Source organism: Humulus lupulus, chromosome 3 (genome assembly GCF_963169125.1).
Source record: "Humulus lupulus chromosome 3, drHumLupu1.1, whole genome shotgun sequence".
NCBI lineage: Eukaryota > Viridiplantae > Streptophyta > Magnoliopsida > Rosales > Cannabaceae > Humulus > Humulus lupulus.
The window spans coordinates 117,309,125-117,381,213 of record NC_084795.1 but is presented as its reverse complement, the minus strand read 5'-3'; positions in this window follow the sequence as shown (position 1 = coordinate 117,381,213).

Genomic DNA, 72,089 nt, shown 5'->3' with positions numbered 1-72,089 from the left:
GAGTTCCAACTCTTAGTTCTCTCAAAGGTCTTTCTTTTGTTAACTGGGTTATCCTGTCTGGTCCTATATGATCAAGTCTAGGAGGCCAAAAATATGTGTCATCCTCATTTGGAACTTTTTGTCTTTTGTTCCTTGAAGTTTTGCTACTTTAAATAATTCCGAATTATTTAGCGTTCCTTCATTAGGTTTGAGCATATACAGTTCGTTTGTCAAATTTTGAAACCATTCTTTGAAATAACAATCACATTATTATTAAAAGAAATAAAAAAGAATGTTCACGCATCATAGATAAAGAAACTAAGTTTCTAGAAATTCTATGAATAAAATAAACATTTTTCAAAACAGGATAATTGTTCCCCAAAATGTAAATGGAATGTTCCCTTTTCTCTAGTTGAAATGAGCGCTCAATTTCAAATTCGCATTGTCACCTTGCCATTAGCCAGTATCCTTGATGACTCAAGTATCTGCATAGAAGAACAAACATGGTTAGTGGCTCCTGAATCTAAAACCCAAGATGACATATCACCATCCACTACACAAGTTTCAAGTATAAGTAAATCAAACTTACCTTTCTTTTTTCAGCTAAGTGAGATACTTTTTATAGTTTCTCTTCCAGTGACCTTCAACTCCACAATGGAAACATTTTCCATTTGGTTCTTTCTACTGCGATTTTTTGTCATTCTTGTTCTCCTTGGCTTTTGGTGCCTTCTTTCCTTTGTTGGACTTCTTGTCCTTACTTTTTCCCTTGTCATTGTTCTTCTTCCTCTTCATAGTTTTATCCTTAGAGGTTGAAGGTATCTCCTCTGCCACATTTTCCTCAGTCTCTTTGGTCATGGTTTTGTGAAGAGACTCAAATGTATGCATTTGTCATGTTCAATTAAAACTTATTCATAACATAGTTGGTCATGAATGCAGAAAAAGCAGGAGTGAGTGATTCAAGTATGATGCTTACTCGTGTACTCTCATGAATGACGACCCCGTGTACTTATGCATCATGCATCACATTAATCATGCTCAAGACATGTTTATGCATAGAAACAAATTTCTTCATCTTACTAGTCATGTAGGTTCTAGTAGCCTCGTGTATACTTTGATGAGATTGCTGCCCAAACTTGGTCTGCAGAGATTCCATTGTCTCAAAAGCAGTTTCAATGGGTTCATGTTTTGTTCCCAAAACATCATTCATGTTCACAACACATGTAACACATAGCCTTATTGTTGGATTGAATCTAGGCTTCATATTTGTCCCAAATTTTCTTTGGAGAATTGGTAGCGGGCTCTTCAGGACATTCCTCAGTCAGAACAAATTTATGGTTCTCACAGATTAACATCAGATTCAAATTCGATTTCCATCTTATAAAATTATCACCATTAAATTTTTCAAGTGAAAGTAAAGAAGTTATTGCATTTCCAGCGTTCGACATTACTTAAAGAAATAAAATACAATAATATTACTATTTGAAAAATATCAATTTATTCGGAAAGTAAATATGATGCATGAATGCAACAATTACAACACATAAACTAACATTTACTATTCCATGATAAAACTACGCAACAAATAAAGTGCCCCCTTAGGGTCGTTAAAGCCTAAAATACATCATTCCTTCTTATCTTCATAAGATGCCAACCTTGATATTAATATGTCTAGAAACCTTCCTTAGGGGGATGAAAAAAAATCCGTATCGATGCCCTATCTGTATCTCACGATGTTGTACTAATAATGGAGACCATAGGTCGCATTGAGATGTTCATCGTCTCCCAATTACTATTTTAGAAATAATGTGTTTTATTAAACTAATCAATTGATTCCAAATTAATAACGCTATGAATGTAATTAATTACAAAATACATTTAATTATAAAAGAGCATGTTTCTACAATTACGGTGATGTAGATGATTGCCCATTACATTCATCTAACTTTACTAAAATACTTTTTAAGTAAAGTTTGTTATCTTAAAGGCTTGTAAAAACTATTGCCTTTATTATGGTGTGAGTTACAAAGTTTTAACTAATTTAATACTTAGTAGTTTACATGCAATTTATTTCTTGAAAAAAATTCATATAAGCAATTAGGACAATCCTAAATAATCGTGTTTCTAAAAGATGCATGATTAATGAAAACTGTGTGGGGTTTCATGAATGGCATGTAATTGACTAATGCATGATCATTTTATCAATAAAATAATAATTCACATTTGTTTAAATAAATAAACAATAAATGATTAAACGAGTACTATTTGGTATTTCAAAAGTTACAACCTTTGAAAAAATAGAAATAGAATTACAAAATAGCTTTAAGGATGTTTTCTAGAATCCAAGAATGCTTTTCTTTTCTTTTAGGCATTGTTACTATTCAAGAGTGTAGTCAAAGTTACACGGGTTTACAGAGACTTCTATGTTAATCAGTGGTGTTGGTGAGCAGTTGCCCTAGGGTGTTCAGCCTCACTAAAACTTGGCAACCCCTAGTATCTCTAGGCACTCTCACTGAATGGCCAATATTAGCGGCTCCTATCCAGGAATAACTTATCAGAGCCCTTGCTCGGGTTCTAACTGTTCAATGATTAAGTAAGCATGAGGACCCCTATGTCCCATTCATTTTGGCGCCCCTAGGTTTAAACCACCAATCCTCACCTCTTGGGCACTCATCGGGGTAGTGAACCGGACATAATAAAATCAAACAAGCAGTGTGGCAAGGATCAGCCGTCTCGGATATGACGGATATCTACCATTCATATTTTCTGAATCATCACCTACTAAACTAACATCTTTATGCAAACTTTCTGTGAAAGTGTATATATGTGCATGTGTCCCTATACTAACTGACAATACAATAGTCGTTTCATGTTGTAGCCACACAATAGAAGTTGAGTTACTTGGAGTCCTTTGCTCTCAGCAAGATTTCACCCTCCATTGTATAGTCTAGTTATGCTTAGCCAATACTGTAATTATCCATACAATATACTCGAATTAATTATGCCACTTCATAATTCATTATTATTATTTTGGGCACTTTGGTAATTTTAAAAATCATTTGTATGGATTAATGATCCGTACTTGGTTTTAAACCCATTCAAGAAATTCATACTAAAAAATTTGAGAGTAAACCCTATGTCTCGGGGAGACCTATCCTATGGTCTCGATACTTAGGCTCGGGTATCGCAATAGTATTTTTCCACAATCCGCTAAAAATCTTATTCTTTAAAAGTATCGCTATTAACCCATACTTTCAACAATTCGGTTAAATATATAGAAGATTTTAGCTAGTATTATATCAAGAAAATACTAATTATATTCCTCAATTATTTTTCGAGAAAATAACATCTTAATTTTCTTTTTATTTTTCCAAAGGTTTTAATCTCTAAAAACCGTTTTCAGAAAATCGCCTAATTTTAACTTAATTAGGAGAAATTGTTAATAATTTCTTATCTTGACTAGTTAATTATCCCAAGTCAATTAATCAAGTTTGCTTACTAGAAAAATAATTTACTTAATTATTTTCTCAAAATATAGGGCTTTTAAACCCTCTTTTAATTTATCAACTTAATAATAAATTAAATTTTTTATTTTAGAATGAATAAAAATTATTTAATAAAAATAATTCTCACTAATCTCAAAGTGGTATTTTAGGTCAAAATGTTTTTAAGACTTACCAAGTTTTTATCTTGCAATATGAAAAAGTGTACTTTTATCTCAAGTTCCAAACTATCATTTTTGCACGAAGTGTGAAAACCTCATTTTTTCACATTTTTAACTACATACTTTGTTAGGTCATAACATGAAATTTACTTACATAATTTCTACCAAAATTTCTCAATTCCATGTTTGGTATACCATTTAGGTCATTGTAAAATCTTAGGTCAAAATGCGCATTTGTTATTGGTAAAAATATTTTCCGAACAATGAGGTAAAAATGACCTTATTTCCAAACTTTGGCACTTAATAACTCTAAAACTGTTCAGTATTTTGTTACCAAATTTTACAGTGGAATACTAGGTTATGCCAAGAATATGTCCACCAAAGTTTAGAAAGAACTGGGTTCATTTGCCCTATACAGTGGCTGTCAAAACTTGGTCCCGAAATAAAGAATACGAAAAGAAACTGTTTTTTTACCTAAACTTTTAAATAACATAACTCACTGATTTCTAAACAGTTTTTAGTATTTAAAAAGCTCAAATTTATGTACTCCATCTCAACAACATCACAGTTTATAGTGGATGCTTGAACACTTGGAAGTCACGGTTCAAACCTTGTATTTTTTTTAGGGTTATCAACAAAACCCTTAGGGATTTTGGGTCCCTATTTTTAGAAATCAACATACATGCATCATAAAAATTATCATGCAACTACCATAGCCTTATTACATCACCAACAAGAAACTTTAAGCATTTAATACACAAAATAATGCTTTAAAATAAAACTATACAAAAACAACCATAAAAAGTAAACTTTTTACCTCTTGTTGTTCTTGTTTGAGTTTTTGATGTTTCTACTAGCTTTAGATCAATTAAAACTCTTTCAAAAAGTCAAAACAACTCCCCCTACATCATATATAGTTAGTTATTATAATATATATGGTTAACAACTTTACAAATGTCAAGTTTTTGAATCTTTTACCTTAGGGAAAATCTTCCAAGATCAAGGCTTAAGCTTCCAAGGTTTCTTAGGGCTTTTGTTAGTTGAAAATGATGAGAAAACTTGAGAGGAAATTTTTGAACAAGATAAGAGTGAGAGGAGAGAAGGGAGGTCGGTTTATTTTTTTTTTTAGAGGGGGGGGGGGGGGGGGGGGGGTAGAAGAGCTTATACAACTGTAAAAATATCTGAAACACTTGAGTGTTTTTATTTTATGTCACTTTGTGTCATTAACATTAATCAAATGTGATCAAAGCTTAAGAACTTTTCTAACACCTTTTTCACTCTTATAATGTTTTAAAAACAAAACTTAACACATAATAATTAAATTAAATGTCTCACATTTAATTTAATTAGTCACACATTACAATTTCACCGAAGGTCCATTTATGGAATAAAATTCTCCAATTCGGTAAAATTAAGCATTTAACACAAAATGCCTTAAAATTTCCATTTCCTCTTAGGTTTATTATTTTTTTACCAAACTTTAATTTTTATGTATGTATTTATACCCAAAATATATTTTCCATAGTTATTCATTTTATTCTTCGAGATTTTTACCCAATTAGGGTTCTTGTGTCGGTCCAAGACCAAAAGTCTTATCTTGACTTTTAATCACAAACTTCATAATTTGGCTAGCAATAACTCATGGAAATAAATTCCAAACAAATATAATATTATTTAAAATAATATTCTTATGTCTGGGAAAAATCTCGACCAGAGTTGTTTAAAGGTACCCGAAACGCAGGGCGTTACAGTACCTACAATTTATAGAGGTTTCCTCATCGAAACATAAAACAAATGAGGATACAGCTCCTTCATCTTGTCTTATGTTTCCCAGTTCACCACTTCTATGCCATGGTTACTCCAGTGCACTTTTACCAATGGCACGGTCTTGTTCCTCAACATTTTTTCCTTCCGGTCTACAATCATCACCGACTTCTCCTCATAGACGAGTTGAGGATCAACACTCAACTGCTCATAGCTGAGTACATGTGGGGGATCGTGCATGTATTTTCTCAACAAGGATACATTAAACATATCATGCACTTTAGACAGAGCGGGTAGAAGAGCTAAACGATAAGCTACTTCCTCAATCCTTTCTATGATTTCGAAAGGTCTAATGAACCTTGGGCTAAGCTTTCCTTTCTTCTTGAACCGCATTGCCACTTGTAGTGGAGCTACCTTCAGCACCACATTATCGCCAACCTTAAATGCCAGGGGTCTCCTATGTCGGTCAGCATATTTGCGCTGTCAATCTACCGAAGTTTGCAAGCGTTGCCTTATCTGTCGGATGTCCTTGATAACCTGATCAACCCCATCCGATCTGAGAAACTTTCTTTCATCGACCTCGTGCCAATGAATCAGTGATTGACATTTCCTTCATTACAAAGCCTCATACGGAGCCATCTTGATTGAATCATGATAGCTGTTGTTGTAAGTGAACTCTATCAGTGGAAGCTTCTCATTCCATGACCCTTGAAAGTCGAGCATGCAGGCTCTTAGCATATCTTCCAAGGTTTGAATTGTTTGTTCTCTTTGACCATCTGCTTGCGAGTGTAAAGAAGTGTTGAACTTCAGTTTAGTACCCAACCTCGTTTGGATGATATCAAGGTGAAATGTCCGTCGCGATCTAATACGATTGAGTTGGGTACACCATGTAGTCTCATTATTTCTGCAATGTAAATATCTGCTAACTTATGTGCCCTATAAGTTACCTTGATCGGCAAGAAATGAGCAGACTTAGTCAGCCTATCTACGATATCCCAAATGGCATCGTGCCCCTTGGGAGTGGTTGGTAGACCTATGACAAAGTCCATATGACCATGTCCCACTTCCATTCTGGAATTTCTAAGGGCTGCAACAATCCAGTTGGCCATTGATGCTTGGCCTTTTTCTGTTGACAAGTCATGCAATGTGTCACATATTCTATCGTCTCCTTTTTCATCCCAGGAACCCAAAAGTACTTCTTCAAGTCTTGGTACATTTTAGTGGAACTCGGATGCATGGCATAAGGAGCATTATGTCCCTCGAAGAAGATCTGCTTCTTTATCTCGTCATCGTCCGAAACACATATTCTGCCCTTGAACCAAATACTCCATCTTTAGAGATATGAAATCCTGGTCGCCCCTCATTCCTCACCTCGTACATCAGTCTTTGTACCCAAGGATCGACTAACTACCCGCCTTTTATAGCTTCCATAATGGTAGGCTTGATAGAGAGGTTAGCCAATTGACCGACTACTATCTCTCAATCCAAGGTATTAAGGTAGGCATGTAACTGCTGCGAAATCTCTTTCACTGTCATCACGTAATCTCTCGGCTGCCGACTCAATGCATCTGCCTCCTTGTTTGCTTTTCGCGGGTGGTATAGAATGTCCAAGTCATAGTCGTTGAATAGCTCCAACCATCAATGTTTTCTCATATTCAATTCCTTCAGAGTGAAGAAATACTTTAGGCTTTTGTGATCAGTGTAGATGTCTCCATACAGGTAGTGCCTCCCAAATTTCAGTGCAAAAAAAACTGTTCCTGTCTCCAGGTCATGAGTGGGATAGTTCTTCTCATAATTATTTAGCTGTCGAGAAGCATAAGAAATTACTTTTCTATGCTGCATCAGCATTGCTCCCAACACTTGGCCTGAGGCATCGCTATAAATAGTATATCCCTTTGTGCCGTTAGGGATTGTCAGCAGTGGGGCAGTCATCAATCTTGTTTTTAGCTCCTGAAAACTCTTATCACACTTGTCAGTCCATTCATACTTTTTTTTTGCGGGTGAGGGCAGTCATTGGTGCAGCTATTTTGGAAAGTCCTTCCACAAATTGCTTGTAATATCCCGCTAACCCAAGAAAACTTCTAACCTCATGAGCATTTTTGGGAGGTTTCCACTACTTAACAACTTCTACCTTGATGGGATCTACCAAAATTCTGTCTCTTGACACTATGTGCCCCAAAACTAACTTTCTCTGGCTAGAATTCGCACTTCAAAAACTTAGCGTAAAGCTTTTCCTCTCGCAGACACTGGAGGACTTGTTCAAGATGTGTTGCATGCTCTTCCTGGCTTTTCGAGTATATTAGAATATCGTCAATGAACACGACGATGAACTTATCAAAATACTCGCGAAATACGCTATTCATGAGATCCATGAATGTTGCAAGTGCATCGGTTAGTCCAAAGGACATCATTAAGATCTCGTAGTGACCGTAGCATGTTCTGAAGGTCATCTTTGGTATATCTGTCTCCTTAACATTGAGCTGATGATAGCCTCATCGCATGTCTATTGTGGAGAATACCGACGCTCCTTGTAGTTGATCGAAAAGATCGTCAATCCTGGGCAATGGATATCAGTTCTTGATCGTCACTTTGTTCAGCTCCCGATAGTCAATGCACATTCTCATCTAGCTGTCTTTCTTCTTCACGAATATGATCGGGGCTCCCCAAGGAGAATGGCTTGGCCTTATGAACTACTTGTCCAGTAACTCTTGTAGTTGCGATTGCAACTCCTTGAGTTCAGCTGGCGCCAAGGAGTCTTTGAGATCGGCGTAGTTCCCAGAATTAGATCTATCTCAAACACGATCTCTCGGTATGGTGGAATCCCTGAGAGATCTTCAGGAAATACATCAGGAAACTTGCACACAACCGGTACATCAGAAGGTTGTTGATCTGTTTTTATCCTTATCCACTATGTTTTCTAGAAAATCGATGAATCTATCACTCAACATTTTTCTCACCTTCATCGCATAAATCATGGGGCACTTTTTTTCTCTTGACGTACCCTTGAACTCGAATGGTTCTTCTCCCGCTGGGGTGAAGACCACTTTTCTACGCTTGTAATTGATAACAACTCCATATCAGGTTAACCAATCCATCCCAAATATGAAGTCATATTCATGTAGGTCCAAGAATAACAGATCCGCCTTCAGGTCATGACCTTCAATCCAAACTGGTACGGCTCTAATCCATGATCACACCAACATATCCTCTCCCGAAGGATACCCCACAAATAACAGGCATAGGCTCAGGCCTTCAATTTAATTTTTCCACAAAGGATGCAGATACAAAGGAATGCGATGCACCAGTGTCCATTAATGCATATGCCGAGGATTGGGCAATTGAAATCTGACTTGACACCATATCAGATGGTCCAACTCCTTTGTCGTTTTGCGTAAGTGCATAAACTCAAGGGGGAGCTCCAATTTGTTTCTGCTAGTCATTTCTGTTGCCTTTGGCTAGCATTCGACAATCTTTAGCAAAGTTCCCTGGCTTTTCACAATTATAACACTCGCCCCGATGGCATCTATTACACTTGTTGCACAGTGGCCATTGTTCAAATTCTCGTCTCGGTTGTTTGTTGGGACTAGCCATTGCCTAATTGGGAGGTCCCCATTTTTTTGTTATTTCCCCCAAAAATCGACCTTGTGCCTCTTGGATTATTTGTTCGCCCCGAGCTCTGGCCGAACCTCGGGTTGAGCATTCCCCTAAGGCCATTCTGATTGGCCTGAAACTCTCTAGGGTTATTGGGAGTGTACCTCTTGTCTTCGTTCTTCTGTGGTTCTGGCTTGTTTGACATGACCCAAGGCTCTTGGCAAAGAGCTCGTTCCACAACTTTGGTATATGTCTCCGGGCCAGTTCTACTAGTGTCTACACATTTGGCTATATCTCTACGCAGGCCTTTCATAAAACTCTAGGTCTTATTCTCTATAGTTTTCACATGGTTCTTCGCGAACCTAGATAGCAGGTCGAATTTTCGAACGTAGTCCTGCATGGTCGACATTCCTTGCTTCAGATTAGTGCACTCATTCACTTTGTGCTCGATAACTGCCTTACTGAAGTACTTTCCATTGAACAAGGTCAAGAACTTTGACCATTCCATCTCGACAACATTATGCCCTTTCTTGGCTGCATCCCACCAGATGCAGGCATCTTATCTCAGCATGTGGGTCGCACAAACTACCTTTTCTATCGATATTTCCAATGAAGTCTAAGATCCTTTCCAAAATACTAATCCATTCCTCTGCCATTGATGAGTCACTGCTCCATTCGAATATAGGTGGATTCTAGTTGCCGAACCTTTGTGATATAGGTCTCGCCCAGGCTGTTCTTGGTGCTTCTACTAGCAATATCGATTGCTCAACGACAACATGCAGGCCAGGGTTCTGTTTTTCATTTTTTCCTAGGTTGTATTTCGTCGTATGCGGGTGGTACTTCATTGTTTTTAGCATTATTGGGTGGCATGGGGAGTCATCCCAAAAAGGTTATTAAACCTTTCAGCTTGGAGGGCATTAGAGTCCTCCTGTCTCTTTTGCCCTCTTTCAATTTGGTGTCTCTGTGTCTCCACTGGCCTTTGTAGATTATTCATCTTCCCGGCTTTCTTGCGAATTCTAGCAGCTTGGGTTGGAACTCTAGCGGCAGGCGTGCTCTGAGCTCTAGCAGCAGGTGCGGCCTGGCCCCGGCCAGTGACACCCCTTCCTCTCTGAGCTCTTGTACTTGCCATTTTTGTTTGATTTAAAATCAAAAAGCACCTCAGCGCATAGGGACGAGAAGTTAATACCAACGCAGATTCCCTTTTCCCTTTCGGTAGCCGCTACAAAGTCAAAGATACTCTATCTGAGTTGCCAGATTTGGTTTCGGCTGTACTCTTTGTCCTCGACCTCAACCCTTCCTCTGCCTCGGCAACGACCTGCATCCTGGTCAACGGTTGCTCTCTCAGCTGGGATTGGTTGATTAATAGCTTGACCTCCCCTGGCTCGAGTGTTAGGGACCATTGTAAGTCTTTACACCACATATAATAGGGAAGAATACTAACCTAGAAATAAATGAGCATACCAGTTTTGCTCATAAACAAGAAAGAAGAACCATAATGATTCGACTCAAAGCAGGTAGTCATAATATTTAGGGATATAACCTAGCAATACAAAATGATCACGAAAGATCATGCAATAGGATTTTAGTTAGCAAGACGATAAATCCAAAAAAGGAACCCTAACTACACGTCAAGTTTCTACATCTGCCTGCTACAACTACACCAAAGTCCTACAACCTAGTAGGTTTGCAAGGTCTTTACAAAAAGTATCAACAAGACTCTCCCAACATAACCTAATCTAGGCTATCCATCAGGATATCTAGCTTTATGTCGGTCTCCTCGTTTGGCTTCTCGGATCCTCCTCTGCCTCGAGGTATGCTATCAACCATGGAGATGTGTCAACTAATGGCCCAAATGCTTGCTCGATCTGCATATAGAAGTTATCCCATGTATCGCGAATCAGTCACCAACGTTGATGACGTAACCATATTTATGTTGAGCCTCTCAGACAAGTGCTGGAATAACACACTCTCCATTTCCAATTGACACGCCGATGCTGTTGATCTTACTCGAAGCGTCACAGATTTTCATCGTTAAAGATTATATAGTAATCAATCTTAGGCATAGGGATCATGGGTAGGTTTCCTATCACTAGGTCACCTGTCTCAGCTATATCGACCATAACCTAAAATTTATAGAATTAAGGTAAATTGAAGAAAGCAAAGGAAACATATATGAAAAGACAGTAATTATAGTGAGTGTCGGTCTATCTTTGTGAAATGTACATGTGGATTGTCTACAGAACTGGCTCAACTCGAGCTCTGATACAAACTATAATGTCCCGGATTATAAAGACTCAAAATGTGGAAATATAAACGTTTTCATTTAAAAAAATGTCTCAAAAATCCGTATAATTTTAAAAAAAAATTCGTATGGCCATACTTAACATTTAATACAAACACAGTTTATGAAGAGTAATGTGAGCCTAATTTATGATAATAACACAACATTTAAAAAAAAAACCGCTTCCCAAAAGGTCGGTCCACATGTACATTCACAAGGTAGACTCTAGAGCTCACTGCTCTACCTTGCCCTTGTTCTTTCCTACAACAAGAAAGAACTAGGTAAGCGAAAACGCTTAGTAAGTTCAACTTCAAAACAAAAGCATGCAGAGAAGACAAGTGGTCACTAACCAAGTTACTGTCCCCAGATAACAATACCTCAAAATGATTAGGGTTCCAGATCCATCTGGACCCTACGCAATCAATTTCAAGAATGCAAAAGCGTCATGGTAAACTTATGGTTATGCCTGATAACCAATGACAAACTATTTCATATAAACAAATAAATCCCTGCACTCAGAAAATCCCAGAGCAAGCAGATATTTGATATCACAATATAATTCGAGACCAGCGCTCAACAATTTCCAACAATTCCGGCATAACACGCCCTCCAGCATAAAAGCTAATCTATAAGAGAGAACCGAGTCTCAACACTAAGATCTAGCAAATAAATATGCCCATCAAGGGTATCTATTGAGTTACCTAGGGCATCACTACTTATCCAAGAGTAAATCCCTCACAAGGTTAATCATCAAGTTACCTAGGGCATCACAACTTATCCAAGAGTAAATCCCTCACAAAGGTAACCACCAAGTTACCTAGGGCATTGCTACTATTCTAGAGTGTAATCGAAGTTACGCAGGTTTATAGAGACTTCTATGTTAATCAGTGGTGTTGGTGAGCAGTTGCCCTAGGTTGTTCAATGTCACTAAACTTAGCAACCACTAGTATCTCTAGACATTCTCACTGAATAGCCAATATTCACGGCTACTATCCGGGAATATGTTATCAGAACACTTGCTCGGGTTCTAACCGTTCAATGAATAAGTAAGCATGAGGGCCCCTAGGTACCATTCATTTTGGCACCCCTAGGTTTAAACCAGCAATCCTCACCTCTTGGCCACTTTTCATGGTAGTGAACCGGACATAATAAAATCAAAAAAGCAGTGTGAAGGGGATCAGCCATCTCAGATATGACGGATATCTACCATTCATATTTTCTTAATCAGCACCTACTAGACTAACGTCTCTATGCAAACTTTCTATGACATTGTATATATGTGCATGTGTCCCTATACAAACAGACAATACAATAGTTGTTTCATGTTGTAGCCACACAATAGAAGTTGACTTACTTGGAGCCTTTTGCTCTCAACAAGATTTCACCCTCCAATGTGTAGTCCAGTTATGCTTAGCCAATATTGTCATTATCCATACAGTATACTCGGATTAATTATGCCACTTCATAATTCATTATTATTATTTTGGGCAGTTTGGTCATTTTAAAAATCACTTGTAAAGATTAATGATCCTTAATTGGTTTCAAACCTATTCAAGAAATTCATACTAAAAATTTTGAGAGTAAACCCTATGTCTCGGGGAGACCTATCCTATGGTCTCGATACTTAGGCTCGGGTATCGCAATAGTATTTTTCCACAATCTGCTAAAAAAATTATTCTTTAAAAGTATCGCTATTAAGTCGTACTTTCAACAAGTCGGTTAAATATATAGAATATTTTAGTCGGTATTATATGCAGAAAATACTAATTAAATTCCTCAATTATTTTCAAGAAAAGAACATCTTAATTTTCCTTTTATTTTTGTACAGGTTTTAATCTCTAAAAATCGTTTTAAGAAAATCGCCTAATTTTAACTTAATTAGGAGAAACCGTTAATAATTTCTTATCTTGACTAGTTAATTCTCCTAAGTCATTTAATTAAGTTTGCTTACTAGAAAAATAATTTACTTAATTATTTTCTAAAAATATAGGGCTTTTATACCATCTTTTAATTTATCAACTTAATAATAAATTAAATATTTTTTTAGAAAGAATAAATTTTTTTTAATAAAAATAATTCTCACTACTCTCAAAGTGGTATTTTAGGTCAAAAATTTTGTAAGACTTACCAAGTTTTTATCATGCAATATGCAAAAATGTACTTTTATCTTAAGTTCCAAAATCTCATTTTTCCACGAAGTGTTAAAACCTCATTTTTTTCACATTTTCAATTACATAGTTTGTTAGGTCATAACATAAAATTTACTTACCCAATTGCTACCAAAGTCTCTAAATTCCATGTTTGTTATACCATTTAGTTTTTTGTAAAATCTTAGGTCAAAATGAGCATTTTTTATTGGTGAAAATATTTTCCAAACAATGAGGTAAAAATGACCTTACTTTCAAGTCCTTATTTTTCTTAAACTTTGGCACTTAATAACTCTTAAACCGTTCAGTATTTTGTTACCAAATTTTAAAGTGCATGACTAGAAGATTGCAAGAATATGTCCACCAAAATTTAGAAAAAAATGGGTTCAGTTGCCCTATTCAGTGGCTGTCCAAACTTGGTCCCGAAATTAAGAATACGAAGAAAAATTAGTTTTTTTTACCTAACATAACATACTCATTTCTAAACGTTTTTTAGTGTCTCAAAAGCTCAAATTTATGTAGTCCATCTCAACAACATCACAATACAATTTATTTTTACAAAATCAGTTTATAGTTGATGCTTGAACACTTGGAAGTCACGACTTAAAACTTGTATTTTTGTTTTAGGGTTATCAACAAAACCCTTAGGGATTTTGGGTCCCTATTTTCAAAAATCAACATACAAGCATCATTAAAATTATCAAGCAACTACTATAGCCTTATTACATCACCAACAAGAAGCTTTAAGCATTAAATACACAAAATAATGCTTTAAAATAAAACTATACAAAAACAACCATAAAAAGTAAATTATTTACCTCTTGTTGTTCTTGTTTGGGTTTTTGATGTTTTTACTAGCTTTAGATCCTTTAAAACTCTTTCAAATCCTTAATCAAATTTTCCCAACAACATCTATAGTTAGTTATTGAAATATCTATGGTTAAAAACTTTACAAATGTCAAGTTTTTGAAACTTTTACCTTAGGGAAACTCTTCCAAGATCAAGGCTTAAGCTTCCAAGGTTTCTTAGGACTTTTGTTAGTTGAAAATGATGAGAAAACTTGAGAGGAAAATTTTGAACAAGATGAGAGTGAGATGAGCTTATACAACTCTAACAATATCTAAACACTTGAATGTTTTTACTTTATGTGATTTTGTGTCATTAACATTAATCAAATGTGATTAAAGCTTAAACACTTTTCTATTTCCTTTTTCACTCTTATAAAGTTTTAAAAACAAAACTTAACACATAATAATTAAATTAAGTGTGGCTCACATTTAATTTAATTAGTCACACATTACAATTTAACCTAAGGTCCATTTATGGAATAAAATTCCCCAATTCAATAAAATTAATCATTTAACGCAAAATGCCTTAAAATTTCTATTTCCTCTTAGGTTTATTATTTTTTTACCCAACTTTAATTTTTATGAATGTATTTTATGCCCAAAATATATTTGCCATAGTTTTTCATTTTATTTTTCTGAGATTTTTACCCGATTAGGGTTTTTGTGTCGGTCCAAGACCAAAAGTCTTATATTGACTTTTGATCACAAACTTCATAATTTCACTAGCAATAACTCATGGAAATGAATTCCAACAAAATTTAATATTATTTAAAATAATATTTTTAGCTCGGGAAAAAATTCCAACCTGACTCGTTTAAAGGTACCTGAAACACAGGGTGTTACACCAAGAATGGTGCCCTAGATCACTAGGGTCTGCGGCTACAAGGTGAGCCAAGGGGCTCGGGTGCGTGCAATTGGGTGGTTGATGCACGCAGGTGGGTGCGCAGGGGCTTGGGCTAGAGGCTGGCACACGCAGCAGGGGTGCCGTGGGTCTCTCGCGCGCAAGAGGTAGGGGAGCAGCAGGGCTCGCGCGCATAGGAGACAGGGTAGCCGTGGGGCTCACGCGCGCAGGGGTAGGATAGCCAAGGGGCTGGTGCACTTGACTGGAGGCTCGGGTCCTTTCTTTTCTTTGTGTACGGAATTTTCAGATCTTAATTTCAAAAAAAAAAATTACAAAATCACATGCCTTTTATGGCATACACAAGATCTAAAAATTAAAATTCATAACCCAGTGTCACCATATAATTATTGATCTATCATTCAACCATACATTCATTCAATATACATATCAACATATATATAGCAAATACAAGAAACCTACACAATATTTAATATATATATATGTAGATTTCTCAAGTACCAATTATTGGTATTAAAAGTGTAAATCAGAGATACGCAACAACATGAGATTTTAAAAATATATTAATACCAACAAGGATCATACAAATATAGATATATTAAATCACATACAAATAGATTAGAGATTGTCTCTTGAAGCCTATCAAGTATCCACAAATATTTTTTTATAAATCAATGATCTTCCATTCCAGAATTTGAAAGCTCACACTTTCATCTTCAAGACCAATCCTCAAACAAACAAGGACGTGTGTGGGAATGTAGGATTCAAGAGGATGATTTAGGACTCTCTAGATGTACTCAACACATGAGATCTAGAGATGCTTGATTGAGAGAAGATGTATTGAATAGTTTTCAAGTTTATAAAAAACTATCACTTTCTTTTCAGAGAGAGTGTAAAAGTCTATGAAAACCACTTCTTGAAAAGTATCGCTTCATTAAACGTTTATAAAGAAACTTAACATATTTAATTAATCTTTATTTTATTTAAATTAAAACTGATCACTTATAACCTATTTAATTATTTTATTTAAATCATGCATAAAAAAAATAATTAAATAAACAAATTATTTGAAATTCAAAATTCAAAATTCAAATCTCAGGGATAGGAAATCCCTATGTGTGGCACCATACTCATTATGCTGTGAGTGTGTCGCACAACACTATTAGGGTTGTCCTTAATTTTCTCATTTGTTTGTTTAATAAATATTTAAGACAATATATTTATCCCAAAATAAATACTAGTTAATTCAAAATTAACTTTATCTTAAAATATCAGTTTTAATTATATAAATAACTTATTATGAATAAGATGATTATTATCCTCTCTTTTTATATTAATTCAAACATTATTAACATTATTTTAACATATAGTTTTTTCAGAATAAAAGATATATAGTTAAATACTCCATTAATTCATAATTAATTAATTGTCCATAATTATCACATAATTATTTCCTTTCCCTAGAAAATTAATTCCTTTGAAATTAAGCCCTTCTCTCTACAAATCATTCTTTTGATATCCTTACCCTTTTAGTGGAGGACATAGGTGATCTGGGGACCACGGACATATAATACGAAACTCTAATAATCCATATCAATAATTAAACTCTTTAATCTAATAATATTATTTATTAATTCAATGATTACTCCACTATAAATATGGAATTGCACTCTATGTATTTATAGAATTATATTTACAGAGTTTTCTCTTTTAGTCCATTGATATATGTCAATAAATGTAGTTTTATCCTCCATTTATTGGTTCGTTAATTAGGGTTGGTCAAGATTATCATTTTACCCTTCTAATTACCTTTTGATCCTTAAGTACCATTGTAAATCATGTTCCCAGTCATTCATGATATTGAATCTCCAAAACAAAAGTCATAGCCTCGTTATAGTAAGAAACCTTAACAAGTTAATCAAAAGATCCAATAAAAACATAGATGAGTTCATGATAAGAATTAAATATTTATGTTAAACGAAAAGTATATAAAGATAATTAATTCTCACTGGTCTTGTCATATATAATCTCTATTATATACAACACATTTACTAAGATATCTATCCACATCAATAATCCAAATATAAATCACTCGCATCCCGTATGCTTAGTAAACTGCTCTAGTAACCATTCATTAAAGATTCCCTACTTTAATATGTTATTAACTATTTATTGATTACATATGATATTAATTCTCTAGTATTAATACAAGATCATATTCTCATTAATTAATAAGGAAATTTCTTGATATTATTATATAATTATTTCAAACATTAATTATAACATTCAAATAGTAAAATTGTACTTTTATTTAAATCAATAAAATGTATTTACATGCTTTTAGGGCATTAATCCAAACACAAGAATGGATAAATCTCGAGGAAGCAAAGTCTGCAATGGTAGGGACTTGCTAAATTCCCACTCAGCTCGCTACCCATAATAACCAGGAAGTGAATAATAATAAGAGAAAGAGAAATAACGATGGTGACCAGGTAGAGTCTAAGTAAAACAAAGTTGGGGACAAGTATACTTCAATATTCACCGCATATACTGACTTGATAGATAAGCAGGAACACATATACCTGGCAAAGACCAAGGCCCTTGAGAAATCAATGGGCAAAGAGGTACCCAACAAAATTATGTCATTATCACAAGGATATTGGCCATAATACTGACGATTCTTGCCAATTATAGGATGAGATCGAGATACTCATATGAGCTAGACCATCAGCAGAATACACTCAAAATCAAGTAGATCTCAATCCGCCAGCTGTGCAGAATCCACAACCATCTCTGGGAAAACAAGTAAATCCACCGCAGCTCTCCCGCCTCTCGAAAACCAACTCATCCCTCTTCCTGTCGAAGAAAGAGACATAGCCACGATTGCAGGCAAATCTCATTTGGCTGGCACGGGCATTGGGGCGCAGAAAAGATATATCCAGGAGGTAAAAACTCATGATGGCGAAGTGTTAACTTGTAATGCCCTGGATAGCCAAGACCGCTACGCTGTATACTTATAAAGGTGCAAGACTTGCTAATCAAGTCATCATTTTAAAAATGTGTCATTAAATATATAAGAGCTAGGGTTAAAAAGGTTTTGGTCTCAAAACACTCATTTTATAGAACTAAACTGTCACATACACGGGATCCCAAAAGAAACAGAGTTTAAAAGTTGATTTACAGACTCCCAAAAATACATAAACAAAGGTTAGCCATACTAAGGAAAAATAGACAATCTCTGGGTCTCGCGTCCCTGTCTAAACACCAACTGTGGCGGCTGAGTAGCTGGCTATGTACATTTTGCTCACAGAGCTTTCCAATCAAGGCTGATCAAGCTTACCCTTGCCTTTACCTGCACCACGTAGCACTCGTGAGCCAAGGCCCAGCAAGAAAACATCATATACAACACAATCAATGATAACAGACAGTTAATTCATTAAGTAGGTACTCCCATCAAATAATCCATAAGAAACATTCAGCACATATATTTAGATTCCAGATACAATCAATCACATATATCACTTATATCACATAATATTCAGGGCCGAGGACTTAGGCCGCACCCTCTGTTTAACCCATTGACTCCGGCCCGCTTAAACCGAGCTCAGTGCATAATAAGCAGTCCTCGGCTACTAGTTGTCGAGCCGTGCCCTATGCGCTAGTGTATCCCTTGGCACCCTTAGGCCGTTGGTTCACTAAATAGCTTGCGTGGCATAATACCATCATTTCAAGCAATTACAATAGGGAACCCTTAGTCTCGTCACATATATTCAACCAGGTGCAGTTTTCTTACCTTTAGTCTTTATGGCTATTGATTATGAGCGACACTCCTCAAGCACGATCTGTTCCCGAGCCTAAGTTTTTATCACCTAGTCACAACCATGGTATAGGGTTCCATTAATATTCAAATATAGGTTTCCGGTTACAAAACTAACTCCCAAGAATCTTCATTCCATCAAGCACGGTGGTTAAATCAATCCCGAGCATACTTGACCACATTCCCATGCCTAAAATCCTCAAAAGTTCATGTGTACAACTAAGGGCTGTGACCCTTGAAGCATAGCCACAGCCCTAGCCTCAAAACAGAACAAGGCCATCCTGGACAAAGACACGCGCCGCGGCCCTTGCTTTGGGCGCCGCGGTGGCAACCCTTGGCCGAGACTCCTTGGCTTTTCTTCAACCGAGGGCCGCAGCGCTCTAGAACAGAGTTGCGACCCTTCCCTTCGAACCCAGATTTCCCACCATTTCTGAGCTTGAAACCTCACCTTAAACCATCCCAAAGCTCCCCAACTAATAACCAATTAATCTCAACTCCTTTGCATGACTTAAACCACATAATTCCGCATAAAACTCAGCCTAACACACACTAATCTTATCTTTTCAATTTCTGAAACTCAAGAGCCATGAAAACCCAAACCAGCCATTCAAATCAAAATTAAAACCTTTAAATCATGAATTGAAACTTACCTCTTCTACTAAACCACTTCAACAAGCCCAAACCTAGCAAATTTCCAAGCTTTCCTCCTTAATTTTGTCTTAGAACATTAAAACCATGTTTGCCTCAAAAACCAACCAAAATTCAGAATTTCTAACCACAGAAAAGAAGATTAAATGCTTACCTTAACCCTGATTTAGTTCTTGATTAATTCCTGAGCTAACCCTCCAATTCCACCACCTCAATTCTCAGAAATTCCAGCTTGATTCCCTTAAAATTTCTGTGTTCCTTTCTTTCCTTGTGCTTCCTTGAAAGAGAGTGAGAGTAAAGATGATAGGAAGAGTCGATCTATTTTCCTTCTAAGGGTTTCCTTATGTTTATCTTACCCGCTAAGTTAATTCCCAAAGCTCGGGGTGCCAGAAACGTCCCCGAGGGCAAAATGGTAAAATCCCCCAATATTCCCGCTTAGACTTCCTAACCTCAAATATATCTCCATATATTTATTTTCATAACCCAATAATCTAAATAGCTACTCGATACCTAAAATACCCTTGACTTATCCAAAGTCAATTATTAAATCCCATTGTGACTTTCTTTTCCGCTATCTAGCTTTAGGAACACCTCGAGTCGTGCTTTGCAAACCTACCCACATAATAATGTGGTTCTCACATTTATCACATATATACATGATATTATCATCAATTATCATACAAAAATTATTAATCATATAATTACACATTTAAATCACATTTTATCCAGTAATGCCCTCCTGGCACACTAATCAAGGCCCTTAAGCCTTATTAGCGAATTTGGGGTCGTTACATAACTCCAGTGCAACGACTGTTAAAACTACAAAAGATGGACAAAAAATCCATCATTTTTACGGAAGTGGACACTAGCCACGTCCAATTCCCTCATAATGATCCTCTCGTAATAAACATTCTACTCGCAAACCGAAGAGTTGGAAGGATCTTGATCGATAATGGGAACTCAGTGAACGTAGTTTTCAAGTCCACTCTAGAGAAGATGGGGCTATTAGTGACCGATTTAAATGCGACCTCCACGACTCTGCACGGGTTTTCAGGAGAACGAATGGCAGCCGTCATAAAGATCGAGCTCATTTTCACCATGGGCGATGAGCGCGACCTATGACAAAGATTATCGAGTTCATCGTAACAGATTTTCCACTAGCATACAACACCATTTGGGGTGACCAACATTAATGAATTTCGATGCCATAACCTCTGTCTGCCACTTAGATCTGAAGTTCCCTTCGCCCACTTGTATATGTGTTGGTAACTTGTTTAACAGATGCGCAGTAGAAAGCACACGGTGTTGGGTCCAGAGATTTAAACAAACTTTAAATAATTGGATCCATTAACATGAAAAACATTAATCATAGAGAAATAAAAAGATATTGATTTATTAGTTGAAGAACTATCAAAAATCATCACTATCTTTTTTTATCTCCAATTAACATCCAATCCTAAGCAGCCTTTGAAATACTATGACCAACATCTTCCAAGATGTATCTCTACACCTCAAGACATGTGTGGGCACGTAGAGTAATGGTAGGGAAAAAAATTATTATTCTCAAGATATTCTCAACACATGATATCTTGGAATATTAGGTTTGAGACAATTTTCAGGGATAGAGAAAAATTATACGATATATTTTTCTCTTTGTCAAAACTCTTAGGAAACTATTTCCATGTGATAGATTTATAGAAGAATTAATTAAATTTTTTAAATTCAATTCAAAATTCAAATTATAAATCAATTATTAAATAATTAAATAAATAAAAGAAATATCCAAGATCCATTCTTGGACCTTGTTACACGCCAACTACGGTGCATGCAGGCGTGCAACACATCCCTGATTTCAGGGATGTGTTCCAACCATTTTCTTTTAATTATTTATTAAAAAATATTTAAGCCTGATAACTTATCTTATCAAATTAATTAAAGAATAAACATCATTTCAATTTCAAATCCAATTTGAATTATCCGAAATATATTATTATATTATTTAAATAAATAAAACTAATTAATAAAAAATTAATTATCTAAATGATATTTTTGAAAATACCATTTTATTTTAAAAAATAATGTTAAATAAATATAATTAATTAATTAATTTGTCTCAATTACATAGTTGACCTTGATGAACAAATTTCTTCCAAATATGTCATTTTCTTGATTTTTCCCAATTTCAACTTTTACCTTGAATAGTATTGATAGAGTCATCTCGGGGACCTATGAACCTATAATTTCAAGCTCCAATAAATTGAGATTATTAATTAAAATATAATAACCTTGATATATTAATATCAATATTATTCCACTAAAAATATGAGATTGCACTCTTGTAATTATAGACATTTATTTATTGAGTACTTTTAAACATATAAAAATTGTCCATCAATTTAATCACTATGTTGACACGGTTTATCGCCAATAGTGTATTAAGAAATAATAAGGGCACATTAGTGCTTGATGGTAAACCGTAACAAAAATAACAAGAATTTTCTCCAGAACACAAAACTTTTACGTTGTTCAGTGGTTAAAATTCACCTAGTCCACGAGTCAATATTATTGCTGTTTCTCTCTATTTTGGCAGAGTTTCGGTATTACAGAATAATGGTCCCCTTCCCTGTTCAATATTCCCAGTATTTATAGGGGAATTCCATGAACGAGTTTGGGTAACGCGTGAGTCAATCACATAATTACATAATGTCTATATTTAGCACAAATCATTCCCATTTATGTTGGGATATGATTTGAGAACAAAATAAATATGTTCATGCTATCTTGGATAATAAATATGACAGTCTAGTCATGAATAGGCCTATAAACAAATCTCAAATCTTCGGGGATCCTTTAATATGCGTTATATCTGAATCACCATGAGGTGTATATCTTTCAAGAAATCTCAGACCTAGTGTTAGGCGTCCTAACTTTACCACGAACTAAGAATAAGATAGTTGTCAAAGCGCTAGCTCGGGGTAAGATAGCTGTCAAAGCGCTAACTCGGGGCCATTGCTGAACATACATCCTCTAATCACCGAACATATTTCTTGTATGTACCTCATCCCTTGGTTTGAAAAGTTCTCCTTTGTTTTTGTTATCCAATGAGATTTCTTGTTTTCAATAATGTTCGTTTGCAACGTTCATTGTTTATTATCGTTAGGATATTTCTAAATGTTCATAGGAAATATGTTTCGATTTAGGTTCAATGGGTGAGAAACTGAAGGGATTTTAGGAAATAAAACAGGGAAAATTTATGGGCTAATTTGGGGTAGCCCTCATGGCAAATTAGTTTAAAGAATACCCATTCGGGGTAAAGAAACTGAATGGTTTTTAGGTTTAATACCAGGTAGCTTAGAGGTTACGCTTCCTTGAATGGTTTCACACTAAACTGCTTTCCAAAGGAAAATAATGGATCTGACATTTCTGACACGCGGATCCTGATGTATCTGGGGATTTTTATGAAACCAAGGCACGTAGCGTAGGATATCGCGTGGCACCACGCGCTGGAGCTAAGGCTAAATTTAGCTCGTATAACGTAACTAATCCATTTCGTCCTTCGTATCTTTACGACATAGTTATAGATCATCTTAGGTTGCCTAGTAAGTACTTTGTTGCCATGCGATCTGATGGCACCCCCTAAGAAGAAATCCCCGAGCTCATCCACTCAACATAAAGACAAAGGAAAGCAGGTCATCCTAGACTCTCCTATTATGCACTTCAGTCCGGTAGTGGAGAGAAAAGTTACCATTGACTCCAACACATTCTTTGAGGTTGAGCACATAGTCTCGAAAATCAAGACTCAAGGGAAAGTGAATAAAATCATGTTGAGTCACAACATCGAGCTCGGAGCTGGTGTTCTCCTTGCTCGACTTATGTTGGAAGGGGAAAGGAGTTGTGCCCCTTTCCGAGATGATTATGCGGCCTGGAGCGATGAGCTTCTGAAGGCCGGAGCCTTCCTTCCCCGGGACCAATATTTCGTAGATTTCTTAAACTACATAAAACTTGCTACTTTCCAGCTCCCCCCAAATATTTCATATAGAGTTTTGGCGGGGCTGAAATATCTATTCTTGAAGCAGGAGTGGGAGGTCCCCTCTCCAGCGGATATTTTATTCTTTTTCTGTCTCAAAGCAAGCCCAGACCAGAGAGGACGTGATGACGGGTATTACTACCTAACGCGGTTTCCAAGCTCCGCCTCCGTCATTGAGCTTCTCAGCCATCCAAACGACTATACACATCTATTTTTTTATGTCAAATGGCTTCAAGAATTGCAAACAATGATACTTCAATCGACCTCGTAAGTCCTCTAGCTTAATAAATCTAGCTCATGACCTTTTATTCCTTTTACTAGAAATATATATTTTGTTTGTACATGTCATTATTTAGTTTGTTTTTCATGCAGCCATATCGCTAGGACGACAAAATCTGTGGCCCTCGGGGGTCAGTATGAGAAATTGTCTAAACTTTCCCCCAGGAAAAAGATTATCGCCAGGTCATGAATGATGTCACGATGATGGCCTGTAAGCTGATCGGAGAAGGCCAAACATTGACCCTAAGGACCCGAGCTCCTCTTTCAGTGATCTCCAAGCTTCCCTCCTCTCAAGAGGCTTTGCCAACCGTTTAGGACACCAATGAGGTAGAGGCCGAGGTGCCTCTCGTTCGGAAAAGACGGGCTCTCGAAGCTGATCAAAGACCTGATCCTGACCGGATTTCTTTTGGGCCAGAAAACGGCCCCTCCAGCCAAGGTAACCCATAAATTTTCAGGGAGTTAGATTGGGTTGTTGCTAGCTTTTAGTTAATATGATTTAACCCCAACCAGCTAGTTAGTCGCGACCCCACCAACTCGGACCTAAATGTGACTCTCCTCCAATGCGCGTATCATTTGGTGGTATGCTACGACCACAACTATCCCAAAGGCACTATTTTTGTCGATAATACACTAAACTTTAGAACTTCATCTTTGAAGAATATGGAACCAACCTTAGGACATGGCCCTCTCTACTCCAAAGGGCATTTGCTCCTGGATTTAGGCCATATGTAGACGAATCTAGCCCCGAGGAGGGACTTGAAACTCCCGGGATCCTAGAGATTGTATCGTTAGATTCCACCTCCCCTTTGTTAATCCCATAGTTGGAGGTCATGCTTAGCCCGGTTCATACACCCGAGCTCGTGATAATAAATTCCTCCCCAAGCCCGAAGGGTATGATCTTTATCTTCCCCATTTTCTTTTTCTTTTTATATCTTTGAAAATTTTCTTTTGTGAATTACCTCTTTTGTTTTTTTTAGGTGAAGAGATGGAATCGATAGGAGTCCCTGATCTATGGACTACCTTTCAAGATAAGAAGTTCAGAACGGGCCCTGTCTTGAAGAGGCCCAGGGTGGTGAAGAAGGCCACCCTTAAACGGGGGATACTACAAAATCCTCCTCTAAGGGTACAGACGCGAGCTCCGCTCGGGAGCCATCTCTAGTGACTACTATCACCATTGAGAAAATTCCTCATCCTCCCCCTCAACACATGCCTCCTCCTCCCCATGTAATACAAGCCGATACCCCCACCATCCGAATACCGATTGAGCCCCAAGACCTGGAAAAGATCCTTGAAGCCTTTCGGGGTATCGTGTACGAGACAGTGACTCATATGGTGGACCATGCATACAAAGCCAGTACGATAGATTTGAGGGCCATTGAGGAGCACAACCCAGAGGATGTCCTCGATTCTACTATGGGGATGAATTTCACTGTGAGTCCTTCTCCCACATCTAATTTTGTTATGTGTTCTTCCTCTTCTATTTTTTACTTGTTTTGTTATTTTGTAGTCTTTCTTGGCCAAATACCGAAGCATAGCTAGTGCTAGTGCCAGAAATGAAGAGCTCCGAGTCGAGTTGGCTAGTGCTAAGGAAGGTGAGCAGGCCGCCAAAGCTGCCTTGATAGTTGCTCAGAAGAATGAGAATGCTGCTAAGGCTGCTCTTATCTCATCCCAAGAAAGTGAGCAGGTCACAAAAACCACATTATCCGCCTCCCAAGCTCAGGATACAGAGGTGAAACACCGTGCTAAATAGCTTCAGGTCAAGAATAGTGAGCTCAAAGCAAAACTACTCGAGGCTGAAGTTAAAGCCAAGGAGGAAACGGCAGCGTCATCATCAGCCATGGAGGAGATGCTTTACCATTTATGGCTTTTCAACCAGGATGGGAACTTTTCCTTTATGGAGCCTGGGTTGTTGGATCTGTACCTTGCTAAATTCAAGGCTCGGTTCTTGCAAGAACCCTCAGAGACTGGTGAGGCTTCCAGAGCAACAGAGGGAGATGGTGAGGAGGTCACTTCGGCGTGGCGAGCTGATGGAGCCCAGTGATCTCATTTATGATTTTCTTTGTAATTCTCTAACAATCGTTTGGTATCAAACATTTTCCTTCGAGCTTAGCTCGAGGATATTTCTCCTCGATGTGATAATATATTTGTTTGTTTTATTTCAATATATATCCAACTTGTGATATATTTTTCTTTCCTTTATTGTCTTCTCATGTTTATGAATCCTTAGACTCTTGTAGGTTCAAAATTTTAGGGATCGACTTTTAGATCGAGATAGATTTTACCAAACTTTGTTATGTCCAAGTTTTTGTTCACTTATTTGTATCGTACCTGTTAAGAATCAGGCCTCAAACCTGGTTCTATCCAGGGTTTTTAATGATTTAAACTTAGTTCGCGCTAGGTTTACTGAAAAATTGAGCTTTAAAAATCCATTGAATAATCAATTTTTCCAAGCATCTATGTTTTGGACCTGGTTCCATCTAGGGATTTAGATGATTTAAACTTAGTTCACACTAGGTTTATTGAAAACTCGAGCTTTACAAATCCATTGAATAATCAATTTTTCCAAGCTTCTATGTTTTGGACCATATCTGAACATGCTTAATTTTTCCTCAGTTATGTGCCCCCCAAGTAACCAGAATGTATAAACTTTCTTGGTTACTTTACAAATATGAGAACACGAGTTTGCAATAATAACACTAAGAAATGGTTATTTAATAATCCATCTATTATTTAATCAAAATGGCTTTTATAAATAAGCCTTACATTGATGGTGGTACTATTGATAATACTTTTTCAAGTGCAGAGCATTCCAGGTCTGTGGGACTACATCCCCATTCAGTCAAGCTATCTTGAAAGTTCCCTCATGCAAGACTTTTATGATCTGGTATTGTCACACCCAATTCGGGCCTAATACACCATCCTTGGGGACTTTACTTGCCAAAAAGATCCACTACTAGAAATATAGGCTTTTACTTCATTTTTTACACATAGAATATAAAAAAACTGAAGTAAAAGCCTTTCAATGGATTTTTACTTCGCTTTTGGGAATGATAGTACATAAAAAAAAGGCTATTACTTCTGTTTCTTAAAAAAATGAAGTTAAAATAGAAAATAGACAAGGGCCATGTTTGGATTGCGCACTATATCGGGGCTTTTTACTTCGGTTTTTATGAAAAAACCGAAGTGAAAAGTGGAGCAACCAAACGCGGCCCTGAAGGATTTTACTTCGATTCTTATATAAGAACCGAAGTAGAAAGGGTACTTTCTACTTCGGTTCTTATATAAAAACCGAAGTAAAAGAGTTTTCCCTTAATATATAGCTCCCACGACTCATTTGTCTCTCTGAAGCAAAAATCCCAAACGCCAAACCCAGAAAACCTCCATTGTTGTCGTACGCCAACGAGGGTTTCACAAAATATACCATTTTTTATGTTTTTTTTACCATTTGAAACCATTTTTCTTACTTAAAAACAGAAATATTAGTTCCATTTTTATTTTTGAGGAAGAAAATAAAGACTTTGGGTGTGGGTATTTTTAGGGTTCGAAAATGGGTATTGTTATTGGACTTTGGCTAGTTTTCTTACATTAAAATAAGTTTTTGAGCTTCAAAAATGGTATGAATCACTAAATCTTTGTTTGTATGATTTTTTTTTATTTTCTATAATATTTTCAGATTTTTTTCTTATAGATATAATGTGTTTATTATATATAGGTTTTAGAGTTGCTAATATTGATTTAGAGGTTATTTTGAGCATCAAAGAAGGTTTGTTGCCTTAAAACTTTGTTTGTGTTAATTTATTTATATTATTTCGAATTTAATACTTGTTTTTTAGTATATTTGTGTTATATTTTTTTTTTATTTTGTTATTTTATATAATGTTATTAATTATATATATATATTAGTAAAATTTAAAAATTGTTGTGACTTGCTATTTAAATTTCTAAACATAGCTTCAATAAGTAATGTTGTTGCCAATGTTAGAACTTGAAATGTTTGGATTATTAGTGACATTTGTTTTTTGTTTTCTATAACTAGCTAGCTTGATATGTTGTTTGATGATTATGTAGCTAGTTTAATTAATTATGTAATTGATTTTTATTTGTTTTTGTTTAAGCTTTTTAGTAGGGTTGTTGATTTAGTTGCCAATTCGGTATTGATTTTGGGTGACTTCAAGAGTAATATTGGAGGTGTGTAATCTTTAAATTTTATTTATTACTATTGCAATATTTATTTATAAAATTATAGTTAAATCTTGCATGCTTTACTTTAGTGAAGTAGGTTCTGGGAAATTTGTTGTTGGCGGTGATATAAGGATGGAATTATGTATGTTGATTTTGTGTTTGTTTGTGTTGAATTTATATATAATTATAAAATTGGGATATGCTACAAAAACAAAGGAAACTCTGCCAATTTTTTATAGATTTTATTAATTGTTTTTCTTTTTCAATTTGCACACTATGTCGATATATTTTGTGTGTTATTTACAGATTTATAAATTTTTGGAGATGATAAAATGCAGTAGTTATGCTACCGAAATTTTGTTAGACTTAGGAAAATTTAATAATTAAACTTCAATTATGTTTGATGTCCTAGAAAAAAGAACTAGGAGTGGAAGATGTAGATGGATATGAAATTTGGATAAGAGCGCGAGAAAGGAAGAAGACTCTTGTCAATGATAATTTGGACAAAACAATGAAGAAAGAGATGAAGTGTTTTAAAGCAAAGTAAGAAATTTTAAGTGTTGTTACAAGTTACTAATTTAATCTATCCTTGGTTTGTTTCGTAGAATGAACTAAATGACAAAGTTACTAGTAGTCAAATTGTCGCCAAGGGCCGGGAGGACATCTTGCCAATCCAACAAGAATAGTTAAGCCGATTGATGACTTAAATTTATTAGTAAGACTATTTTGTTTATACATACCTTTAGTTTTATGTGAATGTATATATGAATGATTAGGTTATTCTACTTAACAATTATGTGAATGTATAAATATTTAATTTTATAAGAATTTTAATTCTAAGTGTATAAATTTTGTGATTTTTATTTCTGTTATAAATTAAATGAAAATAAACCAATTCTAATTGTAAAGATATATATAACTATAAATTCATATAATTAGACTATTTAAAATAATTAGGGCAAAAAAAAAAGATAAAACATAGAATTGGGCCATTTAAAAATAATTAGAAATAATTATTAAAAAAAATGGGGTGGGGGGGTTTCTACTTCGGTTATTATGTAAAAACCGAAGTAGAAAGTAGGGTTTCTACTTCGGTTTTTAGATAATAACCGAAGTAGAAAGTGGGGATTCTACTTCGGTTATTATGTAAAAACCGAAGTAGAAACCCCACTTTCTAATTCAGTTTTTACATAATAACCGAAGTAGAAAGTGCCCAACAAGGAAGCATACCCCACTTTCTACTTCGGTTATTATGTAAAAATCAAAATAGAATCACCACATTCTACTTCGGTTTTTACATAATAACCGAAGTAGAAAGCCTATTTTTCACTTCGGTTTTTAACTACTTTTTACTTCGCTCCGAACTACTGCGGTTACGAATTTTAGCGAAAACCGAAGTAAATCCAGCTTAAAAACCGAAGTAAAAGCCCTTTTTTCTTGTTGTGACCCTTCGAAGAACTAGGTCGCCCAATCCAAGTTTGTGCCCCTTAATTTTAGAATTAAAATAGCGAGTGATTTTCTGTTGATAATGGGCGAGCTGTAAATGCGATTCCTCTCATTTTTCTTCGATCAGATCGAGAGATGCGTTCAGTAGCCCGTCATTCTGTTCTTGATTAAATGTTCTATGCCTGTGAGTAGTTACCATGGCTTCGATTGGAAGCATGGCCTCGCTTCCAAAAGCTAAGGAAAAATGAGCATGCCTCGTGGAGGTCCTGTGAGAAGTTCAGTAGGCTTAAAGTACTTACAAGCTCTGCTCGAGCCATAGTCCTTTGGATTCATCTAACCTCTTCTTCAAGCTCACCTTAAGGATTTTATTTACAGCCTCGACCTGCGCCATAGTCCCGTTGGCTTGTGTGTATGCCACCGACAAGAAACTCTTCATGATGCCATATTTTTCACAGAAGTCAGTGAAGAGATCACTGTTGAATTGCGTCCCGTGGTCAGACACGATTCTCTTAGGAATTCAAAATCAACATATAATACTCTTCACCACAAAGTCCAAGACTCTTTTTGAGGTGATGGTTGCCAGAGGCTCAGCTTCTACCCACTTCGTGAAGTAATCGATCGCCACCACTGCATATCGAGCTCCTCCCTTTGCCGTAGGTAGGGAACCTATTAGGTCGATTCCCCATACTGCAAATGGCCACGGGGATGAAATCATCGTTAGCTCGACTAGAGTAGCTCAGGCAACTATGGAAAAATGCTGGCATTTCTCGCACTTCTGTACATACGAGATCGAGTCTTTCCTTAAAGTGGGCCAAAAGTAGCCATGTCTCAGTATTTTCAGTGCCAAGTTTTACCCCAGCATGATCTCCACAAAAGCCTTCATGTTTTTCTTGAAAAATGAGCATGCCTCGGGCGGAACACATTGGAGGAGAGCCAACGAATGACCGCACCAATATAAGCTTCCATGTACTATTACGTACTGTGGAGCTTCATACAATATTTTTCTCGCGTCTTTTCTATCATCTGGTAGATTTCCAGTTGCGAGGTATTCCATTATGGGAGTCATCCATGTTGGTTTTATGTCGATTATTCAAACCTCTATCATTTCTCCCGTCACACTCGGGCTCTCCAAGAACTCCACTGGCACTACATTCAATGTCTTAGCCTCTTTTGTGGTAACAAGTCATACCAAAGCATCATCGTTAGAGTTCTGCTCGCGAGGTATTTATTCAATATAATTGTACTCAAATTCAAACAACTCTCCCTTTACCTTAAGCTCTCTCACCACATTGAGCCTTGCCAGTAAGGCCTCATATTCTGCTTCATTGTTGGATGCCTCAAATCCGCATCTTAAAGCTATATGAAATCGATGACCTTCTGGTGAGATTAAAATGATCCCAGCTGCTGATCCGTTCTTGTTCGACGATCCGTCAGTGAAGATTTTCCATAATTCCTGCACAGGCTCCCTCAAGAACTCTTCTTGAAAACTAGTGCATTTAGCCATTAAGTCAGCAAGGGCCTAACTCTTAATTGAGGTTCGTGGCACATAAAATATCTCAAAATGGATAAGTTCGATGGCCCACTTTAAGAGACTTCCCGACATTTTAGGTTTTTGCAAAACTTGCCTTAAAGGTCGGTCGGTTAATACATTGATTGAATAAGATTTGAAATATGGCCAGAGCTTTTTGGAAGCCAGTATCAGATAGAATGCTAGCTTCTCTAGCAGTGGGTATCTTGACTCATCTCTGAGAAGTTTCTTGCTTACATAATATACTGGTTTCTCAGCACGGTCTTCCTCTCAAACTAACATGGCACTAACTGCATTCTCTGTTATGGCCAAATAAAGGAATAGAGATTCTCCAAACATTGGTTTAGATAATACTGGGGGCTCGGCCAGGTGCGTTTTTAGATCGTGGAACACCTGTTCGTACTCCTCAGTCCACTCAAATTTCTTGTTTCCTCTGAGCAAGTTGTAGAATGGGAGACACTTGTCAGTGGATTTTGAAATGAATCGATTCAAAGCTGCCACCGTTCTAGTTAGGCTTTGAACTTCTTTATGGGACCTGGGCGAAGACATTTCTAATAACAATCTAATTTTTTTAGGGTTAACCTCTATTCCCCTCGTGTTGACTATGAAGCTAAGGAACTTTCCAGATGCCACCCCAAAGGTGCATTTCTGAGGATTCAGCTTCATCTCATATTTCCTTAATATTCCAAAACACTCTTCTAGATCAGATACATGGTTGTTGGTAGTCTGACTTGACAAGCATGTCATTGACATACACCTCCATATTTCTCCCGATCTAGTTAGCGAACATTTTGTTGACCAAGCATTGGTACGTAGCCCCAGCATTTGTTAACCCGAATAGCATAACTTTGTAGAAATATACGTTATTTTTGGTCATGAAACTAGTGTGCTCCTGGTTCGCAGGGTTCATTGCAATCTGGTTATATCTAGAATATGCGTCCATGAAGGATATGAGCTCGTGACCTGCCGTGGCATCTACCAACTGGTTAATCCTTGGTAAAGGGAAATAATCCTTGGCACAAGCTTTAATTAGATCGGAGAAGTCAATACAGGTTCTCCACTTCTCATTTGGCTTCGAGACCAACACGGGATGCGCAACCCAGATCAAATATTTTGCCTCCTGGAGAAACCCGCATTTCAATAATCGAGCTACTTCTTCCTCAAGGGCTTCCGCTAGGACTATTCCAAAATATCTTCATTTTTGGGATTTTGCAGGCATATTCTTGTCCAAATTTAAGGTGTGCATTATTATATTCGAACTTATTCCCACCATATCTTCATGCGACCACGCGAAGACGTTAAGGTTTTTCGGTAAGAAATCAACCAGCTCCTGCTTCCTTTTTTCGTCTAGGTTCTTTCCAATCTTTACGACTCTTGAAGCTTCAATGGGATCGATTGTTACTTCCCCGAGATATTCTACGGCTTTGAGCTCTAATTTTTCTTCGACTATCCGTGGTTCAATGTTGTCGCGTTGGACGACCTGACTATCCTCTTTTTGTTGAGGTTCTTTTTGTCCCATGAGTAACTTCTACTTCCGTTAACTCTTCATCTCTGTCATTTATAACCATCCCTTGCTACCTGGGTTGTGATTTTCCCTTCATAGAAATGCTATAGCATTCCTAGTAGTGAGCTGATCACCTTTAACTATGCATATTCTCGAAGCTGAGGGGAATTTCATTGCCAGGTGGAGGATACAGGTTATGGCCTCCAATGCCATCAGTGTAGGTCGACCCAAAATCATGTTGTATGCTGTCGGGCAATCGATTACCAAGAAGTCGAGTAACTTGGAAATAGTTCCTGACTTTTCTCCCAATGTCACCAATAATTCGATCATCCTGATGTATGCTGCCCCTCACTAGAAAACAAGTACAGAGTCATCGAAGTCGCCTTCAAATCAGTTACGGATAATCCCATTTTTTCCAAGGTGGACTTGAAAAGTAGATTCACAGAACTTCCGTTAGCCACTAGTGTTCTTCGGACCCTTCGGTTGGCGAGCTGAACGGTTACCACCAGCGGATCATTATGCGAGAATTGGACGTGTCTAGCATCCTCTTTCATGGAAATGATTGGTTGCTTTTCCAATTGTTGTTGTTTCGATAATCGTTGCTCCGGGATGAACTTTACCCCATTATGAGACTTCAGTTCATTAATGTACCTCTTTTGGGCCCCACTGCTCGTGCCCGCCAAATGAGGTCCTCCCGCAATGGTGGTTATATCTCCCCCTACTATTGGAGGAGAATAGACCTCATTTTCTTGAGCTCCGGGTTGGTTTGTCAGAGCTTCTAGAATAGGTAGCGGGTTCTACCTAGCCGGCTGACTTGGATTTACTTGATTTCAGGCGTACTGGGCCAAAGGTCCTACCCTAATGAGAGTTTCAATCTCATCCTTCAGCTGCCGACAATCATCAGTGTTATGACTGATGTCGTTATATAACTGATGGAATTTTGAGGGATCTCTCTTTACCTTCTATTTCTTCAATGGTTCTAGCTTCTTCCATGAAAGGCGACTAGAATTGGCTAGAAAAATGTGCTCACGTATGTTCGTTAGGTCGGTATACATGGCGTATATCAACTTAAAATTCTCTGCGGGCTTGTTTTTTTTACCACTCTGGTCGGATTAACCATTCCCTTTTCTTTTGTTATTCACCCCTTGGTTATTATGGGTAACAGTTTGGGTCGTGGTTGCCGCATCCGTTACCGCTCTAATGGGTTTTGTAGGGATCTGGTTGGTTCCTGCAAGAGAAGATCGAGTCTCCTCAAGATTTATCCACTCTTGAGCCCGAGCTAAGTATTCGTCCATGCTTTTAACTCATTATCTTTGGATTTCATGCCATAGGTTGCCCCCGATGAGGATTCCAATCCTCATTGCCATGAGTTTGGAGCTGTCATCAACATCCCTAGCTCGTGCAGCAACATTGGAAAATCTACTCAAGTATGCCTTCAACGTCTCGCCAAGTTGCTGCTTTACGTTAGCTAATGAGTCAGCCTTAACCTGAGCTGCCTGTGAAGCTCAGAATGCTTTTTTGAAATCAGAAGAAAACTTCTTCCACAAGCTTATGGAATGCCTCTTGTATTGTTTAAACCATTGCCTAGCTTGCTCGACCAGAGTCGCAAGGAACAAAATACACCTTAGATCGAGCCCAACATTGTGAGCCATCATCATGGTGTTAAACATTCCGAGGTGATCTGACGGATCCCCGTCTCGATCAAATTTTGATAGGTGTGAAATTCAAAAGCCTACCAGATACATGGCTGCCGCAATATTTGGAGCGAAAGGTTCGAGCTCCTCATCTGAGTCGTAATCATCCTTTTCTTTTCTGGACAAAATCCTCTTCATTTGCTCTTCCATCAAAGCTAGTCCTTCAAAGGTTTGGTCCCTAGTCACTAGGTTAACTGCGGGCTGTTCAAAATCTCCCATCATATCATATGCGTTTGATGGGTTATTTTCCCTCCAAGCTCGAGCTTGGTTTTCTGGGGCATTCCCGTTATCGCGTACTATGGACAGACCTCCCTCTTGTCGTGCATAGCTAATATCTTCATCCTAAGCTAGATACCTTCTCTGCGAGTTCAAATGATCGTGCAAATGGGGGAGGATTTCTCCTACTGTCTCCATGAGCTAGAATATCTTGTTGAGGAAAAGGTGGTGTTGGATGTCATATAGGTGACGGGGTATGCCTTATTGGTGAGGCTATCCTCGTTCCATCAAGACAGAATAAATTAGCCCACCTCTATTCTACTAAAATGTCTCTAGTTCTCTATGCCCGGTCATTCAATCGCGGCGTAGGAGGATTTGTTGGAGCATTTTTTCTTCGCGAGCCTGTCCCAGTCCCTCCTCGTGGATTGTCATGGGCATTCCTGAAGACCTGTGAAGAAGGCACTGAACATGGGGTTGCAGTCCTAACAGACCGACTGACATTCTAATTACCCCTATGATGGTTATTGGGTCGAGCATTCTGGTGATCTCGCCCTACAGGTAAGGAACTTGGAGTGGATGTTCTGACTGATTGACTCGGTCTGGCTCGATTATTCTTATGGGACTAATGAGACCCACTTTGCCTCTTTTTGGCAGTAACGTCGGCTGCAAGAGGGGGTAACCGAGCCAAAATCCCCTAAATCTGCTTGTGTTTCCTTTGCAAGATGGCTCCTCAACTTCATATTCTCGATCTCGGTGGCAGTAAGATAACCTAGGTTTGGGTTTGGCGGTAATGACGCCGAACTCCCAGTCTCGCCTTGACCTGCTAGTTGTTTTCCCGGACGTTGTTGAATCTCAGGGCCACGTTCGTTCGGAACAGTGGTATGATGGGACATAATTGATTTATTATGTTATTAAATTATTATATGCATGTGTTAGGTGTATCAAATATGCATGTGAACCCATTTCTGAGTAATTGGGTGATTTTCATATTTTGGCCATTTCGGGCATATTTGGCATATATATGATATGTGTGTGGTGCTTTATTATTATTTGCTTATGCTAGGGTTACTCACCACAAGATGATCCTAGGAGGTAAGCTAGTGGGAAAGTCACAACGAGATTTATGCTTGACTTGGAGTGATTCAAGGGGTGTTTAGAGCATTACCAGGTTATTGTGTAATGGGAATTAATATTTGGTGATAAATTGGGAGTTAGTAAGATCAAAGGGAAATTCTGGAGGTTTTGACTATTTTTTCCCCGAGGGTGTTTTCGGGACCCTGAGCATTAGGATTTGGTTGAGACTACTTAAGCTTGAAGTAACCTTTTAAGAAATAAAAAGAACGTTATATACGTTCTCTCTCCCTCAAAGTTCCATTTTTGTCTCCCGATCGCATTTTCGAAGGTAACATGAGTTCTAGGACTCGGATTCAGGCGAGGATTGAGGCATAACGATCCTACTGAAGATTAGAAGCTTATTAGCTGGAGGATTTAGTTGGAAAAAATTCATCGAAGGCAATTCATGTTTTAAGTTTTAAGTTTTGAAAGTTTTTAAGCTTGAATTGGACTTTGTGTTTTGATGAGTTTTTGTTAGATTTGAGACTTAGGTTTTGTTTGTTTTGGATCATGGGGATGTTTAGGAACTTTGATTTTTGAGTTTGGAGATGTTTGGATATGTTTTTGGGAGGTTTTAAAAGTTTAAAGTTGGAGAAAAATGACTGGTCTGAGGTTGTTGTGAGCTCTGGGGCTTCGGCACTGGGTGTAGGGCGCCGTGGCGCTTGCCTCGAAAACCCCTATTTTGGCTGGGGGCCATGGCTTAGTGAGTTGGGGTCGCGACGCTTGAGTGTATTTATGGCCGTAATGATGTTTTAAGCTTGGGAACTCAAACCTTAGGCCTCGGGATCATTACTACTACCCGGATTAGTAAGGTTTGATGTCTCTTAGGTTAGGTCCTTTTTCTGGGATTGGTTTTAGAACTTGAACTCATTGGATCACCATTTCTGGTTGTGACTAGGTTATCACCCGAGGCTTGTAATAAGGATCGTGCTTGTGGCTCGTTTATTGGTAAGCTGTGCACAGACCAAAGGTAAGAAAACTGCACCCCGTATGTGACATGCATGGTTATTCTTGATGCATGTTGGATGTTTAAATGTGAATACTGATAGCATATTGAATGCTTAGCAATCTTGCTCACTTGTATATGGTTATTATTGTTGCATGTTGGACATTTAAGTGTGATGCATGTGATGCACGAGAAACACGTGATTAGGGCATGCCATGAATATTGAATATGAGACTGTTCAGAGCTTGAGTCTCTGTGTTTATGCATAATTCCAATTCTGCTAGCAATTGTAAAGTAAGTGTGCTAAATGCCCTGTATTTGGATATTTGACATACAATACATGTTTGGTAGCATTGCTTACTTGTGCGTGGCACTAACTCATTAGTCAGAATTGGAAAAGGTGTCAGTATCAACTGTGAAGCTGTGACTCAGTAGTCAAGTTCGACAGTGGTACTGGGAACTGATCACACAGTGTTGACTTATAAGTTAGGAACGACCTTAGCGTGTTCAATGCAACCCAACAAGGATTAGATCTAATCGAATTTTGTATGAGATGACTCAACAAGAGCATTAATACCGGACCGACCTCAAGTTTGATGAAAACTAAAAGTGCTTGTGTGACTTACCCATCGGTCACTCATCTGTTTAAGCTAGTGACTTCCGATCCGTCACTCATTATGGTTTAACAGAACCTCAAAGTGATATACACTCATCTTCTCAGAGCTATAAGCTCTGTATGATCATGATGATCATCATTTTCATGGCTTGCTTGTCAGTCACTCAGTATGGTTTACCAGAACCTCAAGTGTTAAATCACTCATCTGATTAGGATTGACTTGATAGTCATCCAATCAGGAGGGCAGGATTTCTTATCCTTGATTCCCCAACATTATATGAGATTATTTGCATGCTTGAATTGAGCTATATTTTCTAGGCATGCCAAGTGTGATTTGATATCATAATATGATTGTTCATGAGCATATTGAGTTTTCTTGCTGGGCTTCGGCTCACGGGTGCTATGTGGTGCAGGTAAAGGCAAAAGAAAGCTGGACCATCCTTGAGTTGGAGAGCTTAGGTGACTATGTGTACATATGCAACTGCTCGACTGCCATGACCGAGGTTAGAGAGCGAAGAACTAGGGTTAAACCCTGTTTTGCCCCTTAGAACGGCTGGTTGTAAATATTTTCTTGTAATAGACCTTTAAATTATATTTTTGGGATCCCAATGTATATAGTACACATTCTACTGAAACTTTACATCTTAACCAACATTTTGAAATCCCTAAATCGCTAATCATACTTAGTTACACGATTTTGGCCAAATTACTATATTAGCGAGTTTAGCATTGTTTATAAGGTACACCGTAACGGTCCCTAGAGTTTAGGGCGTTACAATTTGGTATCATAGCCTATCAAGGTTTATGGATTCCGGAAGACATGCTGGGCATGTAAACTTGTCACTGAAGATAGCTTCACTCAGGGAATGGTAACTATTTCTATAGTTATGTGCTTAACTACTTAAATAGAATGTAAATGCTTTACCTGCACGTTGTATTAGGGAGCATGAGATTCTTATAGAGCCTGGTTGTTGACTGTATGATTATATGCTCCGTGAATATGTATATGAATGTGATCATATGATTACCTGCTCCATGAATATATAAGTGTAATATTTGCATGCTGGAGTTGGAAGCATGGTGTGAATGTTGGAAGAGTAGGGATTATGATTGATGTGTGAAAGCTATAGGTATGTTTTTAGCACTGCAAGTGGTTTATAAATTTGGTGTGGTAAGATTTTTCCTGTGGGGAAAGCTCTTGATATGCTCATCATGATTAATGGGTCCACTTATTGACTACAGATTCAACCAGCAGGTTTATATCCAAGGTAGATAATGAGGCCTGGTGGTGGTTACACGGAGGCTGGGAATTATAGCCAGGGTTTCAGTTCTTCATCTGCTCCTGTGAATTTTCAATGGATGTTCATAGATTTGCAAACAAGATTGCAGAGGCACGAGGAAGAGATCAAGTGTCTGAAGCAACAACGAAATCTGTTGGGGAGCACTTCTTCCTTGGTTATGCCAGGAGTGGCATCAGCTTTGGCTCAGCCTAGGGTTGAGAGCAGATGGGAATTTCTCTGTGGGGGATTTCAGGAGTATTACCCTCTAGTCTTCGAGGGAGGCCTAGATCCATTCAGAGCTGAGCAATGGATGGGCATGATTAATTCCATTCTTGATAGTATAGGGCTGGTAGGTCACGATAGGGTGGCTTGTGCGACATTTGTATTGCGGGATGATGCTCGGATGTGGTGGGAAATAGTATCCCAGACACGAGACACAACTTTGATGGATTGGAAAGAATTTAGGCAGCTTTTTAATGAGAAGTATTATTGTGATGTAGCCAAGACTTCTAAGATGAATGAGGTCGTGAATCTCATTCAGGGTAATGCAACAGTAACTGCATATGTTAACAGATTTGATGGGTTGGCCAAGTTTGCTTTTGACATGGTACCCACAGATGTAGCTTGGAAGGGAAGGTTTGTTCAAGGTTTGAATCCTGGAATAGCTCAGGGCATTAGAGTTGCCCCAGTGCATGAAATCTCTACCTATGCTCAGGTGGTAGAAAAGGCTCTTGCTGTTGAGATCAGAAGAGGTGAGAAGAAGAGTGCTAGGGAGCACGAAGCTCAGATAGTGGTACCTCCATTTATTGGAGCGAGCAAGAAGAAAAGCTGGAAGACTTATCCAATATGCACTCGGTGCAAGAGGCATCATCTGGGAGAATGCCGAGCAAAGGCATGTTTTTCAAGCAAAATGTTTGGACATCGTAAGAAGGATTGCCCAATGCTAAAGAAGGATGAGCAAAAGAGGATAGATAGCTCGACTTCGGCTCAAGTGTTTATTCCGAGGCAGTTAGAGTCTGAGACTGAGACTAGTTCCTCAGGGGTGGCAGGTCAGTTTCCTAGTTCTGATTTTTTAAGTTATGCTGGCTGGTTTTGGTGCCATGTTGTTCCTTTGTTTGTTGCATATAGAGAAGCATAAAGATAATATGCAGAGCACATGGTTATGTTATGATGGGAAAAAGGTAATACTGTATTGATGACTTAAGAGATGAGTAAGGTTATAATAAAAAAGACTCATCAGTGATTATGATAAAGCTAGTTAGGACAGGCTTAGGTATAATTTGGGATATGGATTGGTTAAGTAAGTATGGGGCAATGTTAAATGGCAAGGAAATGACGGTAACTTTTGGGCTGGAGAGTGGGAAGTCTTGTGATAGTTGGCAGGATGTATGGATTCTGTATGCTTATGACATCTGTAGTGAAAGCTAGAGTTTTATGGCGGAGAAATGCATGGAAATCTTAGCTAGCGTGGTGGATACCACTTAGATTGTGCCAGTGGAGTCAAAATGGACTAGATTAGTCTGTGATTTTCTGGATGTGCTTCCAGGGGATTCGCCAGGGTTTCCTTTATGTGAAGAGATAAAATGGTAAATAGTTTGTGCCAGGAATGGAAACAGATTTTAGAGCACCGTTTTGAATGGCTCAGCGAAGTTGTAAGAATTAAAGGTTCAGCTAGTGAGTAAGATGGTATTCTCTAAGGTGGATCTTGGATCTGGTTAGTACCAGCTAGAGATCAGGGAGAAGGATATGCAAAAGATTGTTTGTAGCAGATAAGAGCACTGGGAGTGCTGAGTAGGTTTTACGAATTTGTTTGATGCCAAGTGTTTGTGAATCAGATGAATAGAGCATTCAAAGGTTTATTTGAATGTGATTTGTGATCGTCTTGGACGATAGTATCCTAATGTTTTCCCTATGAATATTTGCAAAGGTAAAGGAACACCTTAAGGGTAGGAGTTTCCTTGGATGGGCAGGACATTACATGTACTTTGTGAAAGAGTTCTGAGTCTTCTTGTAGATCAGAATCAGTTAGTAGGGGGTTATGACACCTTAGTAGCAGGAGAGATGACTGCTTATGCATCATGTTGGTTAAAGGATCTGACCAGAACTGGAGTAGAGTATCTGGTGGGTCAGGTGGCCAGTTTATGTTTGAGGTTATCATTTCGAAAAGGATCAAAAGGAAAGATGATTAAGTGAACCACAGATAAGAAGGATTAAGTGGAATGTCTTAGCTTAATTAGCTAAGGGTTTTGCAATTTCAGGCATGTGTTTATTGAGGTATAACGATCGGATTCAGGATCCGATGGACACTGAAGTTAATTGGGAGATTCTGGATGAATCTCATGCTACTCTCTTATTTTCTTCATGCAGGCATCATGGAAATGTAACAGGATATGAAAGCTTTATAATGGTGGCCTGAGATGGAGAGGGATGTAATGGAATATATGGTAAAGTTCTTAACATGTTAGCAGGTCAAGACAGAGTATTGGAAGTCAGCAGGGCCATTACAGCCTTTGAGTATTCTACAGTGGGAATAAGGAAGCATCGCGATGGGTTTCCTGGTGGGATTGCCCAGGTTAGTGGGTTAGCGTGAATTGGTTTAGGTCATTGTGGACCAATGTTTTAAGTGAGTTTATTTTTGTCAGCAAGGATGAATAATACAGCTAATAAGTATTCAGATCTCTATGTGAGAGAGAGATAGTGCGCCTTCATGGAAATTCAAGGTCAATCTTATCAGATGAAGACTCTATTGTTACTTGCAGGTTTATGAAGGGTTAAGAAAGGCATAAGTATATAGGTGGAATTCAGTACAGTTTATTATTCTCACACTGATGGTAATTCAGAGAGGGAAAAAGAGAGTTATCCAGTATTGGAAAGATACCTTATGAGATAAGGTATGATAGAGAATGTTTATCCCCAATTCATTGGAATGAGATGGGTGAGATGTTATATCTGGATCCTGAGGTGGTTCAGGGGACCATTGAGACTATTAGAGGTTGGAGCTTCGATGCTCACTTCTCAGAGAAAATGGAAAAGTTTTACTAAATTGAAAAGCAGGAACATAGAGTTCCAGGTAGAAGATTGTATCTTCCTTAAAGTATCACCATGGAAAGGGGTGCGGAGATGAGAGCAAGTTCAGCCTAGAGTAGTACAACAGTTTGAGTCCTGGATAGGACTTGATAGGTTGACTTTGGATCGACCTTATCTTGGCACTGTCAGTTGTACACAGTGTTTTTTGTATTTCCATGCAGAGCACATCAGTTAAAAGAAACTCGTGAGTTGAGTTATGAGAAGCTAGGGATTTGAGGCTAAGATATCCTGTAAAAAATAGCCAGTCTAGATATGAGACAGAAAGAATAAGGTTCTGAGGAACAAAGTTATACCTTGGGATAAGGTATGATGCAGAGACAGTGAGGTCAAGGGAACAACTTGGGAAACTAGAATCAGTTGTGCAGAATTCTCATTCTGGACTATTCATATAAATTTCGAGGACTAAAATTCTGTAAGGAGGGGATAGTTGTAATGCCCAAAATTTCCTAATAAGGTTTAGGGCCTTGATTAGCAGACCGGGAGGGCCATAATTCATTTGTTATGTTATTAAATGATTATATGCATGTTTAGGTGTATTAAATATGCATGTGAACCCATTTCTGAGTAATTGGGTGATTTTCATATTTTGGCCATTTCGGGCATATTTGGTATATATGTGATATGTGTGTGGTGCTTTATTATTATTTGATTATGCTAGGGTTACTCAGCACAAGACAAATGTAGGAGGTAAGCTAGTGGGAAAGTCACAACGAGATTTATGCTTGACTTGGAGTGAGTCAAGGGGTATTTAGAGCATTACCAGATTATTGGGTAATGGGAATTAATATTTCATGATAAATTAGGAGTTAGTAAGATCAGGGGAAATTATGGAGGTTTTGACTATTTTGTCCTCGGGGTGTTTTCGGGACCTCGAGCGTTAGGATTTTGTTGAGACTACTTAAGCTTGAAGTAAGCTTTTAAGAAATAAAAAGAACGTTCTGTACGTTCTCTCTCCCTCAAAGTTCCATTTTCATCTCCCGATCGCATTTTCAAAGGTAACTTGAGTTCTAGGACTCGGATTCAGGCGAGGATCGAGCCATAATGATCCTAGGGAAGATTAGAAGCTTATTAGCCAGAGGATTTAGTTGGAAAAACTCAATCAGAGGTAATTCAAGTTTTAAGTTTTTTAAGTATTTAAGCTTGAATTGGACTTTGTGTTTTGATGAGTTTTTGATAGATTTGTGACTTGGGTTTTGTTGGTTTTGGATCATGGGGATGTTTTGGAACTTTGATTTTTGAGTTTGGAGATGTTTGGATATGTTTTTGGGAGGTTTTAAAAGGTTAAAGTCAGAGAAAAATGGCTAGTCCGAGGTTGGGCCGCGGCCCTATTGTTGGGCGCCTCGGCCCAAACTCGATGAAGCAGGAGGAGTGTGTTGTGAGCTTTGGAGGCCGTGGCACTGGGTGTAGGGTATTGCGGTGCTTGCCCCAGATGCCCCTATTTTGGCTGGGGGCCGCGATTTAGTGAGTTGGGGCCGCGACGCTTAAGTGTATTTATGGCCGAAATGATGTTTTAAGCTTGGGAACTCAAACTTTAGGCCGCATGATCATTTCTACTACCTAGATTAGTGGGGTTTGATGTCTCAGAGGCTAGGTCTTGGTTCTGGGATTGGGTTTAGAACATGAACTCATTGGATCACCATTTTTGGTTGTTACTAGGTTATCACCCGAGGCTTGGAATAAGGATCGTGCTTATGGCTCGTGTATTGGTAACCTGTGCTTGGACCAAAGGTAAGAAAACTGCACCCATATGTGACATGGATGGTTATTCTTGATGCATGTTGGATGTTTAAATGTGAATATTTATAGCATATTGAATGCTTAGTAATCTTGCTCACTTGTATATGGTTATGATTGTGGCATGTGGGACGTTTAAGTGTGATGCATGAGAAACACATGATTAGGGCATGCCATGGATATTGAATATGAGACTGTTCAGAGCTTGAGTCTCTCTGTTTATGCATGATTCCAATTATGCTAGCAATTGTTAAGTAAGCATGTTGAATGCCCTGTATTTGGATATTTGACATACGATACATGTTTGGTAGCATTGCTTACTTGTGCGTGGCACTGACTCATTATTCAGAATTGGCAAAGGCGTCAGTATCAACTGTGAAGCTGTGACTCATTAGTCATGTTCGGCAGGGGTACTAGGCACTAGTTACACAGTGTTGACTCATAGGTCAGGAACGGCCTTAGCGTGTTCAATGCAAGCCAACAAAGATTAGATCTAATCGAATTTTGTATGAGATGACTAAACAAGAGCATTAATACCGGACGGACTTCAATTTCGATGAAAACTAAAAGCGCTTGTGTGATCATGATGATCATCATTTGTATGGATTTGGGTGCTGAGCCCTGTAGTGACTTTCTTATCAGTCACTTAGTATGGTTTACCAGAACCTCAAGTGTTAAATCACTCATATGATTAGGATTGACTTGATAGTCATCCAATCAGGAGGGCAGGATTTCTTATCCTTGATTCCCCAACATTATATGAGATTATTTGCATGCTTGAATTGAGCTATATTTGCTAGGCATGCCAGGTGTGATTTGATATCATGATATGATTGTTCATGAGCATATTGAGTTTTCTTGCTTGGCTTCGGCTCACGGGTGCTATGTGGTGCAGGTAAAGGCAAAAGAAAGCTGGACCATCCTTGAGTTGGAGAGCTTAGGTGACGATGTGTACATATGCAACTACTCGACCGCCACGACCGAGGTTTGTGGGAGAGGAACTAGGGTTAAACCCTGTTTTGCCGCTTAGATCGGCTGGTTGTAAATATTTTCTTGTAATAGACCTTTATATTATATTTCTGGGATCCTAATGTATACAGTAAATGTTTTAGTGAAACGTTACATCTTAACCAAAAATTTAAAATCCCTAAATCGCTAATCATACTTAGTTACACGATTTTGGCCAAATGACTCGATTAGCGAGTTTAGCATTGTTTATAAGGCACACCGTAACGATCCCTGGAGTTTAGGACGTTACAATAAGCGTATAAACAAATCTCGAATGCTTGGAGATCCTTTAATATGTGTTATATCTAAATCACCACGAGCTTCATATCTCTCACGAACTTGTGCTCTGACAGCTATTTGACCTCGAGCTAGCGCTTTGACAACTATCTTACCCTGAGCTAGCGCTTTGATAGCTATCTTATTCTTAGTTCTTGTTAAAGTTAGGACGCCTAACACTAGGTCTGACCATTATGAGTCACGAGCTGTCCACATGGATAACAATCAGATATCCTACCTGGTTATTTTTCCACGTATTTATCTGCCAGCTATACTCGAGCTAAGTGAATGAACTCATGCTAAAATTAGGGTACAACACACTACATACTATTCAATCCTCTATTAATGGTTCATAATCAAAGTAGGAATAAATCACCGTTTAACCTCTTTAATTATTTATTATTTTCTTAAGTACCATTAACACTACTAGCTAAGGTTAATTAATAAACTGATTTATGAATTTTACTCAATAATCTTTCAGTTTCAAAAGCGAACCCTTAAGGTAACCATTATTCAATCCCTCTCAGAAAGGTATAGATTCCATATCTGTATATTATTCCCCAACCACTTATATCAATGAGTTACCAAAACAAAAAATTTCAGCCTGATCATTCTAACAAACCATAATGAGTGAATCAAAGAACTCATATGACATAAACATGAGTTCATGATAACATTAGGATTAAGATCAATTTGTATACGATCATCTTAATGATATATTTAATTATTAAGTATTAATAACATATCGGGTCCCGTTCATGTATAACGACTTTATACAAAGTACTTCCACTAAGATGTCTTGCCACATCACTAATTCGGATCTAGATTACATGTATTCATGATACAAGTGAACCATACTTACAGTATTTAATCCTAATATTCTATATAACTTTGTTTTACTGTGATCTTTTTTAAATTCATTCCCTCCAATCTTAATCCTCTAGTACCAATATAAGATTGTATTCACAATAACGAATTTGGAAATTTTCTGATATTCATATAATACTATTCTAATTATAATAAACAAACTTTATATGCAAAAATTTATTTCAATTATTTATTTCAACATTGTTCAAAACATATGCTTTAAAGGGCACTATTCCCAACAATATGCACAGTATGGGGGGGACCAACTCGCTGCCAGAGAATGCCACATCATATCCATGGTAGTAATTGAGGAAACCGAGAAGCCTCAAGCAATGGTTGTTGTCATGGAGTTAGAAGTACCATGAGTGGCGGTAGATGAGGTCACCCAACAAGAAGAAATTGACCCAAGGATATGTGAAGTCCGATCCAAGCTCCAAGCTTTGGAAAAGCTAGAAGAGGTAATTCTTGACCGAGAAGCAACTTCAAAGGTTGGAAAGAATCTCAGTGCTGGACACAAAACGGATCTGAACGAGTTTTTGAGGAATAATCTCGACGTCTTCCGCTGGTCACATGATGATATGGTAGGAATCAGTCCAAGCATGATCACGCACACACTGAATCTGGACAAATATGTACCTGCCAAACAACAAAATAGAAGGCTATTGGGAATGGAAAGGGGAGAAGATATGGAAGAAGAGGTAGCTCGCCTCCTAAAATGCAGATTCATTAGGAAGACAAAATATTCGACGTGGAGAGCCAATCGTGTCCAATTTCCAAAACCAAACAGAAAGTGCACTACAACAATATTTAGTATATATTACATTAAAGAATAGCATATATTTAGAAGTGATATTATTGGTGTGGGATTAAAAACACACGGAAGACATATTTTGGCGCCTTATGAATAAAACTCAGGCGCCAAAATGAATTTTTTTTTGTGAGTCTCATCTGCCAAATTCCCTAAATCTAAGTAACCCGAAAGATTTCTCTCAGCCTCCATCTCTCACTCACGAAGACTCACTCCGCCCTCTCTGCCCTCTCCGCCCTCACCGCCTCACAAAGTCTCTCTCTTGTCTCGTCTCTCCAGAGTGGAGCTCTTTCTCCGTCTCGTCTCATCTCGTCTCGTCTTCTCAACTCATCTCTACCTCACGAAGACTCACTCCAGAGTGGAGCTCTTTCTCCGCCTCACGAAGTCACGCTCCAGAGTGGAGCTTCTCTGCCTCACGAGTTCTCTGCCTCACGCCCACTATCTCAGGTTTGTTTCTCTCATCCCTAATAATACAAATTGTTGGCTGAATATTGTAGATTGATATGATAAAAAACCCATCTTTGATAGAAACTAGATTGATATGCAATTTTAGATATTGTTATGTTCAATGTTCAAGAGAAACAGCTATGAAAAAAAGATGTAGAGATCGAGTCATTTGAACTCGAACAACTTTTTTTATTTAATATACAATCACCTAAAATTTATTTATTCATTTTTAAATTCAATATAAAATTCCAGTGGATATAATGTCAATCTCTCCAACATCTCAATCTACCAAACGGAAGAGTGTGGGCTAACAAATTTCTCAATAAAGATATTATAATTATTATAATAACAATATGTATATACCACCAGTTATAAACTTAGAAAAACAATATCTAGACTCTACTAGTAAATATTATATCTAGACTTTATCAATATAGCTAATTAACAAGAATAATATTCTAAATACAGTCTCTATCCTAACTCAGTAAAAAGCATGAAATAAGGAGTTCATATAAGTATAACACCAAAGACACCACCTTAAGTGAGTATAAGTATTGAAAGCTTTTTTTTGAAATCTAGACACAACTATTATTAACAATTGAGAACTGATGTGAATTTGATTCACATTTAACTTGCTGTTATGATCAATAACAGCTCATAAGAACCAAACATTCAAACATGAATTGGAATTAAAACTTAAACCAGAAAATAAACAAAGAAATGGAACTTAGCTCGAAATTCAAATGGCAGCAAGAATGAATTTTTTATTGATCATCAGCACATTACAATCTGATTTCCAGGAACTAACTACTCTCATCAATGGTACATTACACCAATTACAAAATCCTCACCTAAGGTACCCTTGATCAGATACACAAGGGACCTGTACAACCCTCCTTTCACTCACAGAAAATTACACTTTGAGAATAAGAGAGAAAATTCTAAAACAGAGAGAGAGAGAGAGACAATTCTTAGTGCTGAGATATTCTCCCGAGATGGTGTGCTGATGACTATTTATAGACATTGGAGTTAGTTGAGCTGAGAAAATAGCTAACTAACCAATTGAATGACTAAAGAGAATAAATTGCTAACCTGGCCATCTATTTTGTGAGCTAATTCTCCAACAAGAACCATAAGAAACACAATCCCCACAGCAAGGTGTATACATTTGTTTAATGTTGATGTGTTGTCCTCTTGTATTTGTCGGAGTTGATTTTGGCTTAAAGCCATCAATAAAATAGTGTAATATTTATAGTGACTTATTAAGTGAGATTAATTTTAATGAAATTTTGCTAGGAGATAGTTGTATATTTTCCATTTTCACTTTTCTCCTACTCTCTAATTCAACTATCTAATCTTACATTCTATAATGTATTCTAACCTCTCTCACACACTCACACATATACATATATAATACTTATAAGAGCTCTGCATGCTTTGATATTTATGAAATTGTTTAAACTCCAAATGGTATCTATTAGTACTGATAATCTATAAAATTATTTACACCACCTATATGTATGTATACATTGTATATATATATATTACATATGGGATTCCTGAACCGTGTTGCACCCCCTTCATACGTAATATATGTAAGAAAAACAATCATCTAGATTGTGAGTACTGCATTTTTAAAGCCATTAATTATTGTGAGCAGAACTCCAGAAATTTTTTAAAAAGTACTTCTATTGTAGTGATGATCAGAAGTTTCAGACCACATTGTGAGTACTGCATTTTGTAATTAAAAACCCAAATTTTAGTAAAAATAATTTGATATTGCTGACGATTACATGAACAAATATTTATATGTATATAATATATATATATACATGTAATTGGTCATGGTGACCTCTAACTCAAAAAGTTTCTATCAATATTTAAATAAATGCAACTAACTAGCCAACTAAAAATATAACTACCTGGTTTAGCAGCCTCTGTTTACCTGGTTTGGTGGAACAGAAACCAGTGCTTGTTTAATTTCTTTTCTGTTTCTGTTAACAAGGCTGTATCTCAGGTGCAAGAGTGTTTAAAGGCTAGAGTTTCTATTGTGTCTCAAGCTAAGCTGAAGAGTAAAGACTTAGTCTTTCTTAAAAACCTGAATCTCTTGTAATTTTCGGATTGCTGGGCTCTCTTTGAGCTTGTTTTGTAATTGGTTTTGTGTGTTAATAATATTCTTTGTTCATAAAAAAAAAAAATATATATAACTACCTAGTTCTAGTTATTAGCTAGCTCTACTATGAACTAGCCAGAAGTAAAAAATTTCATTTGTGCTCTCATTCACTGGGGGAAGTTCCCCAAAATGAAAGTACTATAACTCATTGTTGTGATCAATATATTAACAACTAAACAGTCTTGGCTTAACTGCTAAAACAGAATAAGAGCTGAACTTTGAGGAAGATAACTGTTGTGAAAGAACTTTCTAAGACGCTCCAATCAAAGAGACCGAGAATGAAACTTGTCTTGTCACAGCTATTTTCCCAGAACACCACAGATCGTGAAAATATGGCTTTTAAGAAGGCTTTTGTAGAATCTAGTGACCAATCTCATGTTAAGGAACAAATTGGTACCATGACTGAGAAAATTGGCAATTCTGACAAGGTTACATCAAAGGTTTCTGAAGCTTGTAGTAGTAGTAGTACAGAGTCAAAGGTTTCTGAAGCTAGTACTAGTAGTAATAGTAGTACAAAGTCAAAGGTTTCTATAACCAGTGGTATTAGTACAGAGACAGTGGTTTCTGAGCCCAGCAGAGAGTCAAAGGTTCCAGTACAGGAAACAAAGAAAAAAGATGCTTGTTGCATTCAGTGATAGGTGTTGAGTATATGTGAAATCTGTAACTCTATTGGGTTTACAAATTTCATCTATAGAAACCAAAATATGTAAAATAATTATAACATTGAAATCTATAAGATGGTTTAGTTTTCTTTGTTCAAAAAAAAAAAAAAAAAACAGAATAAGAGCTGAACTAAAGGAGGTTATTATATTTTTTAATCAATGATCATTTGAGTATGTAAATAATATCTATGTCTTTGTTCATGTAATTTTTATTTTGATCTTAAAAGCATGTTGTTCTTTCAATATGAGATAATTGGGACATGACTTTTTGATTTATTGGGTTCTCTACACAAGTTTCTAAATTTCTTTAACTCTTTCAGAAATTCAGAAAAGAAGACAAGCAACATTAGGGAACTGAGGCATTTATAAAGGGATCTCATATTTTCATCTCACCTAGGTTTGGTTCATTTGGCTATTTTTTCATTTTCAAGGTATTCATTATGTAAATTTTTTTAATGATGACTCCTAATTAAAGGTTGTAGAGTCCAAGAACTTTACTTAGCTAATTGTTTAGTAGTATTATAGTATGTTTAGTGTTATCTTTGTGACTGTGGATTTTTGGTTCAGACCGGGAATTATTTGGACACTCATAGTAGTACTTATAGATTTTTTAAGTTTAACCTATAGTTTAAGAATATTAATTTTAACCTAAGGTTGATTAATATGACTGATATTAAGGATTATATTTATTATACTATAAGGTTTAGATATCAACCAATAGGATTTTAAGCACATGTTATGAATGGTGATTAAGGATTAAGTATTTTTGAGGATTAAATTTAATAAGGAGTAAAGTTTGAATGTTATAAGGTCAGTCAGCAGCTTTGAATACGTTGAGGGTTTAGTCAAGGCTGTTTACTCCATTCAAACTTAGCTAAAAATGTGTAATTTCGTGTTTAAATATTCAGCGTGTGCCGATATATCGCAGCTATAGGGGGCGATATGTCGCAGTACGTAGATACGGAAAACACGAATCGATGCACGGTCGCCTCGGGAACAGTGGTCCAGGCGATATATCCCCTACAGGGGCGATATATCGCCTCCTCCAGCATAAATTCAAACATTTTTGAATTCTTTTCCTTTCAGCCATTCAAACTTCTTCATAAGTCCAGCATCTTTTGAACGAGTCTTCAACCTCTGCTGAACGATTATTCAAATGATTTTCACCTAAAAAGCCATTATTTTTATTCAAGTAAAATCAAGATACTTTCATTCCCAAACTCTATAAATAGGACCTAGTACCCAGCCATTATTCACCTTTTACTCTAAGTTCAGAAGCTGCTAGTGCTAAGTGAGTGTGAGAGTGTAAACACCTGGTTTGGGAAATCATAAGCTTAAACATCATAAGCTTATCAAACACTTTGGGAAGTGAGGTTCTATAGTATTTCAGTTGTGGTATAGATTGGTCTTTCAAGTCTTTGAGGTAAACCAAAACTTTAGTTCATTCGCTTTATGTTATTTCCTCTTTCATAACCTTCTACTTAGTCCCCTAACCTCATTCTTATTTTGGTTAGGGAATCCAAGTTCTTAAACACATAAGTTTCGGTAAGTATGTTTTTCAATGGTTTAGTCTTCCTATTCATTTTCATTTCTTCTTCTTCATAAGACTCACTCTTTCTCATATGGTTTTAGGAGTGTTCCAAAAGTCCCAACTCAGTCCATCATATCCCGGTAACTTTGGTAAGGAAAATAGGATAGAATCTATATGTTCATTGCTTATGTTATCTTATGTGTTATGTTATGAAATATGATATGTTATGAATATGTTATGAATGTGTATGTTTGTAGGCTTGGGCTTATGCCCTATTTGACTAACAAGACCCCAAAAAGATTATGGGCATATGCCTACTTAGCTAGTAGGACCCCACTAATCTCATGGGCATAAGCTTGTTTAGTCTATGGGACCCCAAGTAATAATGGCCATTATAATAAGTGTATGTATTAAGTGTTATGATATATCTTTACGTTTATTATGAAATTTATGTTTATGACTATGTGTTAGATTTTCCTTGCTGGGCATTAGGCTCATTCCTTTTTGTTTTATGTGCAGGAAAATAACTTTAAGAGGCGGTAAGATTTGGGGACGCTTAGAGGATGTGTATCGATGGTGAATGGAGTCAAGGGGTCGAGCGTTATTCGATTCGAGGATGTAGTTACTATTTATGTCTTTTTATGGTTTTACATGTATTTTCCGCATTTCTTATGTAATATTTTTTTTATTAAATCATGTTTTGTTTTTAAAGACAATGGGATCCCATATCCTTCTTAGTATTTATTTGTAAGTAACTCTTATTTTACAAGTTACTCAATAAAATTATGGTATTTTCGTAAAAATGTAAGTTTATGTATAGTTTCGTTAATGGTCCAAAAGTCTAGATTAGTGGGTCATTACAAAGGTTGAATGATGTTGATAGTTTATTAATTGGTATGTTATTTTTCTTTCATTTTAGTGGCTTCATTGGATTTCAAATTGGAGGGAACTTTATTTGCAGCAGTTTGCAAGAGGTATGTTTTCTTTTATTTTTGTTAAAATACTTTGCAAATTTTAGAGGAGTTTGAATATCTTAGATATTCATCCATAGTGAAGTAGGTTCTGAGATTATTATTATTGTGTGCTGCAGTGATAACGGAAGGTTGAGAACTTGTGTGTATTAGTGAAGTAGGTTCTGTGAAATTTGTGTGTTGTGGCGAGATAAGGAAGAAAACTTGTGTGTTGCACCTATTACCCAAAAGAGAACTAGAGGCCCTAGTAAAATGAAGTGTATTGCAATAGACAGTGATGGTCATTTGGAAGTTAAGTTTAACTCAAAGGGACAACCAATAGGTGCAACATCAATATCTTTGTCTTCATTTTTGGGTGCACTTGTTAGAGAAATTGTACTAGTAACAATAAAAGATTGGAGGAAGATTCCTCTAGGAATGAAAGAGGTCTTATGGAAATTTATTCAGGTATATATACTCAGGTTTTATGCATTGAACATGAAATTTGTTGAAATTTATTTACATTAATACTAACATATTATTAATTTTACTAGGCAAGATATAAGGTTGACAAAGATTGGCAAAAGAACTATATATTCAAAAGTATGGCAGATCTTTGGAGAGCTTCAAAATCAAGGCTAGTTACTAAAATAACAAAGGCACCAAATGAAGAAGCAAGATTGAAACTAAAGCCTGATAATATTAAATCTATGAATGAGTGGAAAAGTTTTGTTAAGGAAAAAAATAGTGCTGAGTTTAAGGTATTTTATTCTTAACATCTTATAACCAAATATATTTATGATTAAAATTTATAGTTTAATGTCTCTATTAACTTTATATTCTTAGGCTACAAGCGAGAAATTCAAAAAAATACGGACAAAGCAACTACCCCACACTTGTAGTCGCAAAGGTTATGCAAGATTGATTGATGAATTGGTAAAGCCAAACATATTTACAGCTGTTTTATTATAGAATTTGGTTTAGATATTTTTTTAATTTATTTTCTTATTTTGATAGACGAACCATAGTGAAACCAAAACACCACCTTCTAGAGTTGATGTTTGGACCAAAGCACATAACAAGAAAAATGGCGAACCAGTAAATTCAGAAGTGGCTGAAGCTTTTGTATACACCTTGCCCTTTCAAAATCATGTGACTTTAGTTTTAACTTACTCATTTGTTTGAATACATTTATTGATACTATTTATTTTTGAAGGATTTGGTTGAAGAATATAACAAAGATCCTGCTATGTCTTCAACTACAAGTGTTAATGAAGACATCCTCACAAAAGTCCTTGGTCCTAAAAAAAATACATACATGAGAGCTTTCGGAAGAGGAGTTACTCGGTCAAAGTTGTAAATTGTGTTAGAAAGAGATGACCGTTTGATGAAGATAGAAGATCAATGCAAAGATTTGAAAGACAAAATGCAACACATGGAGCAACTCATTGTTTCTTTAATGAAAAATCAAGTATTTTGATGCTGAAACTATATTTTCATGTGGCTGAATTGCAAAAATAACTAAGATTCATGTTTAATTTTTTGGTTAGTCTTTACTTTTGTATTTTTTTTAATTTTGATGTTGAATTCATGTCTTTCTATCTTACTTGTAAATAGAATACATCTACTCAGAGTGAGGAGCAATCAAATGTCAATATTCAATCAAATTCTCATGTTCATTCCACTCAGGTAATTATGATACTAATTATATGAAAATGATAAAATCTAAAACATACAATATTCAATATAAAATCATTTACTGCTGTTGAATTTGTTATATTGATATATTGTTAGAGTGTCAAGAACCACACATTTGGCTCAAAATGCAAAATATTAGATTGGATTGGATCTGGAGAAATTATTGTAGAAGGTTATTTTATCTCAAGTGACCCAAAGGATGAGGTTCACCATATTCCTCTTGGGCCTAGTGCTATGAAAGTGGGGATAGATCTTGTGAGAAAGAATGATGCATTTCTGTGGAGGCCTTCAACAATTATGTCTACTATAGAAGATGTTGTAGGTAGTATAATTGCATGGCCAGCTGATAAAGTTATAATTAGGTAATTAACTTTTTTTATGTACTCTTTTAGTTTACTATAACTTTAAGTTGAAGCATTACTTATTTAAATTTTGTTGTAGCTAAACAAATGGACTCACAACAAAGACAAGTGCACAAAGGATGATGAATTGAAGGATGGAGCAAGTGTCACGCATGGTTTACTTTTGTGTATCTTGTAATGTTTCTATTTTTCATTTTTGAAGTAAAAATTGTTCAAGATTATAAAACTTTATTATGTTATGCTTTCAAACTTAATTTAGAACTAAGATCTCATGAAGTAGACACATTCATGGTTTGAATTAGTTATTGTTTAATGTAATACTTATGGTTTATCAATCTATTGAGAATTACATTTTATGATTAATTTTGAATTTTTTTTTATGAAAATACAATAATGAAAATCTTTTAATTAAAAAAAAAACCATATAAGTATACTTATCAAAATAAAATTTCAAATTTTATTACTATATGTTATGATTTAAAAACATATTATAAGCGTAAAAAATCGTTATGGTTTATATAATATAACAAACTAAAAATGTTATCAAAATAATCAAATGTAACACTTGAAAAGTGTTATGAAAAAAGTACAAGATTAAACTTCAAATTTATAACCAAAAACTCTATCTAAATGTTATTATTTGAATATTATAGCACCTAAAAATGTTATTGAATAGTTTAAGATAACACCGAACATAACATTCAAAAATTGTTATAGAAAAGACTGGACTTTTAATAACAGGGGCTATGTTAGCATTTTCAGAAGTGCTATCAATAGTCCCGGTTAGCAGTTTTTAAGTGTTATGAATACTGTTTTTTCTTGTAGTGGTGGGGGACTTGTATCGACTTCTCCGACCTCAATAAGACCTGCCTGGAAGACTTTTTTCCTTTCCCAAGATTTGATCAGCTCGTCCATGCCACATTATGTCATGAGTTCATGTCATTAACGGATGTGTATTCTAGATATAATCAGATCGTGATGAACCCTGGGCACCAAGAGAATACCATCTTCATGACCGAACACAATGTGTATTGTTATAAAGTAATGTTGTTCGAGCTGAAGAATGTTAGAGCGACTTACCAGAGGTTGGTAAACAAGATGTTTGTTGACCAGATCAGGAAAAACGTGGAGGTGTATGTTGATGACATGCTTGTCAAGTCAAAAATTGCCAACAACCATGTATCTGACCTATAATAATGTTTTAGCATATTAAGGAAGTATGACATGATGCTAAACCCCCAGAAACGTACCTTTGGGGTCATCTTCGGGGAAGTTGCTAGACTTCATTGTCAACTAAAGGGAAATTGAAGCTATTCCCGAGAAAATCAGATCGTTGTTAGAGATGCCATAGCCCAGGTCACGGAAAGACATCCAAAGCCTAATTGGAAAGGTCCAGCCCTTAATAAGTTCGTGTTGAGGTCTATTGATAAGTTTCTCCCCTTCTACAATTGACTGAAGAGTGCGAGCACACATTTCAAGACCTAAAAAGGCATCTAACTAAACCTCTCGTCCTATCAAAGCTTGTTGATGGAGAAAGTTTATACCTCTACCAGGCTATAAATGAGACCACGATTAGTGTTGTGTTAGTTCGAGAGGAAAATTGAACATAAAAACCAGTGTACTATATTAGCCTCAAGAAATTCAACTGGGAGCTGAGTCATGATATCCCTTGAACGAAAAATTTCTGTTCTGTTTGATCCTGGCCTCAAGGAGGTTTAGGCCATATTTCTAGTCCCATGCCATACACATCCTAACAGATCAACCTTTAAGGTAGGTTTCATAAAATCCTGAAGTATCAGGACATTTGTTGAAGTGAGCCATTGAACTCAATCAATTCAAGATTTTACATAAGAAATGAACAGACATAAAGGGTTAGACCCTAGGTGATATTGTGGCCGATTGTACCGGTTTCAAGGAAGAGCCTATGAGAGAACCGATTCAAGAATTGTGGAAACTCTTTATTGATGGGTCATCAAACATGCATGGATCTGGAGCTGGAATAATCCAGAATGCACCGGAAGTGCATCGTTTTCATACAATAACTCTCAGATTTTGGTTTGGTGCCTCCAATAATGAGGCCTAGTATGAGGCATTGTTGGTTGGAATCCGAATTGCCAAGGAGCTAAAAGCAAAGGCAATACAGTGCTTTGATGATTCTTAACTCATGGTAAATCAAGTACTGGGAGAGTATCAAGCTCGAGGACTCAAGATGGTCGCTTATTTGGCCAGGGTAAATTGCAAGTTTTTAGAATTTGAATTCTACTACATAGAGCAGGTCCCACAGGAGAAAAATACAAATGCAGATGCGCTCACCCGGCTTGCCAGCATCAAAGAGGCAGAAACATTGAATGTAGTCCCAGTTGAGTTTCTTGACAAACCTAGTATAGAGGAAAAATCAAAATAGATCAAGATGATCCGTGATTTCCAAACCTGGATGACCCAAATCGTGGAATATCTAACCCTTCGAAAAGTGCCCAAGGATCGCAAGGGCGCTCAAAAAGTGCTGCATCAGGTCCCTAGGTATGTTATGGTCGAAGGAATGCTTTATAGGCGGGGTCATTCCATGTACCTCCTTAGATGTGTTCTACCCAAAGAAACCCACGCTATCCTTAAAGAAGTCCATGAAGGATTATGTGGAGACCACACTTGTAACAAACCAAAATATACAAGAACAAAATTATGCGGATAATTAAAAACTTTTATTTTAGCTCATCTTATCGAAAATCCATATAAAAAAAACTTTAAAAAAAGATCGTGTGCACACACTTTTAGATTAGTAAATTGAAATACAAGTAATTATCCAAAGAGTTATAAGATAGTAGTTATCCCAAAAGTCATATCGAGTTTTCAACTTTATCTTTGCAAAATGGTGATCCATCAAAAAGCATCCCCAGGTCGGGCCACATGTCCATATCCACAAGCAGACTCAAACTCTCACTATTCCATCTTGCTCTTACCAACAACATGAATAACAAGGTAAGCAACAAAGCTTAGTAAGAATAGCCTTACAACATAAGTATACTGAACCTCGATAATGGGTTGACCTAACGTAGTTACCACTACTGGTCACAAGGGTATTGGATAAGTTCCAACCCTATAACACAATTTTCTCAAATAATAGCCTTATAAGAAACTAACACTTTAGTTGTACCTAACCACCAATTTGACACATATCATAAAACTTGCACTCAGAAAATCTCAGAACATTCAAGATATATAATTACACAATTTAATCAATTCAAACAAACACAAAGAATCTTGGCTCCAACTCAGATTCACGCTTAACGTTCTGGCTCAAACCTGGATAATATTATTGCTGCCCAGGCTCCAACCCGGACTATGTCTTACCCTCGTCCTGGCTCCAACCCAGACTTTATTTTACCATGTTCTAGCTCCAACCTGGACGGTATTACACTAAGGTTCTGGCTCCAACCCAAACTCACTTACCATTAAGCCGCATAAGGCATAAGCATTGCAAAGGTGGGTATCAAGCATACTCTAGCCCTAATAACCCTAACAAAAGTAGTGTAATCTACTACTAAAAGCACACACTAGTATATTCATGTTATAGACAAGAAAGGGAAAGGCTAAGTTATCTTGATTCCTTAGCTTCCAGCTGAATCCTTAATACTGCTAATCGTTTTCCCCTTGGCAGTTACTGTAATTAATACAGTGTACTCACATTAAACTATGGCCTATACTTATAGCTAATATTCTATAATAGTTGCACTCAATCAATACTCATAGACTCTATACAGTAGTCTCCTACACTCCTCATAATGAATAATGTCAGATTATTGTTTCAGTCTTTAAATTATCGTAGGAATCAGTCTTAAAGTAACATGCTTTCCATACCGTGTGATTTAATATATCTTCGTGAAGGAGCTATTTTATTTGATAATTATGTACTCTTCTTTAGAATCAAAAGAGTTAACCAAAATATCTTTTTTGAAAAATACAATAATTTTTCCCTCTTTTAGGAATTTCACCATTTTCTTTTGTAATAGAAAATTACTCATTTTTTACTCTTAATTATTTTTAATATTTTTTAAAAGTTGTCCTTTTTTTTATAAAGATTCTTTTTAGCATAACCTTCTATATCTACCAAATCTAAAAGATAGCATAAAACCTCTTTTATGGTATTTTTGAAAAGAATGGTAATTGGACCCTTAATTTATTAAAATGGTAAAAATTATATTTTATTTATCTCAAACTGATTTAGATTGATTTAATATCTCAAGTCCTTAATTAATTTCATAAAAAGAACAAATTTCACATTTTTCACATTTTCCCTTCCCTAGTAGCCTCCTAAATAAAAGAGCCCAAGGACCCTGATATAACCTTCTATTTTTACCAAGTTTAAAAGATAGTAAAAAACTTCTTTTATGGTATCATTGAAAAGAAGGGAAATTTGACCCTTCATTTATAAAAATGGTAAAAATAATATTTTATTTATCTCAAACTGATTTGGAATGATTTAATATCCCAAGTCCTTAATTAATTTCATAAAAAGAACAAATTTACATTTTCACATTTTTAACTGTTAACTTTTAATTAAGTGATAAATGTCCAATTTCAAACCTTTGCCATATCTCCAGTTTTTGGCCAAAGTCCCTAAAATTTTGTCCACTTATTTACTGCCATAAGGAAAGGAACTAGGTGAAAACCTTGCATCAAAACTCATTTTCGATTGGGAGAACCAACCTCCCAAAAACCTCATTTTGTTATGGTCAGTATTTTACATTTTCCATATTTTAGGGCAAATTTTTAAAAAATTATTTCTCTTAAACATTAATGTATTTTTCTCTAAAATTTTACAGGGACCATTATGCATATATAAAATATCATTCTATAAAATTTTATAATTTTTAGGATAGTGTAACTCACTCAAATATTTAATGAAATCTTGGCAGCTTCCAGATTTTCATCACAATGCCAAAAGGTTCATAACATGGGCTGAAAAATACCTTTTTGTGATTTTCGAAAGCCTAAATTCAAGTACTCTCAAAGCAATACACATATAAATAATTTATTTTTACAAACAGAGGCATCAAAGTGTGGTTTAACCCCGGTTGAAGTCAGCCCACGAATTTTGGCAGCAAGCCTTTTTACTCACACAATAGTACCAAACTTTTTTCGCATAAAACTAGGCCACAAGCATGCATGAAATCATCATACCACACAACTTCAAACCTAAACATAAAAATAAGCTCAACAACTATTATAGTACCCAATACAACTAGATCTACAAGAATAGCTAAAGTACTTAAGGAAAGCAAACATAAGGTTTTACCTCTTGAAGCCCTAGCTTGGAGTTCCTTAGCACTTCAAACTTTTCCATTGGTGTTCTAAACCCCCAAAACCGAGCCCCAAGCCCATCATACGGATTTTAAATAGAGGTTAGAGTAGAAAAAATAGGTGATGGACAAGAATATGCAAGCTTTATAAAGTTCCTTACCTTGTTTTGCTTTGATCACAAAATATATTCAAGCTTTGAGAACTAGCTTGTATGTACTCCTTTGAACCCTAGAACACAAGAACAAGGTCACGCATGATTTTTAGATCCTATGCATGCACAAGAACCCTAACATTTCAGGTTGAAGAAAAAGGTGACAGAAAATGAATTACAAAGAATGATTAAACTTACATTGAAGTTTTGTATTTTCTTCTTGAAGTTCTTCTTCACAAAGTAAGGAGAGTAGCTCTAGAGAGTGTCTCTAGTTTCTTAGAATATGAAAAAAAATGAAGAAATGAAGAGAATAGAGGAGAGGGGTGTTTGTTTGAGTAAGTAAGAGAGAGAGAGAGAGAGAGTGTGTGATGATTAGAAAAGAGTTGCTTGTATGGAAAGCAAAAGGCCTTTCCTATGCTTGGACTTTGTAAAAAGGAATTGTAAGCTAGAACAAGCAAGCCCTAGGGACCCTTTTCCCTAGGCTATGTCATCCACCTATCTCCCTCTCTTTTCCCTCTTGATTTTACCATTCTACCCTTCCCTAGTGTAGTCCTAAATAAAAGAGCTCAAGGACCCTATGGTACTTTTTTATGCTTTTATTTTCCTTATTTTTAAACTATAGATTTTAAATTCATACATGAATTAATTTGAATATTTTGTGACCAAAAATAATATTTTTCACCCTTATGTATTATTGATTGGAATTCAAACCACAACCAATTTCTTAAAATTTATTAGCTTAACAATAAATTCCCCAATTGCCTAAGATTATTATTATGCCATAGTATTTTTCCTATTTATTTATTCCGAGACTTTTCTCCCATTAGGGTTTACCCCTTGGTCCAAGAACAAGTTTTTCTTTGCAAAAAGACTAGATCATTCACCACATCATCACATTGGCTATAACAAATCACAAATTATCTCAAATTCATATAATATTATTAAAAATAATATTTCACAAAATCTTTCACAGGCCCGAACCGACTACTAATGTGTGTTCAAAACACAGGACGTCACAATGCTGGGGTGCAAAGCTTGGCCTTAAATGTATTAAGGAAAGGATATTTTTGGGCTACTCTAAAGAAATACTCAACATCGTATGTGCAAAAATGCGACAAATGCCAACACTTTTCAACGATTGCCAAAGTTGCACCTATGGAGTTAACCATGATCTCCTTGCCCTGGTCGTTTGCTATATGGGGAATAGATTTAATTGGCTCATTACCTTTTGGAAAAGGAGGAGTTCCCTATGTTGTGGTCATGGTAGATTATTTTACAAAGTGGGCCGAGATCGAACCATTAGAAAAGATAACCTTTAAAAGAGAACTTGACTTCGTGATAAAAAAAATATAGTATATTGTTTCGGACATTCGAAGAAGATCGTTTTAGATAACAGGACCCAGTTCGATAGTAATATGTTCATGAACTTTTGTGAGAAATAGGGTATAATCAAGAGTTTCTCTTCAGTAGAATACCCTTAAGTTAATGGATTGGCCGATGCAGTGAATAAAACCCTGAAGACAATGTTAAAGAAAAGATTGGAGGACGCTATAGGGTTATGGCCTGAAAAGCTCCCATACGTACTTTGGGCCTATATAACTTCACATCGCACCTCTACTAGGCATACTCCCTTCTCACTAACCTATGAAAGTGAAGTTATGCTCCCAGTCGAGACCCGAGTGACATCAAATAGGTGAAGAACCTTTGACCAAAAGCATAATCATGACCTACTAAATGTATCCTTGGACCTAGTTGAAGAACGACAAGAAGAATCACAAATTCAGCTCACCGACTATCAACAAAGGGTAACCCGATACTTCAACTCATAGGTCAAAAAACGATGGCTCGAGCTGGGGGACTTAGATCTTAGAAGAGTGTTTCTAGCCAACAAGGACGCTAAGGATTGTGTTCTACGATCGAACTAGGAAGTACCATACCAGATCGTGGAAATTTTATGAGAAGGAACTTTCAGATTACCTGAGTTAAATGGAGAGGCAATTCCACAAAGTTGGAACACTTTACATTTGAAGAAATACTATTAGTAATAGGGTCTTTTTTTAAGTTCAATTTTTGCTATCATTTTGTATGGATTAATTATAAAAGTCATTTCCTTTAATTTACTTTTCAATTAATAAAATGGTTGTTGTGTAGTTTAAACACGGTACCAAAATTATTCACTAAAATCTTATTTTGTACGAGTTTATTTTGTAAAAAGTCTAGAATATATATAAATTATTGTTGCTTGGGGGGCATATACCCTTAGTTCAGTCTTCCAAAAATTTTGTAACTTTGAATTTGGAAATTTTGCGGCTTTATAAAGCTCGAGTTTTCAAGACAATTCTGAATATGAACTACGTTAAGAAAGTTTAAAGTAAAGGAAAACCCATGGACTATACCTGGTTCGAGGCCTGAATACTAGCAAGTACATGCAACTAGGCAATTAAAACATTGGATATAACCAGATCTGCAACTTGAAAAGCATTGGTCAGGTATTAAGGATATTCCTCGACCTAAATCATTCCCTTTAACTATGCATGTGTTTGAAAACTTATTGGGTTTAAAAAGAAATAACAATAAATAGAAGGGAAAATGCATAAAGATTCTGGTTAAGTAAATAATAAACGAGGATAAATAAGCTCAAACAGAGCCCAAAGGAAAATTGTCTCGGTCTATAAAACTAATTACATTAGATAAAAAATATCCCCAAGAAAAAGAAAAACATATAAAGCATAAATGGACGAGGCCTTCAACCTGAGCTCTGACAACTTGCTTATGAGAAGAAATCTCATCCTCCCTTTCATTTCATCCATCCCCTGAGGTCGTGTCCACTGTCTTGGTCGGTTCTTTCGCCAGCCGATCGTGGAGTTTGGCGAGATATTGCCAGCACAGCTCGTCATCCCAGAAGGACAAGTCACCTTCCTGGTTAAAGAACCAAACCATGTAGAAAATTTATTTCAGGGAATCTGCCAGCTCTGCCTCAGCTCCCTTAACCTTGAACTGAAGCTCCTTGACTTGTGCATCATCTCCCTTAACCTTCAGCTGGAGCTCATCAACTTGTGCATCGACCTGCTTGACCTTCAACTAGAGCTCATCGACTTTCCCTTGAACCTGGTCATGGCTTTGGATCAATCCCATGGCCTACGCCTTGGCGATCTTCTCATGGTTCCCAGAGGTTTCCAAATCTGCCTCAAGTTGTTGAGTATTTTGGTGAGCTTGCTGCAGTTCATTGAGGTTGCATCCTCGGTCTGCTTGCACCTATCCTTGTCCTCATCTACGTTCTTCACAGATTGATTTGCCTCAACAAGCGTAGAACAGATCCATTCTCCAGCCCATATTTGAAGGAGCTAAGGACTTCACCATTTTTTAGATAGGTATGTTAAGCTACAAGGATCAGACTTGTGTCTTGATGGACGTTACAATCAGACAGGATATACTGGGTGAATCTCAGACCACTCTGTATTCATTACATCCAGAAACCATGAAGATGTATCAGGGTTTGAAATCTTTGCATTGGTGGGCGAGAATGAAGGAGGATGTAGTGTAATACGTGGCTAAATTCCTAATTTGTCAGCAAGTGAAAGCTGAACACCAGAGGCTAGCAGGGCTATTACAGCCATTGGGTATTCTTGAGTGGAAGTGGAAGGACATTACCATAGAATTTGTGGGTTGATTTCCTTGGATGGTGGGTTAGCACGACTCGGTATGGTTGATCATTGATTGATATACCAAGTCGGCTCACTTTTTGCCAGTGAGGATGAATTTCACCGTGGATCGGTATGTGAGGGAGATTGTATGTCTCCATGGGGTTCTGAAATCAATAGCATCAGATCGGGATCCCATCTTTACTTACAAGTTTTGGGGGAGCCTGTAGAAGGCTATGGGTATTCATTTGAAGTTTAGCAGAACTTATCATCCTTAGACATATGGGAAAACTGAGAGGACGAATCAGATACTAGAGGTTATTTACTAAGTTTCTCCACTTGATTGAGTTTCCTACAACACCAATTATCAATCAATGATTAGAGTGGCTCCATATGAGATGTTTTATGGTAGGAAGTGTAGATCACCTGTTCATTGGGATGAAATGGGTGAGAGGAAATACTAATACCGTAAGCGGTGCAGTGGACCAGTGAGGGCATTAAGAAGATTAGAGCTCGTATACTTGCCTCATAGAGTAAACAAAAAATCTACACTGATCCTAACAGTAGGAACGTGAAGATTCACCGTTGAGAGGAGTGAAACAATTTTGGAAGAATGGCATGTTGAGCCCTAGGTTTGTAGGACCTTTTGAGTTCCTGGAAAGGATTGGGGAGGGAGCCTATAGAATCGCTACGCCTCTAGCTTTGTCAAGAGTACATAATGTGTTTCACGTATCGATGCTTCAGTGGTATGTATCAGATACTACTCAAATGCTATGCTAGGAGGACCTGAATTTACAGACGAATTTGTCTTACAAGGAGAAACCGGTTAAGGTTTAGGATAGAAAGGACAAATTCTTGAGAACCAAGATGATCCTGCTGATTAAAGCTTTATGGAGGCAATAACAAGGTTGAGGAAGTAACTTGGGAGCTAGAGTCGAATATGTGAGATCAGTATCTCGAGTTGTTCATGTAAATTTCTAGGATGAAATTTCTATTAGGATGGGATAGTTGTAGCGTCCCAAAACTCCTACTAAGGATTAGTATGTTGATTAGTGTGTAGGGAGGGCATAATTGGAATTATCGTGGAATTATGTTATTTTAAATAAATATATATGTGATTATTTAAATTATATGAGTTATAATATGATATGAATGTTTATGCATGTTCATGTGTGTTAAATGTGCTTCAAGACCCACTTTTGTTAAAAAATGACATTTTCGTAATTTCGACACGTTGAGGGTATACTGGTAATTTTTATGTGTTTTGTTCCTAGGACAACATTATAATTTGGGTATTCATGATATTCGGCAGGAGTCGAACCTTTCAAGCAATTTAGCGGAAAAGTCACAACAAGGGTAAAAACCCAGCTCACAGTGTATTTTGGTAATTTTTGGAATTAATTAGGATAAGTATTTGGGTTTAATGGAATAGTGGATTAAATTGGGAATTAGTGGTGAAATTTGAGGTTAAGTGGGAATTTATGCGAAATGACCAAAATGTCCTAAAGGGTGGTTTGGAGGATAACTTAAGGGTAGGGGCAAAAGGGTCATTTTGACCATTACGCCAAACAAAGGTTCAAACACTGGTCATTATGGGTCATTCACATACAATACCCTTTCCCTCTCTCCTTTCTTTCCCTTCTTGAAGAGGTTTTGAAGACAAAATCTATGTTTAGAATTGCCCTTGAGTTTAAGGAATTGGGAGGTGAATTGAAGGATTGGATGGTGAAGATTTGCAGCTGGATACTCCATTTTCAACCTAGTATTTTGAATTCATCACCGAGGTATGGATCACTTGAATTTTTTTTCTTTCTGTTCTTCATCTTTTGAAGAAAACTTTGAGGTTAGCTCGATTTTCGAATTTGGAAGGGTTAGGCCAGATGGGTTTCAATATGGTTGCTTGGAAACTACTTGAGAATAGATTTAAAGCATATATTGGATCTAAATTATAAATTTGAGTTTACATTTTTGGATTTGGAAAAAAATGGGCTTTGAAACCAAAATTTGGTAAATTGTGTTTAAATTTGGGATTTGATGATGGAATGTTGTTTTGAGAAGTTTGTGAAGTGTTACACATATTTTGGTGTTTAATATTGGGGCTGGTATATGTTTGAAGTTGATTTTTAGGTTTCGAATTTGGTTTGAATGGCAGGGGAAAAATGTAGATTCTGGGTTGTCGCGAGGGCACCGCGGCGCGTATGGGTTTCTTCGAGGGTAGGTTTGCCCTCAGACCATTGTGGCATCGCAACCCTTTAGAGGAGGCGTTGTGGCTCTAAATGGGAAAAATTTTATTACAAATGCTCTCTACCATCTATGGTGCCACGACCCCTTAGAAGGGGCATCACGGCTCAAAATGTACAAATTTTAAAAGGAGTTTCTTGGTTTGTTGTGGAGCCGCGACTGTAGGGGGCTAATGCACCTTTAGGGTGCATTTTTCTAGGCGTTTGGGAGTTATCTTGGGAATCTCGGGGGGGCGATTCTACTATCTAGTTCAGTGGAATTTGTGCTCCCGAGAGCTAGGGCTTAGTCTTGAAGCCCATTATCATAATTAATTCCTGATAAACATATCGTTGATATTCTAATTACGATTTCTACAAGGCTCAAGAACAGGGATCACACTCGGGATTGTACTACCATTTGCATGGGACTCGAGGTAAGAATACTGGCACCTGCACCGAGTGTAGGGCATGGGCCCTGATTATCGAACACGACTATGATCGTGCCTTGAACATGTTTAAAGTTAAATGTTTGCTCTGTATATGTATCTATTGATGTAGTTGTTTGTGGTTGATCGGTTGGGGGCCGTTATTGGCTATTGACATATGTAATGTAGGTCGTTATGGCATGGCTAGTACAGGGGTGTGGTATACATGTATTTGGCATGAGTCGTTACACTTGTTGAAAAATAACTATGAATCTGATTGTTTTCATAGGACATGTATTAGATATTAATGTGTACCTGGATATCTATTATACTTGATTAGGTTTTCTTGATGAGCCTTGGATCACAAGTGCTTTGTGGTGTAGGCAAGGGCAAAGGAAAGTTGGATCAACCATGAGTTGCAGTGTTGTAGGGACGGCATGTACATACTCAGCCTGCTTGGCCGCCACGGTCCTGATACATTTGAGGAACATGGGTTATTAGCTCGATTTTTCCACATAGGTCGGCTAGTTTTGTAATTTTGTTATATCCGTGTTTTGATTTAAAACCTTTGGGATCCCTTGTAGATATTCAAACCTTTTAATGAAAAGCTGAACTTTGTTGACCAAAAGTTTTATTACCTAAACTGTTTTTTAACCTTTATTACACTTATAAGTCCAAATGACTCGCTTAACGAGTTAAGAACTATTTTTTTAACACATTTTGTAACGGTCCTGGGTTAGTAGGATGTTACAGTTTCTACCCTCCATAGGAATTTTCATATGTTTTGTATTTTCACTTCTCCTAATATTTTATTTTGTCGGCAAATAATTTCTCTTTTCTTTGCGAAACATTTATCATATACGAATTCTCACCCACTTTCTCCCTTTACTTTTTTAGGTGTTGGGAATAACCCTAAGATAGCTGAGGATACACTCAATCACATCAGGGATATTACTCAAATGCCTTATTCAGACAAGCAGGCTAAGATCCTATTCTCTGAGGGGAACCTTTGTAATTATGGTCTACTTTCACCCGACTAGCGTACATTTCCTATGTCGCTTCCTGATGGAAAAACCTTCGAGGATGAGTTTGGGAGTCCCGAGCCAGTCCCAAAGGAAAATGACGGTCCTACTTCATCCAGCATCTTTCGTATTTTAGTGTCATCATCATCTAGGAACACACCTCATGCTCATTTCCTACACCGCCACCCTCTAATAATTTGAAGAGGCATTTTTATGTGCTTTTTTCTTCTTGTATCGATCCTCTCCCGACTTTGTCGTAGGATCCAGCGTTTCCTGTTTGTTCCAGGCTCGATGAGGCTAGTCCACCCCCTCCCACTGGGCTTCACTTTCGCATTCGCTCTTCCCTTGAGGGGAGAGAGTTTAGGGCTACTACTTGTCTGTCGCACTCAATGAATTGCGCTGATTAATCTATTGAGTCGGCAGACCAAGGAATAAACTCTTCCTAGTGGATACTCAATTTGTGTAACGCCCTACTAATCAAGGATCGTTACACTGTGTGTTTAAAATAGTGCTTAAGTCGTTAAGTGAGTCATTTGGACTAAAAAATGTAATTAAAATTAAACGATGGGTTAGGTATTAAAATTTTTTGTGAAGGGATTAAACTTTTCATTAAATCTTTAAAAATTTACATGAGAACCCAAAAAGGATTATCAAAATACAATTACATTCAATGTTTACAAAAATTGTCGACCTAAGCGAATAAAATTGGACTTATACCCTAAGTCCCTCAAAATCTCTCGACCGTGGTGGCCAAGCAAGCACCACTCCAAGGCACCTCCAACTCATGGCTTGTCAATCTTTCCCTTGTCGATATCTGCACCATAGTGCACTTGTGAGCCAAGGCCAATCAAGAAAATCCAACACAACATAGAAAATAAATGATCAAATAGTAAAAACAAACATCATGCTTCACAGATAATACATGAAATCGTTTCAGTACGTAAGCAGTTTACATGACCTATGTTGAGCTATGTGCCTCTCCCTACACTAAGCACAAGACCATATTTCGAGTGAGTGTGTACAACACTTCACTGTGGTCCCGTGCCATCATGCCTACATCCCGTATGTATTGCCAAATATGACTTATGTCGATCAATCACAATCATATGTAATGCAATCAATGCAAAGAAAACATATATAAAATGGGGTACGCAACACTAACTCATCTTTCAAATAAACAGTTATAACTATTAAATATCAAAATTTGGGCCTATGCCCTACTCTATGTGCATGTGCCAGTTTTCTTACCTCGAACCCAGCAATAATACCAGGGCTACCTATGTGCATTCTCGTTCAAGCGTCTTTTGTCAAACCGAAACACAATCAATCAAAATTGATTATCACCAAGTTTAGTTCATAATTCTGCCTCCAAACTAATCACATCTAAACTTGGCTTAGGTTCTCGGTCTGTAGATCTTTTAACATTCTTTCCAATAATATAAAGAACATTCAAATTCAACATTGGGGTCAAACGTTATGCTTTAAATACAAAACTCAAAAATCGTGTCCTAAAAATTATTGGCGCCGAATGCCCATGTGCCACAGGAGTCAGAGTGGCTTCGCTCAAGGAAAATTCATTTTCATAATGGTGCCCACCCCAAGGGTCGCAGCGCCACCGAGATAAACCCAGAAATCTGTATTTTTTTCCCCTCCGATTTCAGACCTCAAAGCCCCGCAAAATCCACCCAAAATTTGAACCAAGCTTAAAATCATGCCCCAAAATCAGTACAACACTTCACATACGACACACAAACAGGTTCCAAGAAGAAATGTAGCAACAATTCATTCTTCAAAACAGTTAAAAAATTAATTCCTATCATAAAAACACCTAATCAAACAACTGAGAACCCCATAATTTGAAAATTCATGAAAGCCCCAAATTTTCTCAAGAAAACTATGAAGAACTATCGAAGAGAATCCATACCTCCTCTGCATTTTTTGAGATTCCTAGATTGAGGATGACCCCTTGCTTTTGTTAATCCCTTTCTTGAAACTCAATTCCCTTCTACCATCCTCCAAAATTGTAAAGGCTTGATCTTAGACTTGGTGTTTAATACTTTTGAGTGTTTCATTTAAGAGAACCAAGGAGAAGAGAGAAAGTGTAAAATGACGTGAATGGAAAGCTACTGACCATTTGGTCTTGTGTCTTGGTCAAATGGAAATTATACCCTACCCTCTGATGCTATGTTTGGTAGAGAGGATGGGAGGGTTGATGGAGAGGGGTAGAGGGATAGAGATTGAGAGAGAGATGTAATCCTTTGTTCGGTGAGTGGGTGAGAAGGAAGGAGAAAATAAATGTAGGGAGAAGGTATCCCTCGAAGCTAATAAAGAAAAAGACAAAATAAAATATGGAAATACCATTTTTATCCTTTAAAAAATTAATACTTATTTTTGTTAAAAATGATAATATAGTAATTTTAACAACTAGTCTCTTCTCCATCCTTCCAACTTCATCTCAAATAACAAACAACATGAAGGAGATCAACTATCCTCTCCCTCCATCATAATTTCCATCCCTTCTAACCTCTTCGTTCCTCTTACCAAACGTAGGCTAAACTCTTCTTCAAACCACCTCAAGGGAAAAATGGTCAATTACCTATAATTCTGATTAAAACTGAAATTATACCTCTAATTCCCGATTTAATCCACTAATCGCTTAAACTAAAATATATCCCCCAATTCATCTCAATTACAAATAATTCCCAAAATATACAAATTTCCCAAAATACCACTAGGCTTGACCTAAGCTAGGCATTTATCCCTATTATGAGTTTTTCGCTTAACCACTCGAACCAAAAGTCACAAATATATCCACATAATATTCTGGTCTCAAGAACATAACATATAATAATTACAAGCATACCCTCAACGGGTTACTATTACAAAAAAAGCCCATTTCTAGCAAAAGTGAATCTTTAAACACATTTAATACATATTATCATCAATACTCAATCATATAATAATATAAATCACATAATTACCCTGCGTGTCCTCCCAACACGCTAATCACAACACTTAATTCTATTAGAAGATTTGGGATGCTACAACTATCCCCTCCTAATAGAAATTTCATCCTCCAAATGTACCTGAACAACTCGAGAGAATGATCCCGCGTGTTTGACTCTAATTTCCAAGTCACTTCTTCTACCTTGTTTTTCCTCCATAACACTTTCACCAAGGCAATAGTCTTGTGCAACAAGACTTTATCTTTCCTGTCCAGAATCTTTACTGGTTTCCCCTCGTAAGACAAATCCTATTTTAACTTCAAAGTCTCATAACTCAGCACATGCATAGTATCCGACACATACTTCTGAAGCATTGATACATGAAACACGTTATGGACTCTCGATAAAGCTAGAGGCATAGCTAATATGTAGGCTACCTGCCTAATCTTCTCCAAGATCTCAAAAGGTCCAAAAAACCTAGGGCTTAGCTTGACTTTCTTCCCAATGCTATTTACTCCTTTCATTTGCGAAACTTGGAGTAAAACACAATCTCCCACTTGGATCAATGTAGCTTTTTTGTCTACTACGTGAAGCGAGCATTTGCGCTCGAATCTTCTCAATGACTCCACTAGTCCTCTAAACTGCCTCAGGACACAAATACTTTCTCTCACCCATTTCATCCCAATGGGTGGGTAATTTTCACTTCCTACCATACAACATCTCATACAAGGCAACCGATATCATCGACCGATAACTGTTGTTGTAGGAAAACTTAATCAAGTGAAGATATTTAGTGCAGGATCCCTCAAAATCCAATACACATGCAAGTAACATATCTTCAAATATCTTAATCATCCTCTAAGATTGTCAATCTGTCTTAGGATGATAAGTTCTACTAAACTTCAGTTGTGTACCCATAGCCTTCTGCAGGCCTCGCCATAACTTAGAGGTAAAGGTGGGGTCCCGACCTGAAACTATAGACTTCGGTGCCCCATGGAGACGTACAATCTCCCTCACATATAGTTCATCATACAGATCCACAGTAAAAAATTTCCTCATAGGAAGAATGTCAGCGGCCTTGTGTAACAACGCCTTATACTACTATCTTTCAAACGAAGATTACTTGTCAATTATTAAAAAAATTACCATATTTATGAAAAAAGTTCATTGGGGCCTTATCAAATCATGAAATATTGGCACATTTAAAGAAAAAAAAATTATAATGTCTTTTATTCAAATTTATAATAATAGTTTAAAGTCTAACTGTTATCGTAAGAAGACATAGATAAACTTCATAAAATTTTATTGGCGTTACCTAGATTGATTCCCGTCCATCAGAGCAGCATGACATACATACTCAATCCTAGGAACGCTCCTCATCACTATGCATTCCAATTTAGAAACCCTATTGCCTACTTGAAAGGGGGAAATTAAGAGGATGAGCTAAACTCCCAGTAAGGAAGTACAAACAAGAAACAACAATTCACATAAGCACAATACAAGAGTATTCTCATCGTACATAAGCTTACAACATAACACATCATAATCATATCATAATCTCATACACTTTATAGCACGTCATACCTTACTAACTCCTTTGTTGTGTAACGTTCATCACGCTAACATCCTATGCTTTCCAAACAACATACAAGCAGCTCATCTCATATCATTACTTCTCATATAGTCAACATATACTCATAGAAATTCTAGCTAACTTCCTTACCTCAAGTCCAAGCTATTAAAATGGCGAGATAACTTCACAACGCGCCTAGAATAATCAATCAAATACTCGTCTTAATATCATATAAAACCAAGGATATCATACAAGCATACAATAACACCCTGGATAACCAAGACCGTTATACTGTGTATTTTAAAATAGTACAAGACTTGCTAATCAAGTCGTTTGAACATAAATGTGATCCCAAAGTCAACTAATAGGTTAGGGTTAAAAGATTTAGATCATAAATGGTTAATTTTCATTAAAAATATGTTTGATACATGTTATCCCCAAAACACGGTATATGTGGTAAATACAATCCTCAAAAGTTGGTACAACAAAAGCCAATCTATTGGCAAAATACAATTTAGAGCTCTATTCCTGACGATGTACACTCCGCCCCCAAAGCTCTCCAACTAATGGTTGCTCCAGTTTCCCTTTGCCTTTACTTGCACCATGTAGCACCCAAGAATCAAGGCCGAACAAGAAAACCATAAACAACAAAGACATAAAGCAGCAGTAGCATCCAATCAATCTTAATCCAGTTAAGCTAAATAACAACAAACATGTGTTTTCAAGCATACATTTAACTCAGTTATACAAATGATCAGGGTTGGCACCCTTACACCGAGCCCTCTG